Below are 70,290 nucleotides of genomic sequence, written 5' to 3'. Positions count from 1 at the left end.
TCAGTACCCCGTTCCTGCTTTTTCCCCCATACCCTTTGATTCCTTTAGCCCTAAGAGCTAAATCTAACTCTTGAAAACATCCAGTGAATTGGCCTCCACTGCCTTCTGTGGCAGAGAATTCCACAGATTCACAACTCTGGCTGAAAAAGTTTTTTCTCAAATCAGTCCTAAATGGCCTACCCTTTATTCTTAAACTGTGACCCTTGGTTCTGGACTCCCTCAACATCGGGAACATTTTTCCTGCATCTAGCCTGTCCAATCAGTTGTACAGGGCCCTAGTGAGACCGCACCTGGAGTACTGTGTGCAGTTCTGATCTCCAAATTTGAGGAAGGATATTCTTGCTATTGAGGGCCTGCAGCGTAGGTTTACTAGGTTAATTCCCGGAATGGCGGGACTGTCGTATGTTGAAAGACTGGATCGACTAGGCTTGTATACACTGGAATTTAGAAGGATGAGAGGGGATCTTATTGAAACATATAAGATTATTAAGTGGTTGGACACGTTAGAGGCAGGAAAAATGTTCCCAATGTTGTGGGAGTCCAGAACCAGGGGCCACAGTTTAAGAATAAGGGGTAGGCCATTTAGAACGGAGATGAGGAAAAACTTTTTCAGTCAGAGTTGTGAATCTGTGGAATTCTCTGCCTCAGAAGGCAGTGGAGGCCAAGTCTCCGAATGCTTTCAACAGAGAGCTAGATAGAGCTCTTAAGGATAGCGGAGTCAGGGGGTATGGGGAGAAGGCAGGAACGGGGTACTGATTGGGAATGATCAGCCATGATCACATTGAATGGTGGTGCTGGCTCAAAGGGCCGAATGGCCTCCTCCTGCAGCTATTGCCTATTGTCTAATCCTCTTAAGAATTTTATATGTGTCTTCCTTAGTGAAGGCAGAACCAAAGTACTCATTTAACTGTTCTGCCATTTCCTTGTTTCCCATTTTAAATTCACCTGTCTCTGATTGTAAGGGACCTACACTTGTCTTCAGCCCAGAGCAGTTCAGCTCTAATAAACAAAAATCCAACAAATTAAAAACCCCAATATGCATGCAAAGAAACAGAAATATTTAATGCAACTAAAGACAATCCATAGTTCATAGAATGCGTGATCTCAGAGGTTGAGAGGTGTGAACAGCAGCCATGGTTACTGAGGATAGAAGGAACTGCAGATGCTAGTTTACAAAAAACAGACAGTGCTGGAGTATCTCAATGGGTCAGGCAGCATCTGTGGTGAACATGGACAGGTGACGTTTCAGGTCAGGATCTTTCTTGAGACTGGTTACTAGTTACTGAAACTGGTTACTAGTTACTGAAAATGATCATGGTGCTGTGTGCACTGATCACTAAGTTACCTAAACATTTCCTATTTCAGGGCACCTTGGCTGGAATCCTGATTGGACTGGCTCAGCTGAACTGCTCAGAGTTGAAGCTGAGAAGGTTGTGCTACAGACACGGGTAAGAGCACAGTGGGTCTGAACATCACGTTTTAGTGCTAGTGCTGCCGTAGCTGGGGCAGGGGAGTGGGGTGAAAGGTAAGGACCAAGGCAACTGGGTGGGAGCAGAGGTGCATGAGATGGAGGGTTGCTGGTGAGAGCTCCATCCACCACTGCAGCAGAGGCAGAGCCGTGTTTCCTCAGAGTCCAGGACCTTTCTGAAGTCCTGGGGTGGCGAGCTTCGTCTCCAGATCAGATGCAGGAGAGACGGAGGGTCAAGGTGGGAGGAGTGGCCTCGGTCACGGTGCCAGTCGGTTAGTTCCGGGTAAATGTTAGTTTGCTCCAGAGATGGAGACAGTGAGATGCAGAGAGGTGGCGGAGATGGTCCAAGTAAATCTGAGGCTGGGGTGGAAGTCAGTAGCAAAGTTAATAAAATCAACGTGTTGCGTTCAGATGCAGGAGGCAGCAGCAACGCAGTGGTTGATGTTGTGGGGAAGTGGTGTCAGAGTAGGGTTGCAGGAAGGACCGCTCCATGTAGCCAACTGTGGGAGCCATTTATGTTTAGGTTAGCTACTGCTGGCATATTATATTATTTTGTTGAGATATATCTTGGCGTATTATTATGGGCTCTCGGGGGCGGTCGATAGATGTACAGGGTGGTGAATATATATGGGCATAAGGGACTGGGAGTGGGTAGACACAGGGACAGAGAGCATACAGTTCTCACCAGACCTGGACAGACCAGCGACTGGACAGACCAGGGACAGAGCAGCCGGCCATGACTTGTATGCGGAATAAGTGCAGCCTGGTATGTTCATCTCCTTGTTTGTACAACTACTTCAATAAACAACTAATTAAACTGGAAATAACGACTGGAAGATCTGTTCTGTTGGGTCTGCGTAAGATCGCTCCGACTCCCTGTGTAGTAATGGCAATTGGGAAAGAAGTCACTGGAAAAGTCGGAAAGTTGCCATTCCACCATTGCTAAGGCAGGTGTCGGACCCATGTTGGTGCTCAGGACCCCACCTCTGACTTGTAGAAAGAGAAGTTGTTCTGGGTGTGAACAGGGTCGGCCAGTTAGAGGAGCGTGCTAGTAGAGGGCGATTGATTGGATCTGTGTTCTACAGTGTTACAGAGGGCCCTAATGCCATCCTGAAGGGGAATGGAAGCACATCGAGATTCGACATCCATGCTGAAAAGAGAACGGGAAGGTCCATTCTGATTTTTAGCCAGAGTAGTTTTGATAGCTTTTCATTCTGCTCCGTCGAGTCTTTCTCATCATTGCTCAATCTCCAGAAGAAACCTCTGCGTTTCTGGCCTCTGACCACTTAGGTAGATGACCGTGAGGTAGCAAGTCCCCTTTCTGCAGTGACCTTGCTTCCTTCTGACATTACACTACACTGCTTGTTCTGCAGGCTGTTGGGAGTGGACAAGCTGGTCTCCTACGCACTTAATGAGTGGCTAACTGACATCAGAAAAAATCAGCTGCCTGGTATCCTTGGAGGCATTGGACCCATGCACTCATTGGTCCAGTTGGGTAAGTGTTCATGATGTGAAGAACGTTAACGAGTCAAAGATGCTGTAGTAACTCAGTGGGTCAGGCAGCATCTCTGGAGAACATTGCTGGAGTAACTCACTGGGTCAGGCAGCATCTCTGGAGAACATGGACACACATTGCTGGAGTAACTCAGTGGGTCAGGCAGCATCTCTGGAGAACATGGACACACATTGCTGGAGTAACTCAGCGGGTAAAGTCAAGTCAATTTTATTTGTATAGCACATTTAAACACAACCCACGTTGACCAAAGTGCTGTACATCAGTGCTGGTACTAAAAAAGAACACACAATGGCACACAAACCTATCAACACAGACATAAACAATTCACAGCGCCCCCTCAGAGGGCCTCAAACGCTACGGAATAGAAGTAGGTTTTGAGCCTGGACTTAAAGGAGTGGATGGAGGGGGCAGTTCTGATGGGGAGAGGGATGCTGTTCCACAGTCTAGGAGCTGCAACCGCAAAGGCGCGGTGACTCCTGAGCTTAAGCCTAGACCGCGGGATAGTCAGTAGCCCCAAGTCAGCCGACCTGAGGGACCTGGAGATAGAGTGGTGGGTTAGAAGATTTTCGATATGGGGGGGGGCAAGCCCGTTTAGGGCTTTGTATGTGAATAGGAGGAGCATGAAGTTGATTTTGTACTGTACTGGGAGCCAGTGGAGAGAGGCCAGAATCGGGGTGATGTGGTCTCTTTTACGGGTACCCGTCAGGAGTCTCGCCTTTATTATGTCAGAACCTTTATTCCAGGGTGTAAATGACAAAGACTAAAGGGCATAGCTTTAAGGAGAGAGGGGCAAAGTGTAAAGCAGTTTTTTTACACAGAGGCTGGTGGGTGCCAGGAACGTGCTGCCAGGCAGACGTGATAGTGTTTAAGAGACTATTATATAGGCACATGCATATGGATCAGAGGAGATGTTTAAGTTGGCATCATGTTCAGCACAGACATTGTGGGCCGAAGGGCCTGTACATGTGCTGTACTGTTCTCTGTACAAGTAATTGCTTCATGGACCATGTACTGACGGAGTCTGCTTTGTAGACGGGTGTTTGTCCCATGTCTGTGTTTAGTTCAAGGACTGAAGGACCTGGTGTGGCTGCCCATCGAACAGTATCGTAGGGACGGGCGCATTGTGAGGGGTCTCCAGCGAGGAGCTGCCTCCTTTGGCACATCCACCGCCATGGCTGCCCTTGAGCTGACAAACCGACTGGTACAAACTATACAGGTAATGTAGACTGTAGAGCCCCTTCAGCCCAACCTACCCACACCGACCGAGATGCCGCATCCTAGCTAGTCCCACCTGCCCACATTTGACCCATATCCCTCGAAACCTTTCCTACCCATGTACCTGTACAAATATCTTTCAAATCTCCTTCATCATTATCGGCGGTCAGTCGGAGCGAGCGTGACTGTCCTTGTAGGACGCCTGTGCGTGACTTTGTTTAACGTGGGGAGACTGATGCACAGACAGCCACCACACGGTCCTTGACAGATCTGGGTCAGGATCCAGTGGCATGGAGTCCAAGACGACCGGGGACCCTTTTCTGCTGCAGCCTTCATCCATCCGCCTTCCCAGCCGTTGTGACGCTCCACTAAAGTCAGCCGTCATCCTCCCTCCGCCTGTTCCACCGTTGAGGTCTTGGTTGGATTGCTCTTTGTCAGGGACCTCCCCCTCGACCTTACCGCCATGGGTGACCCTACCAGGAGCGTAGATCCAGACGGCATCGCTCTCAGGATCTCAGGACTGGAATTTAGAAGGATGAGGGGGGATCTTATTGAAACATATAAGATAATTAGGGGATTGGACACATTAGAGGCAGGAAACATGTTCCCAATGTTGGGGGAGTCCAGAACAAGGGGCCACAGTTTAAGAATAAGGGGTAGGCCATTTAGAACGGAGATGAGGAAGAACTTTTTCAGTCAGAGAGTGGTGAAGGTGTGGAATTCTCTGCCTCAGAAGGCAGTGGAGGCCAGTTCGTTGGATGCTTTCAAGAGAGAGCTGGATAGAGCTCTTAAGGATAGCGGAGTGAGGGGGTATGGGGAGAAGGCAGGAACGGGGTACTGATTGAGAGTGATCAGCCATGATCGCATTGAATGGCGGTGCTGGCTCGAAGGGCTGAATGGCCTACTCCTGCACATATTGTCTATTGACCACACAAGCTTCTCCACCACCACAAGGTGACAATCCATGGAATGTCGTATAGTACCTGCCACAACTACCTCCTCTGGCAGCTCGTTCCATAAACCCACCACCCTCTGTGTTTAAAAAAAGGAACCCTCAGGTTTCTATTAAATCTTTTGGCTCTAACCTTAAGCCAATGTCCTCTAGTTCTTGATTCCCCTCCCCTGGGAAAATGACTGTGCATCCACACTATCTGCTACCGCTATAAAATCATCCGCTCCAAGCAATATGTCCTAGCCCGAGAGAGGACTTTATCTCTCATAAATCCAGTGTGGAAACCAAGGAGGGCGTCTTCACTGTAATGACACTAACTGTGAGATGTTTGACCCCAACTTGTATTGTCTTCAGGCAGCGGCTGAGACAGCCTACGACATGGTGTCCCCAGGGAGCAACATACAGGGTTTGATGAGAACCAAGCGCATCACTCAGCATCGACTGGCTCATCAGCCCGTCGACCTACGGGAAGGTGTGGCCAAAGCGTACGACCTCGTGAAAGAGGTAAGAGCAGCGTGGGCGTGTGTGGGCACCTTCTGCCCAACAGGAGCAGGGAGAAGAAGGAATGGCAGAATGCAACGCCTCTTCGATTATGTTGCCTGCTTTTTCTGTTCTGCACTAAAATTAATGCTTTATTAATAACAGCAGTTAGCATTATTTCAGTCTTTAACACCATTTTATTTGTACCATTTCACTACAAGTATTTGCTTTAATGATTTTTACAATATTATTCCATTGCAGCTACAAAATTAATATACAAAGACATGTCAGAATCTCAGTTATAAACACTGATGAGCCAAAACATTATGCCCACCTGCCTAATATGCTGTTGGTCCTCCGTGTGCAGCCCCATACGCAGCAGGGTGCGATGCACTGTGTATTGTGACACATTCCTCCCGTGACCGCCATTAACATTTTCTGTGACTTGTGCCACAGTCGACCTTCTGTCGGTTCGGGCCAGACAGGATAGCCTTAGTTGCCCTCGCGCATCGATGAGCCTTGGGCGCCCAACACCCTGTCTGTCGCCGGTTTGTGGTTTGTCCCTCCTCGGACCACTGTCGGTCGGTACTCACCACTGCTGACCGGGAGCACCCCACAAGCCTTGCCGTTTCAGAGATGCTCTGACCCAGTCGTCTGGCCATAACAATTTGACCCTTGTCAAGGTCGCTCAGGTCTTGTCAAAGTCTACTCCTGCCCATTTCTCCTGCATCCAACACATCAACTTCAAGAACTGACTGTTCACTTGATGCCTAATATATCCCACCCCTTGACAGGTGCCATTGTAACAAGATAATCAATGTTATTCACTTCGCCTGTCAGTGGTCATCATGTTTTGGCTGATCGGTGTATATTTACAACAGACAATAAACAATAGGTGCAGGAGTAGGCCATTCGGCCCTTCGAGCCAGCGCCGCCATTCAATGTGATCATGGCTGATCATTTAAAATATTTAACGATTTATTTAAACTAACTTTTCCACTGTGTATAATCTGTGTGAGTGAAGAGATCAAGGGTAGGGTAGCCAAATTTGTTGTCTATACAAAGATGGGTCAAAATGCAAGTTGTGAGGATGGGCCAGATATCGATATAAATGTAAAAAGCAGGATCAGTGGGCAGAAATGTGACTGAGTATAACGTGGAAAAATGTGAGGATATTCACTGTGGTAGAAAAGCTAGGTTGCTACAGTGGGTAACTTTAACTTCCCCTGAGTTGACTGGGACTTAGACGGGACAGAACTTGTTCCTGGACCACAACAATGTAGAACTTTGTCAAAGGCCTTGTGAATGTCTCCTGATAGAGTCACAGAGTGATACAGTGTGGAAACAGGCCCTTCAGCCCAACTTGCCCACACCGGCCAACAATGTCCCAGCTACCCTAGTCCCACCTGCCGGCGTTTGGTCCATAACCCTTCAAACCTGTCCTATCCATGTACCTGTCCAACTGTTTCTTAAACGATGGGATAGTCCCAGCCTCAACTACCTCCTCTGGCAGCTTGTTCCATTCACCCACCACCCTTTGCGTGAAAAAGCTACCCCTCGGATTCCTATTAAATCTTTTCCCCTTCACCTTGAACCTAGGTCCTCTTGTCCACGATTCCCCTACTCTGGCCTAAAAACGCTGTGCATCTACCCGATCTATTCCCCTCATGACTTTGTACACAATTTGATCTGCACTCCTCATCCTCTTGGAATCTAAATCTTGAATGTGAGCACATTACAGCTACTATCTCACAGCAAGGATAAAGAATATACTAGGACTCAGAGGATAAAGGAGAGGTAGTAAGCAAATATGTTGCATCTGTATCAATGGCACAGTGGCCCAACGGGTGGTACTGCTGCCTCATTGTGCCAGGTTCGATACTGCCCTCGGGTGCTGTCTGTGCAGTTTGCATGCTCTCCCTGTGACCGCGTGGGTTTCCTCTGGGTGCTCCGGTTTCCTCCCACATCCCAAAGACGTGCGGGTTTGTGGATTAATTGGCCCTCTGTAAATTGTTCCTAGTGTGTAGAGAGCGGATGAGAAAGTAGGATAACATAGAACTAGTTTGAAGGGTTGATCGATGGTCAGCATGTACTCAGTGGGCCGAAGGGCCTGTTTCCATGCTGGATCCTTCATTCATTCAGTCAAAGTGTTGATGATCAGCCAATGGTTTACTGACCCCTTCCCACTCACCCATCCTTGCCCTGTGCTCCAGTTCCATGTTGTTGAACTCTGAGCTGGTTGCTGGAGTAGCAACAGACCCCTTCCCACTCACCCATCCTTGCCCTATGCTCTGGCTCCATGTTGTTGAACTCTGAGCTGGTTGCTGGAGTAGCACAGGGTGAGGCTGCGGCAAATGTTACCATCCTCCACTCTCTGGAGTTTAGAAGGATGAGGGGGGACCTCATTGAAACTTATCGAACTTACAGTGAAAGGCTTGGATAGAGTGGATGTGGAGAGGATGTTTCCACGAGTGGGAGAGTCTAGGACCAGAGGTCACAGCCTCAGAATAAAAGGACGTTCCTTTAGGAAGGAGATGAGGAGGAATTTCTTTAGTCAGAGGGTGGTGAATATGTGGAATTCATTACAACAGGAGGTTGTGGAGGCCACAAGTCAGTGGATATATTTAAGGCAGAGGTAGATAGATTCTTGATTAGTGCGGGTGCCGGAGATTATGGGGAGAAGGCAGGAGAATGGGGTTAGGAGGGAGAGATGGAGTAGGCATGATTGACTTGAGGGGCCGAGTGGCCTAACTCTGCTCCTCTGACCCATGACCTTGTGTTCTTCCCTGTGCGGGTGTGCAGGGGTTCACGGACACGGCACAGATGATTTACGAGACGGCGACGCGGGAGCACGAGCAGCGAGGGATGACGGGGGCGGTGGGGGGAGTGCTGAGGCAGATCCCCCCCTCTGTGGTGAAGCCGCTGATCGTGGCGACAGAGGCCACGTCCAACGTCCTGGGTGGGATGAGGAACCAGATCCAGCCCGACGCACGGCAGGAAGAGTCGCAGAAATGGCGGCTCAGCGACCATTAGCAGCGCCGCTCGTTCCCGAGAAAGGTCAACCAAATGGGAAAGGGAAGTGGGTGATCCTGGCGTTCCCAGCGCTGGGAAGCCGCTGGTGGCACTGCGCGTCACACTTTGCTGTTTGTATATTTTGGTTTCATTCAGATCCGTGGAAAACAAAAAAGTTTTGTCAAAAAGGGTAGTGCAGTTTGGTCGCACTTACATAACTGAACTGGTGGCTGCATAGAAGAAACTCTCTGGTTTATTTTCAAGAGGCTTGGAGAAATTATAGTTTTATTGACTGGAGTCCGTCTCCTTGCTGTCTGAGCTACTGTGTGGGTCAGGATCGTTCATGGTTTGGTGGGTGATGGATCTGCAAGGGATGCCTGGTGTTGCCTGGAAGCAATGGATCTAACCTCCTTCCCCTTGTCTTAGTCCAGATGTTCCTCATGGGCACGCTACCTTCAACAGTTCTAGCTAACGCCATTAACAACTCTCGCTACAGAACTTCCCACTTGAGGAATTCATGGCCAGGGCCTTGTCACAATCGGCGTGGATTAAACTGAAGGTGCCTCCTAAGCTCCTGGTTACAGTTACTTCTCTTGGGTCTCGCATTGAGATTGGGTTATTGGCATCGGGTATTCCAGATGTGCAGTACATTGGCAACATGGCGGGGCAGTCATGGTATCGGGGACAGGTTGCTTGAACGTAACTCCGAAGGGAAGACACAAGGAACTGTAGATGCTGGAATCCTGAGCAAAGCACAAAGTGCCGGAGGAACCCGACAGGTCAGGCAGCATCTGGGAATCTGGAATGGATAGGCGATGTTTCTGTCTGAGGTCTGGTCCCAAGCCAAAACCTTGCCTGTCCATTCCCTCTCCAGATGCTGCCTGAGCCGCTGAGTTCCTCCAGCACTTAGTGCTTTACTCAGGACTCTGAAGGGGATGATTTGATGAGCATAAAGAAACTGTAAAGCTCCAAGTGTTTATTTTCAGGGTGATAATGACGGGTCAGATGGCCGTCAGTAGCTGCTGATGCCAAAACAGTCGAGTTCTCTTTGTGAGATGCCATGTTTGTGATTCTGCTGCACTAATCCTGCAATAAGGTGTGTAACCTTTCACCGCTCCACTCTCCAACACAGCCTGCCCTTCTCCACGGATGGCAGTGATCTGGTCCTACATTTCATTCATATCTGCTCTGGTCTATCACTATCACTAAGGAATAATGCTTGGTGTTTCCAGATATTTACATGTTGTAGTCTTTCCCAAAGTCATAGGATTACACAGCACTGAAAGAGGCCCTTCAGCCCACTGCATCAATGACAGGCACCCATCTACACTAACTAATCTTACATCAACCTTATTTATTTTCCCCACATTCCCACTCAGACCAATTTACAGTGGCTCATTAACCTATCAATCTGGGCCTGTTTGGGATGTGGGAGGAAACCGGAGTACCCGGAGGAAACCCAGGCAATCACAGGGTGAACATGCAAACTCCGCGCACACAGCACCCGCAGTCATGTTTTGAAACCGTATCACTGGTGCTGTGAGGCAGCAGCTCCACCAGCTGTGCTTTGCTGTCTGGTTTAAAAACTCATTGCTCCTTTGAGAACATAAACTATAATCATCATGACAGATGCACGATCTGATACCTTCATCAGGTGATGGAAGATGAAAATAGGTGCAGGAGGAGGCCATTTGGCTCTTCGAGCCAGCACCGCCATTCATTGTGATCATGGCTGATCATGTACAATCAGTAACCCGTGCCTGCCTTCTCCCCATATCTCTTGATTCCACCAGCCCCTAGAGCTTTTAAATTCATCCAGTGAATTGGCCTCCACTGCCCTCTGTGGCAGAGAATTCCACAAATTCACAACTCTGGGTGAAAATGTTTTTTCTCACCTCAGTTTTAAATGGCCTCCCCTTTATTCTTAGACTGTGGCCCCTGGTTCTGGACTCATCCAACATTGGGAACATTTTTCCTGCATCTAGCTTGTCCAGTTCTTTTACAATTTTATACGTTATAGGGATATAATTTGGGAGAGGTGGGTATTGGGGGTTCATTTAAGGGGTCAACATCTGGTTAATTCTCTCTGTCAGTTCTGGAGATACCCAGACAGCATCTCTAGAGAGAGAAAACGAGTTGACACTTCAGGTCAATGGTCTTTTCTCTCACACCCTCCCACTAGGGCACTGGCTGGGTTATACAGTCCTGGATTATACTGTTTAGTGGGGACACAGTGTAATAGCAGCTCATGTTTGATCCCTGGTCATGTCCACAGGGTTTGCACGTTCTCCACACAGCCACATGGGTTTCTCCCAGATACTCTGGTTTCCTCCCACTTCACAGATATGCTGGTAGGTTAATTTGGCCAATGTAAATTGCTCCTAGTACAGGTGGCTGGTAGGATAATGTGAGGAGCCTCATGGAGTATTGAGAGAGAATAAATTACAACAAGATAAGTGGGGGGAGGGTGGGATTGATCCAGGAGCCGTCAGACGATGGGCCGAATGGCTCCCTATGTCCAAGGAAAATGTGAAATATCCTTCAGTTCCTTCCTGTTTCTCTCTCCTCCCATTTCCTTTCTGTTTCTCTATCTCCCTCTCTCCCTTACACTCTTGCATACCCCCTACCTCCTCTCGTATCCATGAACATGTCTTCCAGGGGTATCCTTACTGAAGGACGGTAGCCTTGTATCTGGGATCTGAGCTTTGCTAAATTGTTGGGTAGGCATGGCAGGATCAGTTCCCCTCATTTTGCAATTGCCCCCAGTCCAGGCAACACTCACTAAACCCATGAAGTGGTAACGAGACTCAGCCACACTCCCTGGATTTGGCTTTGCAAAGTTCCCCACAAAATTAATTTTGCTCAGCGTCAATCTTGTCTGCAGATCCCCAGTCGGATTGTTACAATTTTGTTGAAATATTGCCTTGTATAAACTTTTCATTTCATTTGTACAGCAGATTAAAAACCTAGATTTTTTTGTGGATTTATTTACATAGTTGTTGCTTTAAATGTACATATTTCTTAATAATATTGTTGCTGTGGGTGTATCACAGTGATGGTTGTGAATGAATGTACCATGGACAATGAACTTCAGAAAGGGAAGAAATAAATAATACACATCTTGTTGCACATTATCCTGCTTTACTGAATGAAGACTTACTTGCTGGTGGACTGGACTTACTGGTATGATACCTGCTTGTACTTAAAGCCATGGGTTTCAATAACCAGAGCTATATAGTCAGAGTCACACAGCACAGAAACAGGCCATTCAGCCCAACTTGCCGATATCAAGGAATTAAAAGTAACATGAGCACATTTGCAGATGACACAAAGCTAGGTGGCAGTGTGAACTGTAAAGAGGATGCTATGAGAATGCAGGGTGACTTGGACAGGTTAGGTGAGTGGGCAGATGCAGTATAATGTAGATAAATGTGAGGTTATCCACTTTGGTGGCAAGAACAGGAAGGCAGATTATTATCTGAATGGTGTCGGGTTAGGAAAAGGGGAAGTGCAACGAGACCTGGGTGTCTTTGTACATCAGTCACTGAAAGTAAGCATGCAGGTACAGCAGGCAGTGAAAAAAGCTAATGGCATGTTGGCCTTCATAACGAGAGAAGTTGAGTATTTGACGTGGAAGGAAACTATTTGACCTATTATCTCCAATGTTATTAGGACAGGTAAGTGGGTCGGAAAGGGTTAGAAGGATAAGGGTCAAATACAGGCAACTGGGTGTAGCTTAGATGTGCCATCCTGGTTGGCATGAGCAAGTTCGCTGAAGGACCAATTTCCGTGCTGTATGCTTCTGTGACTCTATTTCCATGCCAGTTTCTGCAAATCAATCCCGTTCCCTCTCCTGTATTTTGCAACATTCTCATCAACCTCTCCTTTGATTCTATTTTAAGTGCGTACCTACATTAAGGGGTAATTGACAGCAGACAATTAATGCAGCACATAGGGTCAAGATTATTGCATCCCTGTCCCTGAAGCTGCAAGGCTACACTGATAACATAGAAAATAGGAGTAGGCCATTCGGCCCTTCAAGCCAGCACTGCCATTCTTCCTCGACCGTAGAACCAGCCAATCCCCATCTACTAACACTCTCCTCCGCCTAGCAGAGCTGGTTCTTACCCTTAACAACTTCTCCTTTGACTCCTCCCACTTCCTCCAAACCAGAGGCGTAGCTATGGGCACTCGCATGGGCCCTAGTTACGCCTGCCTCTTTGTCGGGTCCTGTTCCGGACGTACACTGGCCCCATCCCCGAACTCTACCTCCGCTACATCGACGACTGCATTGGTGCTACCTCTTGCACTGACTTCATACACTTCACTTCCAATTTCCATCCTGCCCTTAAATATACCTGGACTATCTCCGACATCTCCCTCCCGTTTCTGGACCTCACCATCTCCATCACAGGAGACAGACTAGTGACTGACATCTACTATAAACCCATTGACTCGCACAGCTATCTGGACTACACTTCTTCCCACCCAGTCTCCTGCAAAAAGTCTATCCCCTACTCCCAATTCCTCCGTCTACGCCCGGAATGAGGTGTTTCACACTAGGGCATCAGAGATGTCCTCATTCTTCAGGAAACGGGGCTTCCCCTCTTCCATTATAGATGAGGCTCTCACTAGGGTCTCTTCTACATCCCGCAGCTCCGCTCTTGCTCCCCCTCCCCCCACTCGCAACAAGGACAGAATCCCCCTCGTTCTCACCTTCCACCCCACCAGCCAGCGGATCCAACAAATCATCCACCAACATTTCCGTCATCTACAACGGGACCCCATTACTGGCCATATCTTCCCATCCCCTCCCCTTTCTGCGTTCCGCAGAGACCGTTCCCTCCGTAACTCCCTGGTCCACTCGTCCCTTCCTACCCAAACCACCCCATCACCGGGCACTTTCCCCTGCAACCGCAGGAGATGCAACACCTGTCCCTTTACCTCCCTCCTCAACTGCATCCAAGGACCCAAACAGTCTTTCCAGGTGAGACAGAGGTTCACCTGCACCTCCTCCAACCTCATCTATTGTATCTGCTGCTCTAGATGGCAACTTCTTTACAACGGCAAAACCAAACACAGGCTCGGCGATCGTTTCGCTCAACACCTTCGCTTAGTCCACCTTAACCAACTTTGATCTCCCCCGGTGGCTGAGCACTTCAACTCCCCCTCCTTTCTGTCATGGGCCTCCTCCAGTGCCATAGTGAGGCCCACCGGAAATTGGAGGAACAGCACCTCATATTTCACTTGGACAGCTTGCAGCCCAGCAGTATGAACATTGACTTCTCCATCTTTAGATAGTTCCTCTGTCCCTCTCTTCCCCTCCCCCTTCCCAGTTCTCCCTCTAACTTCCTGTCTCCACCTATATCCTTCCTTTGTCGTCCCCCCCCCGCTCGACATCAGTCTGAAGAAGGGTCTTGGCCCGAAACGTCACCCATTCCTTCTCTCCTGAGATGCTGCCTGACCTGCTGAGTTACTCCAGCATTTTGCGAATAAATACCGCCATTCAATATGATCATGGCTGATCATCAAGAATCATTATCCCGTTCCTGCTTTATCCCCATATCCCTTGATTCTGTTAGCCCTAAGAGTTAAATCTAACTCTCTCTTGAAAACATCCAGTGAATCGGCCTCCACTGCCTTCTGTGGCAGAGAATTCCAGATTCACAACTCTTTGGCTGAACATTTTTTTCATCTCAATCCTAAATGGCCGACCCCTTATTCTTAAACTGTGGACCCTGGTTCTGGACTCCCCCAACATCAGGAACATTTTTCTTGATCTAGGCTGTCCAATCCCTTAAGAATGTTGTATGTTTCTATAAGATCCTCTCTCATCCTTCTAAATTCCAGTGAATAATTGCACACCAGTCCAGCCCACCACATTTCTCTTGCACCTTTCTGCAAGACCTGTTCTGGTTTAATCTGCACTCCCTTCCAGTTCCCAAGGAGATTCTCTGACGACCCAAACTGAGGGTGGTGGTGGTGGAGGCAGATACAATAGTGACATTTAGGAGACTTTTAGATGGGCAGAGGGATATCGATTATGTGCAGGTAGAAAAGAGATGGCGTCATGTTGGGCACAGGCATGAAGGGCCAGTTCATGTGTTGTGCTGTTGTATGTGGGAAGGAACTGCAGACGCTGGTTTACACTGAAGATAGACACAAAAAGCTGGAATAACTCAGCGGGACAGGCAGCATCTCTGGAGAGAAGGAATGGGCGACGTTTCAGGTCGAGACCCTTCAGACTGGATCCAGAGATGCTGCCTGGCCTGCTGAGTTACTTCAGCACTTTTGTGTGTTAACAAGCGCCTACAGTGAAAGAACTTGTTCTGAGACCTATCCGGGCAAATCATGAGTATATCAGGGAGTGTAAAAGAATCAGGTTGCAGCCTCACATTGCAACCTTCCCTCAGCTACAGAGGGCACAACTAGACCAGACTACAATATTCACTACAGTCTAGAGAGCACACTGTAACACTCCACTACACAATATAGCAGCACAGCTACAAAGTGCAGAGCAAAACGTGCAAGGCCAAGAGACACCAGAAACTGCAGATGCCGGAATCTTGAGCAAAACACAAAGTGCAGGAGGAACTCAGCGGGTCAGGGAGCATTTGTGGAGGGAATGGACAGATGACATTTCAGGTCGGGACCCTTCTTCTCTCTGAGGACAACTATGAGGCAAGAGGACCAACAGCATGCATTCAGAGTCTGCAGAAGGGTCTCGACCCAACACGTCACCCATTCCTTCTCTCCAGAGATGCTGCCTGTCCCGCTGAGTTACTCCAGCACTTTGTGTCTTATCTTCTGTACTGTTGTATGTTCTATGAAACATTCATTGACTGGGTTTCACCATCCACGGAGGCTGCTCGCCTGGCAGCGTCTCTGCTTAGCTTCACATTGCAGCATCTGCGGGGTTTTTTGCGTGCTTCTGATGTTGGGCCCGGCCCGTTGCCGTGGTGACGGGGAGCCTGCGGCCCGGCGCGTTGCCGTGGTGACGGGGAGCCTGCGGCCCGGCCCGTTGCCGTGGTGACGGTGCGTCCCGGCCCGTTGCCGTGGTGACCAAAGATACTAGAGGAGCAAGATGGACCACTCCGTCCAAATCGCCTGTACTGAAGTGCAGTGCGCAAAGGCCGCCATTTTAGTAGGCAAACCCCGACGTCCGCTCTGCCTCTCGCAGTGTAATCAGTGTTGTGGGGGAACAGTATGTGTGATGGCACCGTAAACATGCAGAATATATCTCATCTATCAACTCACACAATTTTGTTATTTTTCTTTTTAAATGTTTCTGCAAGTTTCTGCCTACTAAAATGGCGCCGTGACGTGTCCGGTTTTTAGGGTCGAGTGGTGTTATCTTGCTCTGCTCTATTATCTTCGGTGGTGACGGGGAGCCCGCGGCCCGGCCCGTTACCGTGGTGACGGCGCGGCCCGGCCCGGCCCGTTGGCGTGGTGACGAGGAGCCTGCGGCCGCAGCCTGGCCCATCGCGTCGCCGTGGTGACTAAGGACGCGGCCCGTTGCCGTGGTGACGGTGCGGCCCGGCCCGTTGCCGTGGTGACGGGGAGCCTGCGGCCCGGCCCGTTGGCGTGGTGACGGGGAGCCTGCGGCCGCAGCCTGGCCCATCGCGTCGCCGTGGTGACTAAGGACGCGGCCCGTTGCCGTGGTGACGGCGCGGCCCGGCCCGGCCCGTTGGCGTGGTGACGGGGAGCCTGCGGCCGCAGCCTGGCCCATCGCGTCGCCGTGGTGACTAAGGACGCGGCCCGTTGCCGTGGTGACGGTGCGGCCCGGCCCGTTGGCGTGGTGACGAGGAGCCTGCGGCCGCAGCCTGGCCCATCGCGTCGCCGTGGTGACTAAGGACGCGGCCCAGGCGCCCCGGCGATGGCGGACTCCCCCGGACATTTGGATCTGATCCGCGGCCTCCCATCATTCGCCTTCGAGACGCCTCTCGACGAAGAAGAGACAATCTTTTGCAAAAACGTCAGGGTGCGCGCGTGGGCACGGGTCATCTGCGGGTGCGCGCACGCCGCCTTCTACTGCCGCTTGCTCACGGCCGTCAGGTAACCAGTAACTAGTCAATGGTCAACCAGTAACTCATACAAATAATGAATAACACCTGTTCATCCCCCTCCACAGATGCTGCCTGAACCGCTGTGTTCCCCCAGCGCGCCGTTTCCTCAATAAAACATCATTAATCAATAAACCATCTTTAATCAATAAACCATTACTAATCAATAAACCATCATTAATCAATAAACCATCACTAATCAATAAACGATCACTAGTCAATAAACCGTCACACTTCAATAAACCATCACTAATCAATAAACGATCACTAGTCAATAAATCGTCACACTTCAATAAACTATCACCAATCAATAAACCATCACTAATCAATAAACCGTCACACTTCAATAAACCATCACTAATCAATAAGCCATCACTAATCAATAAACCATCACTAATCAATAAACCATCACTAATCAATAAACCGTCACACTTCAATGAACCATCACTAATCAATAAATGATCATTAGTCAATAAACCGTCACACTTCAACAAACCATCACTAATCAATAAACGATCACTAATCAATAAACCGTCACACTTCAATAAACCATCACTAATCAATAAACCATCATTAATCAATAAACCATCATGAATCAATAAACCATCACTAATCAATAAACCATCACTAATCAATAAACCATCACTAATCAATAAACCGTCACCAATAAACCATCACTAATCAATAAACCATCATTAATCAATAAACCGTCACTAATCAATAAACCGTCACTAATCAATAAACCATCTCACTTCAATAAACCATCATTAATGAATAAGCCATCACTAATCAATAAACCATAATTAATCAATAAACCATCCCTAGTCAATAAACCGTCACTAATCAATAAACCATCACTGATCAATAAACGAACACTAAGCAATAAACGATCACTAATCAAAAAACCATCACTAATCAACCCGAAATGTCACCCATTCCTTCTCTCCCGAGATGCTACCTGACCCACTGAGTTACTCCAGTACTCTGTGAAACGTCACCTATCCATGTTCTCCACAGATGCTGCCTGACCTGCTGAGTTACTCCAGCACTTTGTGTCAACCCTAGGTGCAACGTCCTTGGCTATGCTGCTAGCCCTGCCAAGGCAGCGTGGCGTAGATGGAGTCAATGGAAGGAGGTTTGTTTGATGGTCTGCCTGCGTCCACTACTTTCTGCAATTCATTGTAGTCTCTGATGGAGCTGTTCCCAATCCATGCTGTGAGGTATCCTAATAAAAAGCTTTCCAGCAGAAGGTTATAGTTGAAGAAGAGGTACTCCGGGTCTCAAAATGCACAAAGGTGGATAAATCCTCTGGACATGATCAAGTTCTGTTTGCCCCATTGCAGGAAAGATGTGGAGGCATTCAATTGTTTTCTCTGGAGCATTGGAGGCTGAGGGAAGACCTGATAAAACTGTAACATTTTGAGAGGCGTAGATATAGACAGGCAGAACATTTTCCCCAGGGTAGAAATGTCCAAGATATGTCCAAGAGGTTTGAGTATAGGAGTAAAGAGGTCCTTCTGCAGTTGTACAGGGCCATGGTGAGACCACATCTGGAGTATTGTGTGCAGTTTTGGTCTCCTAATTTGAGGAAGGACACCCTTGCTATTGAGGCAGTGCAGCGTAGGTTCACCAGGTTAATCCCGGGATGGTGGGACTGTCGTATGAGGAAGGATTGGAAAGACTAGGCTTGTATTCACTGGAATTTAGAAGGATGAGAGGGGATCTTATAGAAACGTATTACATTATAAAAAGACTGGACAAGCTAGATGCAGGAAAAATGTTGCCAATGTTGGGGGAGTCCAGAACCAGGGGCCATTAAGAATAAAGGGGAGGCCATTTAAAACTGGGGTGAGAAAAAACTTTTTCACCCAGAGTTATGAATTTGTGAAATTTGCTGCCACAGAAGTCAGTGGAGGCCAATTCACTGGATCAATTTAAAAGAGAGTTAGATAGAGCTCTAGGGGCTAGTGGGGAGAAGGCAGGCACGGGTTACTGATTGTGGATGATCAGCCATGATCGCAATGAATGGTGGTGCTGGCTCGAAGGGCCAAATGGCCTCCTCCTGCACCTATTTTCTATGTTTCTATAAGAGGCCATACCTTTCAGGTGTGAGGGGTAAAGTGTAAATGAGATGTGTGGGATAGGCTCATTACACAGATTGTTCGGTGCCTGGAACACGTTGTCACGGGTGGAGTTTATCGTGGTATCATGTTTGGCACAGATGGATCAATAAACCTTTGGTATTTATTCACAAAATGCTGGAGTAACTCAGCAGGTCAGGCAGCATCTCGGGAGAGAAGGAATGGGTGACATTTCAAATCGAGACCCTTCTTCAGACTGATGTCAGCGGGGCGGGACAAAGCCTTATATATTAAGGCTTATATATTAAGGTATATATTAATGCATACCTTGTATATATTAAGGTATCTATACGAATAAATACCTTCGATTTGTACCAGCATCTGCAGTTATTTTCTTACACTTAATAAACTTTTGGTTCTTACTTCTATAAACACACATTTGGTATAATTTAGAGTAGTAACAAGGAACTGCAGATATTGGTTTACACAAAGAACAAAGTGCTGGAGCAACTCAGCGGATCAGGCAACATCTTTAGACTTTAGAGATGCAGTGTGGAAACAGGCCCTTCGGCCCACCGAGTCCGCATCGACCAGCGATCACCCCCTACATTAACACTAGGGACAATTGACAATTTTCAGAAGCCAATTAACCTACAAACCTCCATATCTTCCCATCCCCTCCCCTTTCTGTGTTCCACAGAGACCGTTCACCCCGTAACTCCCTGGTCCACTCGTCCCTTCCTACCCAAACCACCCCAACCCCGGGCACTTTCCCCTGCAACCGCACGAGATGCAACACCTGTCCCTTTACCGCCCCCCTCAACTCCATCCAAAGACCCAAACAGTCTTTCCAGGTGAGACAAAGGTTCACCTGCACCTCCTCCAAACTCATCTATTGCATCCGCTGCTCTAGATGTCAACTTATTTACATCGACGAAACCAAACGCAGGCTCGGCGATCGCTTCGCTCAACACCTGCGCTCGGTGGCCTGCGGTGGCCGAGCACTTCAACTCCCCCTCCCATTCCCAGTCTGACCTTTCTGTCATGGGCCTCCTCCAGTGCCATAGTGAGGCCCACCAGAAATTGGAGGAACAGCACCTCATATTTCGCCTGGGCAGCTTGCAGCCCAGTGGTATGAACATCGACTTCTCCAACTTTAGAGAATTCCTCTGTCCCTCTCTTCCCCTCCTCCTTCCCAGATGTCCCTCTATCTTCCTGTCTCCAGAGATGCTGCCTGTGCCGCTGAGTTACTCCAGCATTTTGTGTCTGTCTATGGATTTGCTCCATTGCATTTGCCTTGCCTTCAGAGGGCAGGTTCCACGGTAGCCATTCTCCACATGGTCAGCTGCCTACAAGCGTCGTTGCTCACAGCCAGGTGGCAGTGATAGTAAATCTATGTGATTCACTGCTTCCTGTAACTAACTGTGCTGTGCCTTCTCTGCAGATGCAGGGTGCTGGACAACTCTTGCTTCCCACATTCCTGGATGGCCAAATTCAAGATACTTAGATCCAACAGTGGGTGTCTGCGCATTGGTGTTGTGGGAGACGGCCACCTTGGCAAGCAGCTGGTGCAGGTGCTGATTCAGCATGGATGGGTGGCGCCAAAGCACATCACCATCTCCAGCAGGAGACCAGACACTTTCGGTAGGCTGAGTAAGATTGTAATCGTGAGCAAAACACAACGTGCTGGAGCAACTCAGCGGGTCAGGCAGCATCTGTGGAGGGAAGATACTAAGCTCTGGAGTAACTCAGCAGATCAGGCTGCATCCTTGGAGAAAACATGGATAAATGTCGATTTGGGTCATCACCTATCCATGTTCTCCACAGATGCTGCCTGACCCGCTGAGTTACTCCAGCACTCTGTGAAACGTCACCTATCCATGTTCTCCACAGATGCTGCCTGACCCGCTGAGTTACTCCAGCACTCTGTGAAACGTCACCTATCCATGTTCTCCACAGATGCTGCCTGACCCGCTGAGTTACTCCAGCACTCTGTGAAACGTCACCTATCCATGTTCTCCACAGATGCTGCCTGACCCGCTGAGTTACTCCAGCACTCTGTGAAACGTCACCTATCCATGTTCTCCACAGATGCTGCCTGACCCGCTGAGTTACTCCAGCACTCTGTGCCTTCTTTTGTAAACCAGCATTGCTTCCTCGTCTCTAGCATTTGTGGGGTGAATGGACAGACGACGTTTCGAATGGGAATCTTTCTTTAGACTGATTATATCGGGGAAGGAAAGTTGGAAGGTCGGAGGTGTGGGTCTTTCACGATGTTAGTTGCTGTTTTGAAGCAGAGCCTCCTATAGATAGATCCCTTTGATGGTGGGAAGGCCTGTACCCGCGATGGACCAGGCAGTGTTCACAACCTCTTGAACTCCCCTTCATTCCCGGGCATTTGTGTTGCAACCAGTCAGGATGCTTTCTGCCGTACACCTTCCAGAGGCTACTTGTCAACACACTGAATCTCTTCTCAATTAACTCTGGTTGATTTCCAACAAACATCTCCAGTAAGTGTTTAAAGGGCCTACGTTCCACTTGTACAGGAGGCCTTGTCTGCATTTCCCTTGTAAATTGCTAAAAATTTGTCTCCTTTCATAAGAGAAAAATTAGGCACATAACACCTATGTCTAATCTGTTCCTTTTAAGTCAATGCATTGCATGGTGGCGCAGTGTTAGAGCTGCTGCCTCACAGCGCCAGAGACCCGGGTTCCATCCTGACGACAGGTGTTTGTCTGTATGTAGTTTGTATGTTCTCCCTGTGGCCATGTGGGTTTTGTCCGGTTGCCTCCCACACTCCAAAGACAGACAGGTTGTAGATTAAATGTGCTTGGGTAAATGAACCTGGGTTAAAAGCACTCTTCATCTGACAGTCCAAGGTGTGACTATGTTATTCTCTCTCTCTCTCTCCTCTCTCTCCTCTCTCTCTCTCTCCTCTCTCTCTCTCTCTCTCTCTCTCTCTCTCTCTCTCTCTCTCATCTCTCTCTCTCTCTCTCTCCTCTCTCTCTCTCTCTCTCTCTCTCTCTCACTCTCTCTCTCTCTCTCTCTCTCTCTCTCTCACTCCTCTCTCTCTCTCTCTCTCTCTCTCTCTCTCTCTCTCTCTCTCTCTCTCTCTCTCTCTCTCTCTCTCTCTCTCTCTCTCTCTCCTCTCTCTCTCATCTCTTCTCTCTCTCCATTCTCTCTCTCTCTCTCTCTCTCTATCTCTCTCTCTCTCTCTCTCTCTCTCTCTCTCTCTCTCTCTTTTTTTTTTTTTTTTTTTTTTTTTTTTTTTCCAGGTGATCGATCTATCAGGGACTCCAGTATACCGATGACAACCAGAAAATGGCCGATCTGTTGACGTGCTATTTCTCTGCTGTCAGCTGTCTCAACTGATGTTGCTTTCCTCCCAGATCCGGGGCCACCTCGATAAGGCCTGTGTTGTGTACAGCCTGGTCACGGCAGTCCCATCCCAGAGGTCAGTCACCAAACCCAGCTCATTCCATCCACACACCCTCCCACACCAGCTGGCAGACACACCCTGATCATTCTTCATCAACTCATCCTCATAGAAGCAGCATTAGGCCACTCGGCCCATCAAGTCTACTCCGCCATTCAATCATGGCCTTTTCCCCATTACCTTTAACACCCTTACTAATCAATCTCAGCTTTGAAAATACCCATTTGCTCGGCCGCCACAGCCTTCTATTGCAGTGAATTCCATAGATTCACCACCCTCTGACTAAAGAAGTTCCTCCTTATCTCCCCTCCCCCTTCTATCTACATTCCTCCCTCTAGCTTCACAATTAACAACTCTTCAATCATTTTGTCTCACACCTTCTGTCTTTTCATCTCTGGCCTTTATCCAGTCATCACCTCCAAGACATTGTCCTAGTCCTGCCCCTCCTCATCCAACTTTCTGTCCCTCCTGTAATCAATCAGAAGAAGGGTCCTAAGCCGAGATGTCCATTATCCATGTTCTCTAGAGATGCTGCTTGACCTGCTGAGTTACTCCAGCACTCTATGAAATGTCACTTATCCATGTTCTCCACAGATGCTGCCTGACCCGCTGAGTTACTCCAGCACTCTATGAAACGTCACTTATCCATGTTCTCCAGAGATGCTGCCTGACCCGCTGAGTTACTCCAGCACTCTGTGAAATGTCACCTATCCATGTTCTCCACAGATGCTGCCTGACCCGCTGAGTTACTCCAGCACTCTGTGAAACGTCCCCTATCCATGTTCTCCACAGATGCTGCCTGACCCGCTGAGTTACTCCAGCACTCTGTGAAACGTCACCTATCCATGTTCTCCACAGATGCTGCCTGACCCGCTGAGTTACTCCAGCACTCTGTGTCTTTCCAAGTTCCAAAGCCACACCATTGCAGTCCCTACTGTGTCCCATTGATGATCAAAGCCATGTGCACAAAGTTCTGAATAGATATATGTGTATGGCTGGAGATTCCCTACCCTGCTCGTTCAATCTCAGGTTAATCAATGGGGGAGTGTACAGGTATTTGCTTGTGTGTTAATCAATGGGGGAGTGTATTTTTTTGTGTGTTAATCAATGGGGGAGTGTGTTTGTTTGTGTGTTAATCAATGGGGGAGTGTGTTTGTTTGTGTGTTAATCAATGGGGGAGTGTGTTTGTTTGTGTGTTAATCAATGGGGGAGTGTGTTTGTTTGTGTGTTAATCAATGGGGGAGTGTGTTTGTTTGTGTGTTAATCAATGGGGGAGTGTGTTTGTTTGTGTGTTAATCAATGGGGGAGTGTATCTGTATTTGTGTTAATCAATGGGGGAGTGTATTTGCTTGTGTTGTCCCGAAAAATTGAGAATTTGGGGTGAATCACCATGGTCACAATTTCAGTTCAGCTTTTGTTGCGTGCTATCTAGCCAGCGGAAAGACAACACATGATTACAATCATGCCATTTACAGTGTATAGATACATGAGAAGGGAACAACGTTTAGTGCAAAGTATAGCCAGTAAAGTCCAATCAAAGGATTGGACCGAGGTAGGGTTGCCAACAGTCCCGTATTAGCCGGGACATCCATATTTTGTCTAAATAAGTTTGTCCTATATGGGACCACCCCTTTCCCATATTAGTAGGGTTGCCAACTTCCTCACTCCCAAATAAGGGACAAAGGGTGACATCACCTTGTCCCGCATTTGGGAGTGAGGAAGTTGGCACCCCTACTCACTGGGCCTGTACTCGCTGGAGTTTAGGAAGATGAGGGCGGACATCATCGAAACTTACCGAATAGTGAAAGGCTTGGATAGAGTGGATGTGGAGAGGATGTTTCCACCAGTGAGAGAATCTAGGACCAGAGGTCACAGCCTCAGAATTATAGGATATTCCTTTATGAGGAATTTCGTTAGTCAGAGGGTGGTGAATCTGTGGAATTCATTGCTACAGAAGGCTGCGGAGGCCAAATCAGTGGATATTTTTTAGGGTTGAGATATAGATTATTGGTTGGTAAGGATGTCAGGGGAGAAGGCAGGATAATGGGGTTGAGAGGGGAAGATAGATCAGCCATGAATGAATGGTGGATTAGATTTAGAACACGTAATAGGAGTAGAATTAGGCCATTCGGCCCATCAAGTCTATACCATTCAATCATGGCTGATCTGTCTCTCCCTCCTAACCCCATTCTCCTGCCTTCTCCCCATAACCTCTGACACCTGTACTAATCAAGAATCTATCTCTGTTTTAAAAATATCAACTGACTAGAAGTATATAAAATTATGGGAAGCATAGATAGGGTAGACACTCAGAACCTTTTACCCAGGCTGGGAATATCCAATATTAGATGGCATAGCTTTAAGGAGTAAGTTTAAAGGGGTATGGAGCAGGGTTTTTGCACAGTGCTGTGTTGGTAATTAATTGACAACGGTGAGGTACCACTTCGTGTCGGCAAAGAAGAATGAAAGAGTTTATTCACAAAGTGCTGGAGTAACTCAGCAGGTCAGGCAGCATCTCGGGAGAGAAGGAATGGGTGACGTTTCGGGTCGAGACCCTTCTTCAGACTGATGTCAGGGGGGGCGGGACAAAGAAAGTATGTAGGTGCAGACAGGAAGATAGAGGGAGATCTGGGAAGGAGGAGGGGAAGAGAGGGACAGAGGAACTATCTAAAGTTGGAGAAGTCGATGTTCAAAGAATGAAAGAGTAGTTGATGTGCATGTGTGAGAGAGAATTAGGGGTTGGCAACTATCTAACTCCCAAATATGGGACAAGGTGATATCACTGCCCTGAGCCCCACATGACCTGACCCAGCCAGCGGCCACGTGCTCCCGCTCCACCAATGGTGGCCGCCCAGGCCGGGAGGCTGGTTGCTATGCAACCTCCGTTCGGCGAACACACTCAGCCTCGCTCCCCGAGCACACTCCGTTAACCTATACTGTCCGGGCCTACAGCGGCCCCCAGGTCTACATTGTCCGGGCCTACAGCGGCCCCTGGGCCTACATTGTCTGGGCCTACAGCGGCCCTCAGGTCTACATTGTCCGGGCCTACAGCGGCTCCTGGGCCTACATTGTCCGGGCCTACAGCGGCCCCTAGGCCTACCATGTCCGGGCCTAACTGTCCGGGCCTACAGCACCCCCCCCCCCCCCCCCCCCAGGCCTAATACAAGACATGGGCGGTCCCATAGGGACAAACCAATTTAGCCCAAAATACAGATGTCCCAGCTAATTCGGGACAGTTGGCAACCCTAGAGAGAATAGAGTAAAGGGAAGGGAGGGGAATGGGGCTGACGGCATTGCAGCTGTGGCTGTCTGTATGGACTGAAGTGCCAGCCCACTCAATCCCTTCCATTAATCCTCACAACTTGTGTATATATAGACAATAGACAATAAACAATAGGTGCAGGAGGAGGCCATTCGGCCCTTTGAGCCAGCACCGCCATTCAATGTGATCATGGCTGATCATTCTCAATCAGTACCCCGTTCCTGCCTTCTCCCCATACCCCCTGACTCCGCTATCCTTAAGAGCTCTATCTAGCTCTCTCTTGAATGTATTCAGAAAATTGGCCTCCACTGCCCTCTGAGGCAGAGAATTCCACAGATTCATAACTTTCTGACTGAAAAAGTTTTTCCTCATCTCAGTTCTAAATGGCCTACACCTTATTCTTAAACTGTGGCCCCTTGTTCTGGACTCCCCCAACATTGGGAACATGTTTCCTGCATCTAACGTGTCCAATCCCTTAATAATCTTATACGTTTCGATAAGATCTCCTCTCATCCTTCTAAATTCCAGTGTATACAAGCCTAGTCGCTCCAGTCTTTCAACATATGATAGTCCCGCCATTCCGGGAATTAACCTAGTAAACCTACGTTGCACGCCCTCAATAGCAACCTCAAATGTGAGGTTATCCACTTTGGTGGCAAGAAAAGGAAGGCAGATATTTTATCTGAATGGTGTCAGGTTAGGAAAAGGAGAAGTACAACGAGACCTGGATGTCCTTGTACATCAGTCACTGACAGTTATCATGCAGGTACAGCAGGCAGTGAACAAAGCTAATGGCATGTTGGCCTTCATAACAAGAGGAGTTGAGTATAGAAGCAAAGAGGTACTTCTGCAGTTGTACAGGGCCCTAGTGAGACCGCACCTGGAGAATTGTGTGTAGTTTTGGTCTCCTAATTTGAGGAAGGATATTCCTGCTATTGAGGGAGTGCTGCGTAGGTTCACGGGGATAATTCCCGGAATGGCGGGACTGTATTAATGAAAGAGCTTGTATACACTGGAATTTAGATGTATGAGAGGGGATCTTATTGAAACATATAAAATTATTAAGGGATTGGACACGTTAGATGCAGGAAACTTGTTCCCGATGTTGGGGGAGTCCAGAATCAGGGGCCACAGTTTAAGAATTAGGGGTAGGCCATTTAGAACTGAAAAGAGAAAAAACTTTTCACCCAGAGAGTTGTGAACTTGTGGAATTCTCTGCCTCAGGAGGCAGTGGAGGCCAATTCACTGGATACATTCAAAAGAGAGTTAGATAGAGCTCTTAGCGATAGCGGAAGCAAGGGATATGGGGAGGAGGCAGGCACAGGTTTTCAAGAAAGATGTGAGAGAGAGAAAATGGAGAATTATAGACCAGTTAGCCTGACTTTGGTGGTGGGAAAGATGCTGGAGTCAATTATTAAAGAGGTAATAACGGTGCATTTGGATAGCAGTAAAAGGATAAATCCAAGTCAGCATGGATTTATGAAAGGGAAATCCTGCTTGACTAATCTTCTGGAATTTTTAAAGGATGTGACAAGTAAAATGGATGAAGGGGAGCCAGTGGATGTAGTGTATCTAGACTTTCAGAAAGCCTTTGACAAGGTCCCACACGGGAGATTGGTGACTAAAATTAGAGCACATGGTATTGGGGGTAGGGTGTTGACATGGATAGAGAATTGGTTGGCAGACAGGAAGCAAAGAGTAGGAGTAAACGGGTCCTTTTCAGAATGGCAGGCAGTGGCGAGTGGAGTGCCGCAAGGCTCGGTGTTGGGGCCGCAACTGTTTACCATATATATTAATGATTTGGAAGAGGGAATTAGAAGCAACACTAGCAAGTTTGCGGATGACACAAAGCTGGGTGGCAGTGTGAACTGCGAAGAGGATGTTAGGAGGTTGCAGGGTGACCTGGACAGGTTGAGTGTGTGGGTAAATGCGTGGCAGATGCAGTATAATATAGATAAATGTGAGGTTATCCACTTTGGCGGCAGAAACAAGGAGGCAGATTATTATCTCAATGGTGTCAGGTTATTTAAGGGGGAGGTGCAGCGAGACCTGGATGTCCTTGTACACCAGTCACTGAAAGTTGGCGTGCAGGTACAGCAGGCAGTGAAGAAAGCTAATGGCATGTTGGCCTTCATAACGAGAGGATTTGAGTATAGGAATAAAGAGGTTCTGCAGTTGCATAGGGCCCTGGTAAGACCAGATCTGGAGTATTGTGTACAGTTTTGGTCTCCTAACTTGAGGAAGGACATCCTTGTAATTGAGGCAGTGCAGCGTAGGTTCACGAGATTGATCCCTGGGATGGTGGGACTGTCATATGTGGAAAGATTGAAAAGACTAGGCTTGTATTCACTGGAGTTTAGAAGGATGAGAGGGGATCTTATAGAGACATATAAAATTATAAAAGGACTGGACAAGATAGATGCAGGAAAAATGTTCCCAATGTTGGGTGAGTCCAGAACCAGGGGCCACAGTCTTAGAATAAAAGGAAGGCCATTTAAAACTGAGGTGAGAAGGAACTTTTTCACCCAGAGAGTTGTGAATTTGTGGAATTCCCCGCCACAGAAGGCAATGGAGGCCAATTCACTGGATGAATTTAAAAGAGAGTTAGATAGAGCTCTGGGGGCTAGTGGAATCAAGGGAAATGGGGAGAAGGCAGGCACGGGGTACTGATTGTGAATGATCAGCCATGATCACATTGAATAGCGGTGCTGGCTGGAAGGGCTGAATGGCCACCTCCTGCACCCATGTTCTCTGTTTCTATGAGCACATTGAATGGTGGTGCTGGCTGGAAGGGCCAAATGGCCTCCTCCTGCACCTATTGACTGTAGGGCCTGCTGCTTCCTCTGTGGACATTGTCATTGTTCTCTGTCTTTTCTCAGACTCCAGAATGTCCTGGGGCACAGCAACATCGTGAAGCCGCAGTACAACTTCCCAAGAATCGCCTGGACTAAATTGTGGGAAAGCATTAAAAATGTTGTGGAGGGTCTGCTGTTTCAGGATGTGGTTGAACATACCTGTCCATTTAGACAGTCACGTAAGCAATCTGTAAACCTGATGGTTTTTATTCTGCTTCATTCAAGGGAAATGCACACAGTACTCCAGGTGCGGTCTCACTAGGGCCCTGTACAACTGCAGAAGGACCTCTTTGCTCCTATACTCAACTCCTCTTGTTAGGAAGGCCAACATTCCATTGGCTTTCTTCACCGCCTGCTGTACCTGCATGCTTCCTTTCACTGACTGATGCACTAGGACACCCAGATCTCGTTGTACGTCCCCTGTTCCTAACTTGACACCATTCAGATAATACTCTGCCTTCCTATTCTTACCACCAAACTGGATAACCTCATACTTATCCACATTAAACTGCATCTGCCATGCATCCGCCCACTCACACAACCTGTCCAAGTCACCCTGCAACCTCATAGCATCTTCCTCACAGTTCACACTACCACCCAGCTTTGTATCATCTGCAAATTTGCTAAAGGTACTTTTAATCCCTTCATCCAAGTCACCAATACCATGTGCTCTAATTTTGCCCACTAATCTCCTATGTGGAACCTTGTCAAAGGTTTTCTGAAAGTCAAGGTACACCACATCCACCGGCTCTCCCCTGTCAATTTTCCTAGTTACACCCTCAAAGAATTCCAGAAGATTAGTCAAGCATGATTTCCCCTTCGTAAATCCATGCTGACTCGGAACAATCCTGTTACTACTATCCAAATGCTCCGCAATTTTGTCTTTTATAATTGAGTCCAGCATCTTCCCCACCACTGATGTCAGACTAACTGGTCTATAATTTCCCGTTTTCTCTCTCCCTCCTTTCTTAAAAAGTGGGACAACATTAGCTACCCTCCAATCCACAGGAACTGATCCTGAATCTATAGAACATTGGAAAATGATCACCAATGCGTCCACAATTTCTAGCGCCACCTCTTTAAGTACTCTGGGATGCAGACCATCAGGCCCTGGGGATTTATCAGCCTTCAGTCCCATCAGTCTACCCAACACCATTTCCTGCCTAATGTGGATTTCCTTCAGTTCCTCCGTCACCCTAGGATCTCTGCCCACTAGAACATCTGGGAGATTGCTTGTGTCTTCCTCAGTGAAGACAGATCCAAAGTACCGGTTCAACTCATCTGCCATTTCCTTGTTCCCCATAATAAATTCCCCCACTTCTGTCTTCAAGGGACCCACATTTGCCTTGACTATTTTTTTCCTCTTTACATACCTAAAAAAGCTTTTACTATCCTCCTTTATATTATTGGCTAGTTAACCCTCGTACCTCATCTTTTCTCCCCGTATTGCCTTCTTAGTCATCTTCTGTTGCTCTTTAAAAGAGTCCCAATCCTCTGGCTTCCCAGTCTTCTTTGCTATGTTATACTTCTTCTCTTTTATTTTTATACTGTCCTTGACTTCCCTTGTCAGCCACGGGTGCCTCTTATTCCCCTTAGAATCTTTCCTCCTCTTTGGGATAAATTGATCCTGCAACTTCTGCATTATTCCCAGGAATACCTGCCATTGCTGTTCCACCGCTGCTCGGGCCTCCTTCCAGTCAAATCTGTCCAGCTCCTGCCTCATGCCTCTGTAATCCCCTTTGCTATACTGTAATACTGACACTTCTGATTTTCCCTTCTCCCTCTCAATTTGTAGAGTAAAACTTATCATATTGTGATCACTGCCTCCTAATGGCTCTTTTACCTCGAGTCCCCTTATCAGATCAGGTTCATTACATAACACTAAATCCAGAATTGCCTTCTCCCTGGTAGGCTCCAGTACAAGCTGTTCTAAGAATCCATCTCGGAGACACTCCACAAACTCTCTTTCCTGGGGTCCATTACCAACCTGATTTTCCCAGTGTACCTGCATGTTGAAATCTCCCATTACCACCGTAGCTTCAGAGGATGATAGACACATAATGTTAGAGTCACTCAGCGGGTCAGGGAGCATCTCTGGATAGAAGGAATGGGTGACGTTTCGGGTCGAGACCCTTCTCTGACAGTCTGAAGAAGAGTCTCGACCCAAAACGCTATCCATTCCTTCTCTCAAGAGATGCTGCCTGTCCCGCTGAATAGGCATTTTGTGTCTATCTTTGATGTAAACCAGCATCTGCAGTTCCTTCCTACAGTCTCAAAGGATGGTCAGTTGTGGAGGGACATTCATTTGAGATCCGTGAACCCAGTAGGTTCAAAGAATCTGTGATGAAAGGTCCTAGACTCATGCAGCGTGGTTACATCCATCCTTGTCCATCTATACCAGTGCCATTTACCCGTGTTTTACCCATGTCCTCTCAACCTTTCCTGTTCATAGCTATATAATAAAACTCTTGTTTGTTTGTTTGTTTGTTTGTTCCTGAACTACAGCCAAAACGGTACCTTTAGCACGACAATTTTAGGCCCACCTTACTCACCGTCGTTCCTTTGATGCTAATGGAAGAAGTTTCATTGAAATCGGTGTTATATTTTAAAAGTTATTCACATTTTAAAGTTCAAATCTATCTCCTAGGGAGGGAGGGGGGAGGAAGGAAGGAAGGGGAGGAAGGGAGGGAGGGAGGGAGGATAAGGGGGAGGAAGGGAGGGAGGATAAGGGGGTTGTGGGGGATGGAGTGGGGGGGAAGGGGGAGAGGGTAGGTGGAGGGGAGGAGGGTGGGGGGAGGGTGGGGGGAGGGAGGGGGGGGGAGGGAGGGGGGTGGGAAGGGGGGAGGGGAAGGGGGGGAGGAAGGGGGAGGAGGAGGGAGGGGAGAGGGTGGAGTGGGGGGGAGAGAGGAGTGGGGAAGTAGAGGGTGCTGCACCAATGCAGGGGTGGTTCAGGCCCAATGGGTCCACCTGGTCTTGTACCTGAACAAATGTCATATCAATGTTGGAGGCGGCATTGGCTGCCACAGCATCCATGTGTCACTCCTAAGCTGGAGTTCAGAGCCAGTCAGGCAATACCTGTACATCCTCCATATGTAACAATAAAATACCAATGGAGTCACGAGGAATTGTCGATGCTAGTTCACTAATTATTATTTCCAATCATCTGCCTATCAAACACCACGCTCCCCTTTCGCCCGCGTTCACTTACTACCTGCCAGGCTCTGTCCTGCCTCTCCTCGGCTCCCCACTGTAATCAGTCTGAAGAAGGGTCCTGGTCTGAAACATCACTTATCCATTCACCAGGTATGCTGCCTGAGTTGCTGAGTTACTCCAGCACTCTGTGTCTTCTTTTCTAAACCAGCATCTGCAGTTCCTTGTTTCTAGCTTTTGTTTTTACAAATTATCAATATTTGTTATACTTTACTATCAGCATTCCGAGGTGACTTTATTTGCTTAGCTTTTAAGTTGTTATAGCAGGAGAGGTATTTGGGTTGAGCATTAAAATTAATCCAACAGGCTGTGTTAAAGTGGATGCAGGCCAGCAACAATTAGTGCTTTTCATTGGTCTCCAGTAGGGTTGCCAACTGTCCTGTATTAGCCGGGACATCCCGTATTTTGGGCTAAATTGGTTTGTCCCGTCTGAGACCGCCCTTGTCCCGTATTAGGCCGGGGGGTTGCTGTAGGTCCGGATAGTGTAGTCCCGGATGCTGTAGGCCCTGACGCTGTAGGTCCGGACAGTGTAGGTCTGGACAGTGTAGGTCCGGACAGTGGAAGCCAGTGTAGGCCCGGACAGTGTAGGCCTAGACATTGTAGGCCCGGACAGTGTAGGCCCGGACAGTGTAAGCCCGGACAGTGTAGGCCCTGACAGTGTAGGTCCGGACAGTGTAGGTCTGGACAGTGTAGGTCCGGACAATGTAAGCCAGTGTAGGCCCGGACAGTGTAGGCCCGGACAGTGTAAGCCCGGACAGTGTAGGCCCTGACAGTGTAGGCCCGGACAGTGTAGGCCCGGACAGTGTAGGCCCGGACAGTGTAAGCCCGGACAGTGTAGGCCCGGACAGTGTAGGCCTTGAGGCCCAGGCGGCCGCCATTGGTGGAGCGGGAGCACGTGGCCGCTGGCTGGGTGAGGTCACGTGGGGCGTGGGGCGGTGACGTCACCCTTTCCCTTATTTGGGAGTGAGAAAGTTGGCAACCCTACACTCCAGCGATCCCATCTGCGTGATCAGCATAGTGCTTGACTACAAGGATTTCAATGTAAAACCATTTGAAATCCACAGTGTATAGATACATGATGAGGGAATAATGTTTAGTGCAAGGTAAAAGTCATAAGTGATAGGAACAGAATTAGGCCATTCGGCCCATCAAGTCCACTCCGCCATTCAATCATGGCTGATCTATCTCTCCCTCCTAACCCCATTCTCCTGCCTTCTCCCCATAACCCCTGACACCCGCACTAATCAAGAATCTATCTCTGCCTTAAAAATATCCACTGACTTGGCCTCCACAACCTCCTGTGGCAAAGAATTCCACAGATTCACCACCCTCTGACTAAAGAAATTCCCCCTCATCTCCTTTAAAGGAATGTCCTTTAATTCTGAGGCTTTTACCTCTAGTCCTAGACTCTCCCACTAGTGGAAACACTCTGTCCAACCCTTTTATTATTCGATACGTTTCAATGAGGTCCCCCCTCATTCTTCTAAACTCCAGCAAGTACAGGCCCAGTGCCATCAAACGCTGATCAAAGCCAATGTAAAGCCAGTAAAGTCTGATCAAAGATAGCCCAAGATAGATAGTAGTGCAGGTGTGTACGAAAGAACTGCCTATGCTGGTTTAAATTGAAGGTAGACACTAAATGCCGGAGTCACTCACCGGGTCAGGCAGCATCTGCTGAGAGAAGGAAAGGGTGACGTTTCAGGTCGAGACCCTTCTTCAGATTTCACTTGCACGTCCTCCAACCTCATCTACTGTATCCGCTGTTCCAGATGTCGACTTCTCCACATCGGTGAGAATGTGGAGGCTCGGCGATCGTTTCGCTCAACACCTCCGCTCAGTCCGCCTTAACCTACCTGATCTCCCGGTGGCTCAGCACTTCAACTCCCCCTCCCATTCCCAATCTGACCTTTCTCTCCTGGGCCTCCTTCATTGTCAGAGTGAGGCCCAGCGCAAATTGGAGGAACAGCACCTCATATTTCGCTTGGGTAGTTTACACCCCAGACTGAAGAAGGGTCTCGACCCGAATCGTCACCCATTCCTTCTCTCCTGAGATGCTGCCTGACCTGCTGAGTTACTCCAGCATTTTGTGTATATATATATATGTATCTATGTTCCCGAAATACAGCCAAAACGGTACACAGTAGAGCAACAATTTAGGCCCACCTGACTCACCATTGGCCTGTGGTGTGCAGCAATAAGTTTCATTCGAATTATTGTTATATTTTAAAAGTTATTCACTTTATAAACTTTATACTGTGAATGGGCCTGGCAGCCGCTATCGCCTGTGCGATTGGGGCCCGTTGATCTAATACTTACGTGTTCATCTTGCGTCACAACGGTAAGATGGTCGCCGGATCTGCGTGTGTGCAGTTGTGGGAGGGTTGGCGGGGAAGCCCGGCGCCCGTCCCGGTGTGCCCCGCGCCTGACCTTCCTCCCGTGGTGCAGCGCGGTGGCAGAGAGAAGGCCAAACAAGATGGCCGCCGGCAGGTCGCACATGTGGTAGCGCCTTGCGGCCGCTCTCTTGATGTAGGCCGCCGGGGTCCTGTGGGGTCCAAACCTCTCCTGTGGGCCCAGCAACCCGGGGCGGGGTGAGTGGCTCCCTCTCTCCTTTCCTCTCCCCCCTCGCTCGCCCGGCCCTGGGGGAGACTCCCCGGCCAGCAAAGAGTCCACGGGTCGTCAGTTGGGGGAGGGTTGCTGGGCCCACAGGAGAGGTTTGGACCCCACAGGACCACGGTTTGTCTCGTGACAATTAAACACTCTCTCTTTCTCTCTTGTAGATCAGAATTGTGTGAAGCCAAAGTGGTTTGAGGAGGTTCTGTATTCTGTCCTGAACATGTGCCACTTTCTGAGAGTGCCCCACAGGAGCACATTAGAGATTATCAATAGTCTGATGTTTGATGCCACACACGGACTGGAAGCTTTTGACTATCCAGATATGTTTGTGTGCGAAAGCTTTGTGAATGAATCGTGGGCAAATTCACTGTCTCCTAGAAGGTATGCTGTATATACCATACTGGTAGAACTGTCTCCTAGAAGGTATACTGTATATACCATACTGGTAGAACTGTCTCCTAGAAGGTATACTGTATATACCATACTGGTAGAACTTTATTTACCCCAAGAGAGAAATTAATTTGCCAACAGTCATAAAAAACACGAAATACATGAAACATGAAATTAAAGTGATGAGTGGAAAGGCTTTGAGGAGGTGGGGAGGAGGGGGGGGTTGGGGGGGGGGGGGGGGGGTAGGTCAGCCTCAGTCTACCCCACAACAGAAGGGGGAGGAGTTGTACAGTTTGATAGACACAGGGAGGAAGGATCTCCTGTGGCGTTTTGTGCTGCATCTTGATGGATAAATGGACAGATGTGTGATGACAATCTATCTATACAGGTGCTCCCCGTCTTACGATGCTTCCACTTACCATATTTTGACTTTGGCAGTGATCCGCAACGAGCCGCCACTCGCGTCCAGCCACGCGATCACGTGTATTCAATGCATATCGATATTTTCGGTTTGTGATGGGTTTCTCGGAACGTAACCCCATCGTAGGTAGAGGAACACCTGTATAGGTGACCTTATAGAGGTGTATAAAATCATGAGAGGAATAAATCAGGTAGATGCACAGAGTCTCTTGCCTTGAGTAGGGGAATCGAGGACCAGAGGACACGGGTTCAAGGTGAAAGGGGAAAAGATTTAATAGGAATCTTGAGGGGTAACTTTTTCACACAGAGGGTGGTTGGTGTATGGAATAAGGAGGTAATTAAAGCAACATTAAAGAAACAGTTCGATAGGTGCATGGATAGTGTTGCGGATTTATCCCCTGCTTGAGGAAAATAAGACTCGGACACGGAGGAGCCTCTCTTCACCAGTCTTTATTAGCGTGGTATCACGGGGAACTCAGCTCTCTAAAGCCAGATAGCTACAGCTCCGACGTAGCACAGAATCTAAGGCTCCTTATACGGGTAGTTCACCATAATTCATCCGGTACAATCTAATACGATAACAAGGTACACAATGTGTCAGTGAGCAAATTCCTGAAGTAAACTTAAACACAGGATACGGTTATATCTGGGACTAGATAAGAACAACACTCACTTCTTCTTCACACAAACATTGGACCATTTGTTAAGCAATTAAGCAAGACGGTCAGATTGGGAGTGGGAGGTCACCGGGAGATCAGGTAGGTTAAGACGGACTGAGCGGAGGTGTTCAGTGAAATATGAGGTACTGTTCCTCCAATTTGAGTTGGGAAGGCAGGAAGATGGGTTTGGGAGGGGAAAAATATATCAGCCATGATTGAATGTCAGAGCAGACTCAATGTTCCGAATGGCACAGTTCTGCTCCTACTGTATGTCTTAATGAACTTTGGAAATAGTGCCCCAATTCACAACCATTGATCTGCATTAAAAAAGCACAGTGGCAGCATAGTGATACAGCTGCTGCATCATGGCACCAGAGACCCAGGTTCCATCCTGACCTCAAGTGCTGTCTTTGTAGAGTTTGCATGTTATCCCTAGTTTTTATTGTCACGTGTACCGAGGTACAGTAAAAGCTTTGTTTTGCATGCTATTCAATCAGATAATACCATAGATAAAATACAATCAAGTCAAACTCGTACAATAGGTAGAGCAAAGGGGGAGATACAGAGTGCAGAATATAGTTCTCAGCATTGTAGCGCATCAGTTCCACAAAGTCCAGTGTCCGCAATAGGGTAGAGGTGAATCGGACAGTACCCCAGCTTATGGAAGGGCCGTTCAGAAGCCTTCTTCTTGCGTTTGAGGCAGCAGATGTTATGTGACGGCCTCCAGGCGCTGTAGCCAGTGCAATGTGCTGTTGTCGAGGGCCGTGAGGTCTACCCCTCCACCAGGGGGACGGAGGACAGTGCAGTTGAACATGCCGTGCTGCGCTGTTTGCTGGTCTGCTCCACACACGCAGGCTGCTGATGGACGCAACCCCCAACGATGCATGTTGGCGTTGAACCGGCCGACCCCCGTGTGGAGCCGGTTCAGGGCGACCCACTCTTTGCGGGGCATGTTCAGAAGGGCAGCACGGTGGCGCAGCGGTAGAGTTGCTGCCTTACAGCGAATGCAGCGCCGGAGACTCAGGTTCGATCCTGACTAGGGGTGCTGTCTGTACGGAGTTTGTACGTTCTCCCCGTGACCTGTGTGGGTTTTCTCCTAGATCTTCGGTTTCCTCCCACATTTCAAAGACGTACAGGTTTGTAGGTTAATTGACTGGGTAAATGTAAAAATTGTCCCTAGGGTGTGTAGGATAGTGTTAATGTGCGGGGATCGCTGGGCGGCACGGACCCAGTGGGCCGAAGGGCCTGTTTCCGCGCTGTATCTCTAAATCTAAATCTAAATCTAAAAAGCCTGATAACAGAGGGGAAGAAGCTGTTCCCGAGTCTGGTGGTGCGCACTTTCCAGCTTCTGCACCTTCTGGGAGTGGGGAGGAGGAGGAGGAGGAGGAGGAATCTCTGGGGGTGGGACATGTCTTTGATTATGTTGACTGCGTGGGTTTCTTCTGGGCGCTCTGGTTTCCTCCTACAGCCCAAAGTCGTGCAGGTTTGCAGAAAAAACGGCCTCTGTAAATCTCCCCCTAGTGTGCAGGGAGCGGATTGGAAAGTAGAACATAGAACTAGTGTGAACGGGTCGGCATGGACTCGGTGGACAATATCTCTGAATTAAAACTAAAAGCAGTGGCACGAGGACAAGTAGTTCATTGCCTGTTGGTATTTGCAATGATTTATGAAGTGTGTGATCATCCACTTGCAGCCCTTTCCCTTGGATCGAGTTGTCGACCGTGAGTCTGAAGGACACACCCCTCACAAGGTTCTTCGCCCTGCACCCAATGCTGCGGCCTCATCTCAGCTTCGTGTACCGCATGATCATGTTAAGGTCACAAAAGTCACTTGACGATGGAGAATGCTGCCGAGACTGACCACTCCCAGCAAGAGGCAAGGCAGGTGCACTGGCAGCATGGTGCTATTGTGGCCGCATACTGACCACATCAAAACGGTACCTGTACAACTAGAAAGATATTACACAACTGGTAAAAGTACTAAAAGGTCATTTTATGCTTCTGTGCCATTTGTGTTTATTCTTCGGTATTCTTGAATTGGTCCCTTGTATACACTGGAAGCTAGAAGGATGAGAGGGGATCTTACTGAAACATAGAAGATTATTAAGGGATTGGACAAGCTGGAGGGGAGAAACATGTTCCCGATGTTGGGGGAGGGGGCACAGAACCGGGGGCACACTTTAAGAATAAGGGATGGACCATTTAGAACGGAGATGAGAGAGAACTTTTTCAGTCAGAGAGTTGTGAATCTGTGGAATTCTCTGTCTCAGAAGGCAGTGGCGGCCAATTCTCTGGATGCTTTTAAGAGAGAGCTAGATAGAGCTCTTAAAGATAGCACCGATTGTTTATTGTTTATTCTGCCCAGCTTCTCCTTGTAACAAAACACATATTGCTGACCAGGAAGCACAAATACTAGAGGGCGTAGCTTTAAGGTGAGAAGGGCAGACACACGTTTCCAGGGGTGATGGAGGAGGCAGATACAATAGTAGTGTTTAAGAGGCTTTTAGACAGGCACATGGATATGGAGGGAATGGATCACCTGCAGGCAGATGACATTAGTTTCACTTGGCATCATATTCGGCACAGATATTGTGGGCCGAAGGGCCTGTTCCTATGCTGTATTCTATGTTCTACCACTTCATGGAATGGGACAACTTCTTGGGTAAAGAAGTATGAAGCACAAAGTGCTGGAGGAACTCAGTGGGTCAGGTAGCATCTGTGGAAGGAGTGGACAGGTGAGGTTTTGGGCTCGGGCCCCTCTCCAGATGGAAACGTCATCTGTCCATTCTCTCCACAGATGCTGCCTGACCCACTGCTGCTCTTTCATCCTGGAAGATGGAGTTTGTCAATTGTTCATTCCTTTGCTCAGAACTAGATCGATCTGCCTGAACCTCAACCCATTATTACCCAGCTTTTTGCTCTTGTACCAGGTTTTAAATTAAAAACATTCCAGATTCCTACTCCCCCACCAGCTCTCCATTCTGTAACTCTTAATAACCTCACCTGAAACAAATCAGGATAAGTCACAGATATATTCATCAAAAAGTATTTTATTTGGAATCATTTTTGACAGTGCAATTGATAGGATCACATTGTTAAATTTGTCTAAATCAGCCTTGATTCTCCAGTGATTTAGCCTTGATTCTCCTAGATGCTGAATGACCTGCTGAAGTGTTTTGCAAGATCAGTGTTGGCTGAAAGTCACCAGGATATGTAAGCATGACAGTGCCCGGGTTTAGCGAGATGCACCACTTGTGTTGGGGTACATTTCCATCATGTAGAAACACGGAACTGCAGATTCTGGTTTACAAAGAAAGACACAAAGTGCTGGAGTAACTGAGTAGTTCCGGAGGTATCTCTGGAGAAGTATCAGTACACACGTTGTACTGCCCCTCCTCTCTTCCAGCTTTCTTCCCCTGCTCACAATCAGACTGAAGTAGGGTCCCCACCTCAAACGTCACCTATCCATGTTCTTCAGAGATTATTCCTGACCCACCGAGTTAGAGAGTGATACAGTGTGGAAACAGGCCCTTCGGCCCAACTCGCCCACACCGGCCAACAATGTCCCAGCTACCCTAGTCCCACTTGTCTGCGCTTGGTCCATATCCCTCCAAACCTGTCCTGTCCATGTACCTGTCCAACTGTTTCTTAAACGATGGGATAGTCCCAGCCTCAACTACCTCCTCTGGCAGCTTGTTCCATACACCCACCACCCTTTGTGTGAAAAAGTTACCCCTCGGATTCGAATTAAATCTTTTCCCCTTCGCTTTGAACCTATGTCCTCTGGTCCTCGATTCCCCTACTCAGGGCAAGAGACACTGTGCATCTACTCGATCTATTCCTCTCATGATTTTGTACACCTCTATAAGATCTTCCCTCATCCTCCTGCGCTCCATGGAATAGAGACCCAGCCTACTCAACCTCTCCCTATATATAGCTCACACCCTCTATTCCTGGCAACATCCTCGTAAATCTTTTCTGAACCCTTTCAAGCTTGACATTATCTTTCCTATAACATGGTGCCCAGAACTGAACACAATATTGTAAACTCCAGCACTGTTCTAAACAACTGCAATGGCTCCCTTTACAGAAGGCTTTGGACATTGAAGAGAGAGGAAATTCTCCTCTGCAATCCCACCCAACAGGTTACCTGACTGTTCAAACCTGCTGCTTCTCATTCCTTTCCCCAGACCCGGGTGCCTGGAGAATTGCTCCCGTGGTCCCAGGAATAAGGACTGTTCTTGAGGAATGCCTCACTGAGAGAGAGAGAGAGAGAGAGAGAGGGAGGGAAGGTGGAGGAGAAGGAGGAGGGGGCAGAAAGAGATAGAGAGGATGGACGAAAGAGTGAGGGGAGAGAGAAAGAGAGGGGGGAGAGAGAGGGGGAAGAAAGGAAGGGGGGAAGAGGGAGAGAGAAAGAGAGGGGGAGGGGACAGAGAAAGAAAGATAGAGAGACCATTCCATCAGACATCCATAAACATCTGGCAGACCCATTGTTTCTGCCTCATTCTGTCCCACTGAATTAATTTCCACCTATCTCGACTCCATCCTATGCCCCCCCGGTTTAATCCCTCCCAACATACTGCATGTCTGGGTCACCTCACATGCCCTTCAACTGTTCAATGACCTCTGTTTTCTAGGCCCCCAATCCCTCATCTTTCCAAGAAATCCCATCAGCATAACAATTCTATTGCTGCTAATTGACTGAGCTGGACTGGAGTATATCAGATGTTATATCTGGAGTATGTCAGATTGACCCCCACGGTGGCGCAGCGGTAGAGTTGCTGCCTTACAGCGAATGCAGCGCCGGAGACCCGGGTTCCATCCCGACTACGGGCGCCGTCTGTACGGAGTTTGTACGTTCTCCCCGTGACCTGCGTGGGTTTTCTCCGAGATCTTCGGTTTCCTCCCACCCTCCATAGGCGTACCGGTTTGTAGGTTAATTGGCTTGATAAATGTAAAAAATTGTCCCTAGTGGGTGTAGGATAGTGTTAATGTGTTGGGATCGCTGGGCGGCGCCGACCCGGTGGGCCGAAAGGACCTGTTTCCGCGCTGTATCTCTAACTTATGAAAACATTTTTCTCATTAACCTGGAGGGGATTTCAGCATACTAACTTGGATTGTTTTTGTTGGAGTATTGGAGATGAAGGGAGACCTGATACGCTTATAAAATGATGGGAGGCATCGACAGGATAGACAGTCAGAACCTAATTCCCCAGGGTGGAAATGTCAGACTAGTGGGCATAGCTTTAAGGTTTTAGTTTAGTTTAGTTTAGAGATACAGTGTGAAACAGGTCCTTCGGCCCACCGGGTCCGCGCCGACCAGCGATCCCCGCACACTAACACAATCCTACACCCACTAGGGACAATTTTTACATTTACCAAACCAATCAACCTACAAACCTGCACGTTTTTGGAGTGTGGGAGTACACCGAAGATCTCAGAGAAAACCCACGCAGGTCACGGGGAGAACGTACAAACTCCGTACAGACGGCGCCCGTAGTGGGGATGGAACCCGGGTCTCCGGCGCTGCATTCGCTGTAAGGCAGCAACTCTACTTTAGGTTATTATTGTCATGTGTACCGAGGTGCAGTGAAATGTTTGAAAAGGAGCTGGGTGGCTCTGGGCTATTGGAGCTAGAGAGGGATATGAGTGTGCATAGGGGGGGATGGGGGGCACAGCAAAGAGAGTGGATAATGGAGGGGGGTATCACTTAAAATTGGAGAATTCAACGTTCATACCGCCCTGTTGTGAGGTACCCAAGCAGAATGTGAGGTGCTGTTTCTCCAGTTTGCTTGTGGCCTCACTCTGGCAAGGAGGAGGCCCAAGACAGAAAGGTCAGTGTGGGAATGGGAAGGCGAGTTAAAATGGTTCGCAACTGAGAGATGCAGTGGGCCGAGGCACACCAAGGGCAAGGGTTTGGTGGAAAGGTTGGATAATATGAAATCAGCATTTGGCACGGTTCCCTTGCTGGATATTTATAGATATGTGCAACTAATGACAAACTTGGTGATGCTGCTTTGAACAGAAACGTGGACAGATGCACAATATTACACGTCAGAGCCAGCACTTCTCCCAGGGTGTGGGACTGTATCTGGTCCCCAGCAGCTGGTCAGATACTTCTCTGTGGGGCTGCAGGGGCGATGCCAGCATCCAGATCTTTCATGAATTCCTCCAGGGCCAGAGCGTCGGCTTTGGGGCCCGTCGGGGCCTTGCGTTCGAGGAACAGGCCCATGGGGTCCCTGCGGCGGTAGGAAATGCTGCGCGCCGAGTGGGGGTCTTTGATGTCCAGCAGCTTCTGAATCTCTTGTGAAATGGCCTGCAACAACAGCTGGCATTTACTGTATGTACACCCCAACTGTGGCAAATACACAAACGGTCTGATTGGAAGTTACAGCGTGAGATCAGGCAGGACACTGGGCACTACGTGAAGCCTCACTGCCCATAGTGTAGACCTGGTCCGTCCCACCAGGGTCAACACCAGCTTCACCTTTATCATTGTCACGTGTACTGAGGTACAGTGAAAAGCTTTGTTCTGCATGCTATCTAATCAGATCAGATAACAAGGATGAGAGGGGATCTTATCGAAACATAAGATTATTAAGGGGTTGGACACATTAGAGGCAGGAAACATGTTCTCAATGTTGGGGCAGTCCAGAACCAGGGGCCACAGTTTAAGAATAAGGGGTAGGGCATTTAGAACGGAGATGAGGAAAAACTTTTTCAGTCAGAGAGTTGTGAATCTGTGGAATTCTCTGCCTCAGGAGGCAGTGGAGGCCAAGTCTCTGAATGCATTCAAGAGAGAGCTAGATAGAGCTCTTAAAGATAGCGGAGTTAGGGGGTATGGGGAGAAGGCAGGAACGGGGTATTGATTGAGAATGATCAGCCATTATCACATTGAATGGCGGTGCTGGCTCGAAGGGCCGAATGGCCTACTCCTGCACCTATTGTCTATTGTCTAACACCATACATAAAAGGACTGGATAAGCTAGATGCCAGGAAAAATGTTCCCAATGTTGGGGCAGTCCAGAACCAGGACTTTATTCACAGTCTAAGAATAAAGGGGGGGGCATTTAAAATTGGGAAAAAAAATGTCACCCATAGTTGTGAATTTGTGGAATTCTCTGCCAATTCACTGGATGAATTTAAAAGAGAGTTAGATAGAGCTCCAAGGGCTAGCAGAATCAAGGCATATGGGGAGAAGGCAGGCACGGGTTACTGATTGTGGATGATCAGCCATGATCACAATGAATGGTGGTGCTGGCTCGAAGTTCTCAGCATTGTAGCGCACTAGTTCCAGAGACACAGTCCACTGTCCACAATGGGGTAGAGGTGAATCGGACAGTAGCCTGGCGTATGGAAGGACCGTTTGATAGGAAAGCCTGGTACCAAAGGGGAAGATTCTATCTCCACTACCTACATACTCTCATTTGCCTGCAACAGGACTCTATCCTTCTCTGATTTTAATTGAATTGAATACATTTTATTAGTAGGTATGTACACATACAAGGAATTTGCCTTTGTGCTTTGCTCGCAAGTAACAACACGAACATACAGTGAACAATTAAGAATAAAACATTATAATTTACACATGTGAAGAATGAAATAATATACCAGAGCAAAAGGAAGCGGCAGACTTTTGGTTGTTGAGTAGAGCTACTACTCGTGGAACAAAACTGTTTTTATGTCTGGCTGTGGCTGCTTTGACAGTCCGGAGTTGCCTTCCAGAGGGAAGTGCTTCAAAGAGTTTGTGGCCAGGTTGAGAGGGGTCAGAGATGATCTTGCCCGCTCGCTTCCTGGCCCTTGCAGTGTGCAGTTCGTCAATGGGGGGAAGGTTGCAGCCAACAACCTTCTCAGCTGTGCGAACGATCCGTTGCAGCCTCCGGATGTGGTGCTTGGTGGCTGAGCCAAACCAGACCATGATGGAGAAGGTGAGGACAGACTTTGTAAAAGTGGACCATCATTGCCTGTGGCAGATTGTGTTTGATTATTTAGTTTGGAGGTACAGCATGGAAACAGGCCCTTCGGCCCTCCCAGTCCATGCTGACCATCAATCATCAATTCACACTTGGTCTCTGTTATTCCACTGTTCCATCCACTTCCTCCACACGAGGGGCAAATTACAGAGACCAATTAAGCTACAATTCTTTGGGATGTGGGGGAAACCCAAGCACCCGTACGATCACAGTGAGAATGTGCAAACTCCACACAGAACCAAGATCAGGATGGAACCCGGGTCTCCGACACTGTGAGGCTGCAGCTCTACCCACTGTGCTGGAACACTGTTGGGAAGGAATTAATCACTGAAATGATCCATTTTCCAATGTTCTATAGATTCAGGATCAGTTCCTGTGGATTGGAGGGTAGCTAATGTTATTCCACTTTTTAAGAAAGGAGGGAGAGAGAAAACGGGAAATTATAGACCAGTTAGTCTTACATCAGTGGTGGGGAAGATGCTGGAGTCAATTATAAAAGACGAAATTGCAGAGCATTTGGATAGTAGTAACAGGATCGTTCCGAGTCAGCATGGATTTACGAAGGGGAAATCGTGCTTGACTAATCTTCTGGAATTTTTTGAGGATGTAACTAGGAAAATGGACAGGGGAGAGCCAGTGGATGTAGTGTACCTTGACTTTCAGAAAGCCTTCGACAAGGTCCCACATAGGAGATTAGTGGGCAAAATTAGAGCACATGGTATTGGGGGTAGGGTACTGACATGGATAGAAAATTGGTTGGCAGACAGAAAGCAAAGAGTGGGGATAAATGGGTCCCTTTCAGAATGGCAGGTAGTGACTAGTGGGATACCGCAAGGCTCGGTGCTGGGACCGCAGCTATTTACAATATACATTAATGACTTGGATGAAGGGATTAAAAGTAACATTAGCAAATTTGCAGATGACACAAAGCTGGGTGGCAGTGTGAACTGTGAGGAAGATGCTATGAGGTTGCAGGGTGACTTGGACAGGTTGTGTGAGTGGGCGGATGCATGGCAGATGCAGTTTAATGTGGATAAGTGTGAGGTTATCCACTTTGGTGGTACGAATAGGAAGGCAGATTATTATCTGAATGGTGTCAAGTTAGGAAAAGGGGACGTACAACGAGATCTGGGTGTCCTAGTGCATCAGTCACTGAAAGGAAGCATGCAGGTCCAGCAGGCAGTGAGGAAAGCCAATGGAATGTTGGCTTTCATAACAAGAGGAGTTGAGTAAAGGAGCAAAGAGGTCCTTCTACAGTTGTACAGGGCCCAAGTGAGACCGCACCTGGAGTACTGTGTGCAGTTTTGGTCCCCAAATTTAAGGAAGGATATTCTTGCTATTGAGGGCGTGCAGCGTAGGTTTACTAGGTTAATTCCCGGAATGGCAGGGCTGTCGTATGTTGAAAGACTGGAGCGACTAGGCTTGTATACACTGGAATTTAGAAGGATGAGAGGGGATCTTATCGAAACATATAAGATTGTTAAGGGGTTGGACACGTTAGAGGCAGGAAAAATGTTCCCAATGTTGGGGGAGTCCAGAACCAGGGGCCACAGTTTAAGAATAAGGGGTAGGCCATTTAGAACGGAGATGAGGAAAAACTTTTTCAGTCAGAGAGATGTAAATCTGTGGAATTCTCTGCCTCAGAAGGCAGTGGAGGCCAATTCTCTGAATGCTTTCAAGAGAGAGCTAGATAGAGCTCTCAAGGATAGCGGAGTCAGGGGGTATGGGGGGAAGGCAGGAACGGGGTACTGATTGAGAATGATCAGCCATGTTCACATTGAATGGTGGTGCTGGCTCGAAGGGCGGAATACCTATTCCTGCACCTATTGTCTATTGTGAAAGTGTACAAGATTTTGGGGTAATTGCACCAGGAGTACCTTGTGTAAATTTCATCTTAATTAAGTAAGGATGTGAAACATGGAACTATAGAATGTCCTTGCCAAACAAGATGCCAAGATAAACTAAACATCTGTCCGCACTTCATCCACATCCTTCTGTTTAATAACAAGGTGGCAAAACGTAGATTTATCAGATTGAATCCAATGACACAACGAGTTAGAGAAACTCATGGTCAGGCAGCATCTGTGGAGGGTTTAGGTACAGGTAGAGAAGCCAGGTGCACCGGGGTACCATGCCTGTCTCTGCCAGTTGGGATTTCATTGCTGTAAACTAAACAAGGGGCGACATTAAAATGGTTTCGTAACAAAACAGTCTTTAACGAAGTCCACTCACTGACCTTCATGTGCTCAAAGTCTGTGATCCCTATTCTGGGCAGAGTGGAGCCGTTGACGAAAATTAGTTTCCTGCCTGTGATTCCGTTTGAAAGGAAACAATCCTGTGGGGTGGAAGGACAGGAGAACGTTACACAAGTGCTGATGTGGGAGGGGAAAGGGGGTAAGGCTGGGAAGGTGGAGACATTGGCAGCTATGCCATGGAAATCTATTTTGGATGAATGCCGAGACAGACCTTTCTGTCTCCCAAGCAGGGAGCTGCGACACCGTCCCGTCCCAATTACACGTCGCAACTTTCAGCGCAATGGAGCTTTCAACAGAGAGTTTGTTTGCACAGGCGCTGCCCGACCTGCTGAGATTTACCAGACTATATTGCATTAGTGAATGCACAGCCCAGTAAAGATTTATCTGAGTGTATATCTGAAACAGGGCACATCTACATGTTTGTGTATTTGCCTCGATGCAAAGATGGTCCAAATGCGCGCCTTCCACCGGGCCAATGCGCTCGGGTTGCGCGTGTCCGCGGCTGCATTGACCCGATTGCGCGTGTCCGCGGCTGCCTTAACCCGGCGGCACGTGTCCGCGGGTGCATTGGCCCGGTTGCGCGTGTCCGCGGGTGCATTGGCCCGGTTGCGCGTGTCCGCGGGTGCATTGGCCCTGTTGCGCGTGTCCGCGGGTGCATTGGCCCGGCGGCGCGTGTCCGCGGGTGCATTGGCCCGGTTGCGCGTGTCCGCGGGTGCATTGGCCCGGTTGCGCGTGTCCGCGGGTGCATTGGCCCGGTTGCGCGTGTCCGCAGGTGCCCACCTGGTACTGCGGGAAGCCCAGCTTCGCGATCCACTTGGCCACGAAGCGCTCGTCCCAGTTCTGGCTGATGGGCACCTGGAGCGGGTGGCAGCCGCAGCGGCATTCCCCGCCGCACGGGTACTCGTACCCCGGCATCCCGGCTCCCTAGCAACCGTAACCAGGAAGTGCCCGCCGCTGCCCTAGCAACCAGGAAGTGCCCGCCGCCGCCGCCTAGCAACCGTAACCAGGAAGTGCCCGCCGCCCTAGCAACCGTAACCAGGAAATGCCCGCCGTCGCCCAAGCAACCGTAACCAGGAAATGCCTGCCGCCCTAGCAACCGTAACCAGGAAATGCTCGCCGCCGCCGCCGCCACCGCCGCCCTAGCAACCGTAACCAGGTAAATGCCCGCCGCCTGAGTCTTGCGTCGCCGCGGTAACGGTTGCCAGGTAACCGTCACATCAGGTCACAGCTGCAATGACAATAGCCCATCAGTTGCACACGTGAATGGCAATTTTCATTATTAACCTCTACTTTCTTTTGTTTTGCGTTGTTTTCGTGTAATTTCGCACTTCGGCACCTTGACGTTTATTGTTCGGGAGTTTCCGCCAATCGTCGTGTCGACGCCTCGGCTCCGAACAGTCCCGGACCGCCGAATCGGTTGTTTCCGGAAAGACCCGGGCCCCGACTACTTCCGGAAGGCTCGTCGCTCGGCTGTTTCCGGCCGTCGCTCGGCTGTTTCCGGCCGGCGCTCGGCTGTTTCCGGAGGGCGGGCCGCGCCGCGCTCGGCGCTGTCAGGGCCCGGCCATGACGATGGCGAGCGGCCGGGATGCCGAGAGGCAGCGCTCCGTCCCCGGGGAGCGGCGGGGCGGAGGAGGCGGTGGTGGAGCGCAGCGTCAACCAGATCCACAGTCACATCCACAGTCACAGCCCCAGGCGAGGAGCCCGTCCGGAGACATCGGTATGAAGATGGGGATGAGCCTGGGCCTGCCCGCGGCCGACAAGCAACAACAACAACAGCAGCAGCAGCAGCAAGGTGAGCTGGCCGGGACCGGCGCCCAATAACCCCCCTCCACCCCTCCAGCCGATACCCGGGGCGGCGCCCGATACTGGGCCCCCATCCACCCCCTCCCCCGGCCGGTTCCCGGTTCCCGGTGCCCGATACAGAGAAACATGGACCACAGGTGCAGGAGGAGGCCACTCAGCCCCTGCAGCCACCGCCATCACTGCTGATCATCCACCATCACTACCCCGTGCCTGCCTGCCTGCCTGCTCCCCGCAGCCCTTGTCAGCCCGAAGACCCACATCCAATTCTCTCTCTTGAAAACATCCAGTGCATTGTCCTCCACTGCCTTCTGTCCCCGGGACCGGTCTCTCTCCCCCCCCCCCCCCCCCCCCCATACCGGGACCGGGCTCTCTCCTCCCTCATACCGGGACCGGGCTCTCTCCTCCCCCCCCCCCCCCATACCGGGACCGGGCTCTCTCCCCCCCCCCCCCCCCCCCATACTGGGACCGGGCTCTCTCCTCCCCCCCCCCCCCCCCATACCGGGACCGGGCTCTCTCCTCCCTCATACCGGGACCGGGCTCTCTCCTCCCCCCCCCCCCATACCCGGTGCCCGGTCTCTCTCCCCCCCCCCCCCGTACCGGGACCGGTCTCTCTCTCCCCCCCCCCCCCCATACCCGGTGCCCGGGCTCTCTCCTCCCCCATACCCGGTGCCTGGGACCGGGCTGTCCCGCTCACACCGCCGCAGCAGATAAACAAACGCACCATCACCCCTGCCTGTGCAGTGATTTACAGCGGCCATTGCCTTCTTGTTTATGATATATTATTTATCCGTGTCCTGGCTGATGAAACTGCTGCAGGGAAGGGTTCCAATGTTCCGCTGTCAGTACATCTATGATCAGTAAACACCCAGTAACGCTGGAGAAACAAGACAGACAGACAGACAGTGAGTGGGTGGTGCAGCCAATGCGGGCGTTGCTGCCCGCTCTCCATTGCCCAACCCTTCCGATGGAGGAGTAGAGGGAGAGAGGTGAAGAAGTATTGGAGGTGAGATAGAGCAAAAGTAGATGGAATAAATCTCTGCATAAAACATTACTTTTAAGTCTTTAGTGCAAGACACTTAGACAAACAAACCAAGGTAGTAGTGCAGGAGGTGTCTGTTGTTGGATAGTAGTCTGAAGAAGGGTCTCGACCCGAAACATCACCCATTCCTTCTCTCCAGAGATGCTGCCTGTCCCGCTGAGTTACTCCAGCATTTTGTGTCTACTGTTGTTAGATAAGGACAGTACAAGAACATGATGGTTGTGGGAAAGTAGCTGTTCCTGAACCTGGTGGTGTGGGACTTCTATACCGCCTGCCTGAGGGCAGCAGTGAGAAGAGGGCATGGCCCCGATGGTGGGGAACCTTAATGATAGATGCCGCCTTCCTGAGGCAGTGCCTCGGGTAGTGCAAGCTGGAGCTGTGGTGGAGGGTCTGGGAGGTGCCATTGCTGTGGCCGCTGTCAGTAACTGCAGGGTGTGTGTTGATGGTGTGGTTAAAGTGCCAGTGATGGATGGGGTATCGGGCAAGGATGAGACAGTAGCCCAGCTGACAGGAGAGAGGCCTTTTAATGTTGTTGAAACTACTCTGATGGAAGGGGGAGATGAGGGGTGGACTGCACACAGTGGCATCCGTATACTGTGAACTTTTTATTTATTCGTGTCATCATACAGCTGTTTGCCAATAGCGAGCAAATTTTAGTGCCATGTCGTTGGCCTCTGCAAGATCCTTTACAGTGCATGTGTCGTGCAGCACGTCACAGCTCAGGAGATGTTCCATAGTCTGGAGTCTGCACTCACAGTCTGCCACATCTTCAGTATATCCCCACTTCAGCACGTTCAGTAGCAGGAGCGTTCCCATCGCGGTCCCTGTACGATTCTACAAGTATCTGCGAATCCTGCTACCGCACCACGCACTGTATCCATCAGCGCCAACTGTGAACTAAAATGGGTGGTATCATAGACAGTGAAAAGGACCATCAAAATTTACAGCATGGTCTTGATCGGCTGAGAAATGACAGATGGAGCTTAATGCAGATAAGCAAGGTCAAAACAGGGTAGGACCTTCAAGTGAAGGGCAGGACCCTGGGGAGTGCAGGTTCATGGTTGCTTGAAAATTTAGAAGGATGAGAGGAGATCTTATCGAAACGTATAAGATTATTAAGGGGTTGGACACGTTAGAGGCAGGAAACATGTTCCCAATGTTGGGGGAGTCCAGAACAAGGGGCCACAGTTTAAGAATAAGGGGTAGGCCATTTAGAACAGAGATGAGGAAAAACTTTTTCAGTCAGAGAGTTGTGAATCTGGAATTCTTTGCCTCAGAAAGCAGTGGAGGCCAATTCTCTGAATGCATTCAAGAGAGGGCTAGGTAGAGCTCTTAAGGATAGCGGAGTCAGGGGGTATGGGGAGAAGGCAGGAACGGGGTACTGATTGAGAATGATCAGCCATGATCACATTGAATGGCGGTGCTGGCTCGAAGGGCCGAATGGCCTCCTCCTGCACCTATTGTCTATTGTCTATTGAAAATGGCGTCGCAGGTAGATGGGGTGGTAAAGAAGGCTTTGTTGACATCAGTCACAGCATTGAGTGTGGAAGTTCGAATATTATGTCACAGTTGTACAAGACATTGGTGGGGCTGCATTTGGAGTTTTGTGTTCAGTTTTGGTCCCCCTGCTTTAGGAAGGGTTCCGTTAAGCTGAAAAGAGTGCAGAGAAGATTTATGAGAATGTTGCCCGGACTTGAGGGGCTGAGCTACAGGGAGACTTTGGGCAAATTAGAACTTTATTCCTTGGAATACAAGAGGCTGAGGTGTGATCTTAGAGGAGGAAATCGATAGGGTAAATGGTGAGAGGGGAAAGATTTAATAGGAAGCTGAGGGGCAACCTTTTCACGCAGAGGGTGGTGGGTGAATGGAATGAGTTTCCAGAGGAGGTAGTTGAGGCAGGTGCGATAACAACATTTGAAAGACACTCGGACAGGTACAGGAATGGGAAAGGTTTAGAGGGATATGGGCCAAACGCTGGAAAATGGGACTGGCTCAGATGGGGTATCTTGGTCGGCATGGAGAGTGGGGCCGAAGGGCCTGTTTCTGTTCTGTGTGACTATCTAAAATTGTACTCGTAGCGAGTGGAAGAACTTGAAAATTGTTTTTACAGTTTCAGTTTTAAAATTTCAAAGAACGATGTGGGTGACTTGAGATTCTGCAGCATGGTTTCCCAGCTGACTTGCTTTTTATCTGTTTGTGTTTGATCATGAAGGGAGTTGGCTCAAATGCACAAGAACATGGAATAAAAATGTCGTTGGGCCATGTCATAAACCATCATTGTTTGCAGTTCATAAATACAATGTCACACTCTTTACAAATGGGTTCAGCTCATTTATCACATCCATGGTTTAAACAGGTTTTAACCATTCAGCTGTCACAATAACTAGTATAAGAAAATAACTGCAGATACTGGTACAAATCGATTTATTCACAAAATGCTGGAGTAACTCAGCGGGTCAGGCAGCATCTCGGGAGAGAAGGAATGGGTGACGTTTCGGGTCGAGACCCTTCTTCAGTCTGAATTGCACCCAATACCACAACAAGGGTCGTCTCATTTAGGCACTCTGGAATTTGGGGGGTTCAAGAACAGGTCGAAGTTCAGGGGAAGCTTTAACACCCGTAGAAATATATCAGTCCTTATCCCACAGCTTTTGTCTCTCCATTTCTGTTCTTTGTCCAATCATGTGCCTATCAAAACCCCCTTCGCCTGTAACCACCTATCACTCACCAGGCTTTTGTCCTGCCCTTCTCTCTTCCAGCTTTCTCTCTCCCTCCCACCCCTGCCCCATCAGTCTGAAGATGGGACCCGACCCAAAACTCCACCCTTCCATTTCGCCACAGATGCTGCCTGACCCGCCAAGTTACTCCAGCACTTTGTGTCTTTTTATCGTAAACCAGCACCTGCAGCTCCTTAGTTTAGCTTAGAGATACAATGTGGAAACAAGTCCTTTGGCCCACCAAGGTGGGAGGAAACTGGGTATCCCTGACAAAACCCACGCGGTCACAGGTAGAACGTACAAACTCTGTACAGACAGCACCAGTCAGTATTGAACCCGGGTCTCTGGTGCTGCTAGGCAGCAACTCTGCCGTGGCGCCACTGCAGCCCTAATTACACAGATCGTTTTTCATCCGTGTCCATGCTATTTAACGAGCTTTGAAGCAGCATGTGGCGGTGATCACTGAGTTTGGGCAGTGTGCTCAGGGTGAATGTGCATCTGTTTACATGCCGGCTCCAATAATAAGCCATCATCATCATCGGTGGTCACTGGAAGCGAGTGTGACTGTCCTCTCCATAGGGTCGGACGCCTGTGCGTGACTTTGTTTAACGTGGGGAGACTGGTGCACAGACAGCCACCACACGGTCCTTGACAGATCTGGGTCAGGATCCAGTGGCGTGGAGTCCAAGACGACCGGGGACCCTTTTCTGCTGCAGCCTTCATCCATCCGCCTTCCCAGCCGTTGTGACGCTCCACTAAAGTCAGCCGTCATCCTCCGCCTGTTCTACCGTTGAGGTCTTGGTTGGATTGCTCTTTGTCAGGGACCTCCCCCTCGACCTTACCGCCATGGGTGACCCTACCAGGAGCGTAGCTCCAGACGGCATCGCTCTCAGGATCTCAGGACCACACGAGCTTCTCCACCACGACACGGTGACAATCCACGGGGAAGGGCCAGGTGCCAGGCAAGTAACGGAAGCCACACGATGTGTGATCTAGAATGGTACAAGTGTGGGCGGCTTTGCCAGAGAGGCGAGGATGGTCAGGCAAGACGGTTTCATTGTCGTATGTACTGACAGCGCAACAGTGAAGCTCTTACTGCAGCAGCACTGCAGGATTATCCACACAGTGTTCATAGATAACATAAGAGAAAGGATTGTCGAGGTTTCAGGTTGAAACACTTAGTGTGGATAAAGAGGGTTGAATGAGGGACCGCTCCCCTGTCCATCTACCACCGCCTGGCCCCTCCCTCATCCCATCCCCACCCCACCCCTCTACAGCAACTATCTCCCCCCACAGCCCTGAAGAAGAGCCCCCGACCTAAAACAGGCACAGACAGTCTCGCCACAGATGCTGCTCAACCCGCTGAGTTCCTCCAGCATTGTTTGCTGCCCCAGTTTCTAACATTGGCGCAGCGGTAGAGTTGCTGCCTTGCAGCACCAGAGACCCGGGTTCGATCCCGACTACGATGCTGCCTGTACGGAGATTGTACGTTCTCCCTGCGACCGTGTGGGTTTCCTCGGGTGTGTAGGATAGAACTAGTGTGTGGGTGATGGCTGGTTGTGGCAGACCTCTTGGGCCGAATGGTCTGTTTCCACGCTCTATCACTAAACTAATCAGCTGTCTCTTGTGCCTCCATTAGAGCAAAGCATTTGGTTTAATGATCCTGATCTGAGTGGTGCCTCGTGCAATGACTGATCTGTTATCTGGAAAGGGATTTTATTGCACTTGTATCTTGTAATTGTGATGGGAAATTCTAATTACAGCAATCAAAATAATTAACCTGCTCCCAGCTTTCTCTTTGTGCTCCCATCCATGCCTTGGGAGTTTGCCAGCCGCAAATAACAACTTGTTTTTATAGAAGAGCTTTTAAGGTAGTAAAATGTCCCAAGGCACCTCTCAGGCCCAGCTCTCCAATTAAAGTCAGCTCCCACTCACACTGAGTCGTTCGGATGTTGGGGTCCAGACAGTGGCTGATGGTTGGCAAATGTAATGGTTAAACTGGGCATATCGAGAGTCAAGAATGTTTACTTGTCATGTTTACAGACAACGGAGCAATGATATTCTGACCGGCAGCAGCAACAGGTGAGTTTAGTTTGGAGACATGGCATGGAAGCAGAACCTTCACCTCACCAAGTCCACTCCGACCATCGATCACACTTACTCTGTGTTTTCCCACTTTCCCATCCACTCCCTGCACACTGGGGGTAATTTACACAGGGGCAATGAATCTGCACAATCATAGAAACATAGAAAATAGGTGCAGGAGGAGGCTATTTGGCCCTTCAAGCCAGCACCGCCATTCATTGTGATCATGGCTGATCATCCACAATCAGTAACCCATGCCTGCCTTCTCCCCATATCCCTTGATTCCACTAGCCCCTAGAGCTCTATCTAACTCTCTTTTAAATTCATCCAGTGAATTGGCCTCCACTACCTTCTGTGGCAGCGAATTCCACACATTCACAACTCTTTGGGTGAACAAGTTTCTTCTCACCTCAGTTTTAAATGGCCTCCCCTTTATTCTTGGATTGTGTCCCTTGAGTTCTGGACTCATAAGTAAGTCCAGAATACACCGCTGGGGAAGGGGAAGGTAGACCTCACTGAGACCTGGTGTGGGGAAGGTAGACCTCACTGAGACCTGGTGTGGGGAAGGTAGACCTCACTGAGACCTGGTGTGGGGAAGGTAGACCTCACTGAGACCTGGTGTGGGGAAGGTAGACCTCACTGAGACCTGGTGTGGGGAAGGTACCTCACTGAGACCTGGTGTGAGGAAGGTAGACCTCACCGAGACCTGGTGTGGGGAAGGTACCTCACCGAGACCTGGTGTGGGGAAGGTACCTCACTGAGACCTGGTGTGGGGAAGGTAGACCTCACTGAGACCTGGTGTGGGGAAGGTAGACCTCACCGAGGCAGTACCCGTGTGGCCACGTTTCTACCCCCATCTCTTCAAGTCTCAGTTCTCAAAGATATTGAGTCTGACCTTGGCTTTAAAGGCCAGTTGTCCTGGTGACAGTACTGGGTCGGAGTGCTCAGCATTGTAGTGCATCAATTCCAGAGACAAAGTCCAATGTCCACAATGGGGTAGAGGTGAATCAGTCAGTACAACAAGGTTGTAGATGTAGTTTATGTAAGGACCGTTCAGAAGCCTGATAACAGAGGGGAAGAAGCTGTTCCTGAGTCTGGTGGTGCGCGCTTTCAAGCTTCTGCACCTTCTGCTGACGGGAGTGGGGAGAGGGAGGAATGACCGGGGCGGGATCAGTCTTTGATTGTGTTGGCAGCTTTCCCGAGGCAGCGTGAAGTAAAGATGGAGTCGATGGTGGGGAGGGTGGTGTGTGTGAGATGGACTGGGCTACATCCACAACCTTGTCATTCTAGTGCGGTCTTATTCGTTAATCTCTGAATCCAGCTACCTGAAGAAACGTCTCGACCCGAAACGTCACCTGTTCCTTTTCTCCAGAGATGCTGCCTGACCCGCTGAGTTACTCCAGCACTCTGTGAAACGTCACCTATCCATGTTCTCCACAGATGCTGCCTGACCCGCTGAGTTACTCCAGCACTCTGTGAAACGTCACCTATCCATGTTCTCCACAGATGCTGCCTGACCCGCTGAGTTACTCCAGCACTCTGTGAAACGTCACCTATCCATGTTCTCCACAGATGTTGCCTGACCCGCTGAGTTACTCCAGCACTCTGTGAAACGTCACCTATCCATGTTCTCCACAGATGTTGCCTGACCCGCTGAGTTACTCCAGCACTTTGTGTCTACCTTCAATTTTCCCACCAGATCTCTCTCGCACTTTGTGCTTTCCCTGCCTGTTGAACCTGTGTTTTCCTCGTGTTCCTGAGCAGAGAGTGTGGCGTTGATGAAATGGTGGGCCTGGGTTCTACATGGAGCTGCTGAGTGCCTGAGCTTACGTTTGGACGATAACTGGTGATTTGTTTTGACTACAGAATCGGAGTCGGACTCGAATGTCGGTGTGAGCTCGCAGATGTCCCGCCTGCAGGTGTCGGACGGCCATGATGACAAGAGCCAGAGAGAAGCAGGAAGCAGGTAACCGCACGGCCTGGGGTTCTGGTGTGGGTGGGTAGGGGCTGACTCTCACAGAGGCCATTCGGCCCAACCATTCCATGCAGGTGCTCCATACACACTCCTCCCTCCCTCTTACCCTTCAGCATAACCTCCCCCCTCCCTGTAGTAATAGCAAACTGCAAATGCTGGTTCACAAAACAAAACAACTGACAATTAGCATCTCACAAAACCACACAAAGTGCTGGAGTAACTCAGCGGGTCAGGCAGCATCTCTGGAGAACATGGATAGGTGACATTTCGGGTCAGGTCTGAAGAAGGGTATCGACCTGAAATATCACCTATCCATGTTCTCCACAGATGCTGCCTGACCCGCTGAGTTACTCCAGCACTGTGTCGTTTTTTAAAACATCTTTCTCCCTGGTCTGTTTAGCCACTTTGCACAACAGGGAGTCGGGGCCGGGGGGGTGGATGGGTAATACTTGACCCTGCATTAAGTGCCTTGGTTAGAAGGGGGGTTTGACCTTGTTGGGTAGCGGGTCAGGCAACATCTGTGGAGAACATGGATAGGTGACGTTTCACAGAGTGCTGGAGTAACTCAGCGGTCAGGCAGCATCTGTGGGGAACATGGATAGGTGACGTTTCACAGAGTGCTGGAGTAACTCAGCGGGTCAGGCAGCATCTGTGGGGAACATGGATAGGTGACGTTTCACAGAGTGCTGGAGTAACTCAGTGGGTCAGGCAGCATCTGTGGAGAACATGGATAGGTGACGTATTGGGTGGGGGCCTTACTTCAGAGACTGTTTCTCTGCTGAGTGGCTGCCTCTACACCGGGTGCTCGGTGGGACTGAGATTCTCCCCACCTTGTCGACGTACCTCGGGGGACCCATTAGCCTTAATGACATCTGCACTTTCACCGCACCCCATGTTAGTGGTGGTGGGCCCAGGGATGTGGGGCTGGTGTCAGGCGTGAGGTGGAAGGTGATGGGATGGAGGTGGTGTGCTGGCTGCTGGCCTCGTGGGAGTGAGTGAGCAGGAGTTTAGTTTCTCACCAGAAGAGGCCCAGCTGTGAGTGAGGGCCGCTGGTGCCAGGGGTTAATCACCAGTGAGCAGAAGCAGGCCTGTGGCAGCAGCTGTGTTGTTATTCAGCTCACTGCTTGGAGTTTGTGGAACTGAGTGGCTGCTGGGTTGTAATGTGCCGTTTACTCTAATTACGGCAATGTTCCATGAAGGATCATGAGCCTGGGGACGGGGCTGCAGCAGGGAGATGGAGACTATCATTGCCAGCGTGAAGCAACTCCCAGCAGCCCACGGCACTCCTGTGCCACAAAATATGTTTATCCCCAAAACTAGGTCGTTTTGACTCTCTGTTCTGTTGTTAGGCTGAATCCACAAGGCACTGTGATGGAGTACCCACATACAGTGGAAAAAAAACTTTGTTTTGCATCTTATCCACAGATATCAAACTGTAGAGACACAAGGAACAGCAGATGCGGTTTACAAAAAGTATCCAAAGTGCTGGAGTAACTCAGCGGGTCAGCCCAGCATTTTTCAGTCAGAGAGTTGTGATCTGTGGAATTCTCTGCCTCAGAAGGCAGTGGAGGCCAATTCTCTGAATGCATTCAAGAGAGAGCTAGATAGAGCTCTTAAGGATAGCGAAGTCAGGGGGTATGGGGAGGAAGGTAGGAACGGGGTACTGATTGAGAATGATCAGCCATGATCACATTGAATGGCGGTGCTGGCTCGAAGGGTCGAATGGCCTCCTCCTGCACCTATTGTCTATCTGTGGAGAACATGGATAGGTGACGTCTCAGGTGGGATTCTTCTTCAGACATTGTATTAAGGTGGAGAAGGTGGAAAGGAGAGGTGGGAGTGGGACAAAGTCTAGAAAGTGATAGGTAGACACAATCTGAGGAGGAATCCCAACCCAAAACATCACCTATCCATGTTTCCCCACAAATGCAGCCTGACCCGCTGAGTTACTCCAGCACTCTGTGAAACGTCACCTATCCATGTTCTCCACAGATGCTGCCTGACCCGCTGAGTTACTCCAGCACTCTGTGAAACGTCACCTATCCATGTTCTCCAGTGGGTCAGGCAGCATCTGTGGAGGGAATGGACAGGTGATGATTCGGGTCGGGACCCTTCTTCAGACTGGAGAGATTTCCCTGCAGGGATGCTGGCTGCCTGCTGGGTTTGTCCAGCACTGTGTTTGTGATGCTGTGTGTGTGATGCATGGCTCTGCTCCCTGCCCTGGCGGTGCTGATTCTGGGGACCATTGGCCTGGAGGGGGGGGGGGGGGGGGGGGGGGGGGGTGGGGGGGGGGAGGGGGGAGCTGGACAGATTGCAGCCAGACCAGGAAGCAGCTGTTGCAAGTGCGTTTATTTTTGACTGAGGATATATTTTTTTCTCGAGAGACCACAGAGTGCAAAACCGGAGACGGCGGAAGCAGGAGACAGTGGCGGGGAAGGTTTGGAGAATCGCCTGGAGCAGCCGGTGGCTCAGGAGGATGGGCAGCATCCCCAGGTGGGGCACTGATTGCACGCAGTCCGTCTCTACGGCCCCTCACTCCCAACACCGTTCATCCCTCCGTACATACGGTCTGTGGCCACGTGACCTTGCCGCGCTCTCTCTCCTCAGGCACATGCTCAATACAGCACATGTCCATGCTGAACATGATGCTAAATCATCTCCTTTACCCGCATATCCATATCCCTCCATTCCCTGCATATCCTTGCTATTGAGGCAGTGCAGCGTGGCTTCACCAGGTTAATCCCCGTGATGGCGGGACTGTCATATGAGGAAAGATTGGAAAGACTGGGCTTGTATTCACTGGAGTTTAGAAGGATGAGAGGGGATCTTGTAGAGACATATAACATTATAAAAGGACTGGACAAGCTAGATGCAGGAAAAATGTTCCCAATGTTGGGGGAGTCCAGAACCAGGGGTCACACAGTCTAAGAATAAAGGGGAGGCCATTTAAAACTGAGGTGAGAAGAAACTTTTTCACCCAGAGAGTTGTGAATTTGTGGTATTCTCTGCCATTGTATGAATTTAAAAAAGAGTTAGACAGAACTCTGGGGGCTAGTGGAATTAAGGGATATGGGGAGAAGGCAGGCACGGGTTACTGTGGATGATCAGCCATGATCACAATGAATGGCGGTGCTGGCTCAAAGGGTCAAATGGTCTCCTCCTGCACCTATTTTCTATGTTTCTATATCCCTCCAATCCCTGCATATCCATGTGCCTCTCCAAAAGCCTATTAAACACCATTGCCGTTACTGCCTCCACCACCCCTGACAGTGCGTTCCAGGAACCCACCACTGAGTTTTAAAAAAACTTGCTCCATACATCTACTTTAAACTTTGCCCCTCTCACCTTAAAACTATGCCCTCTAGTATTGGACATTTCCAACCTTGCGGAGAAGTTCTGACAGTCTACCTTATCTACACCTCTCATTTTATATAATTCTGTCGGGTCTCCCCTCAACCTCTGGCTTTCCAGATCTGTCCAAGTTCTTCCTGTAGCGAACAGCATCTAATCCAGGCATCATTCTGGGTATAACTCTTCTGCACCCTCTCCAAAGCCTCCACACCCTTCCTGGAATAGTGTGACCAGAAGTGGACACTAGTGCAAATGTGGACCAACCAAAGTCCGATAAAGCTGCAGCACGGTCAAAGAAACACTCCTACTTTCCAACTCCACCTGTCTTGCCTCATGACTGATAACTTTCCTCCAAGCTTGGCAATTACCTTTTCATTAGCACAGCCTGGCCTGGACTGGCCTGAATTTCAACATTTTTGACATCCCTTTGTTTGTGATCACACCCTAATGTGCCTCTTTTCAGAGTTTTTGTTCTTTCTCTTCCCTGTCGCTCTCTCTCCTGTTTCTCCTATCTCTGTTTCTATCTCTCGTATCCCTAAACCAAAGATCTTGGAGAAAACCCATGAGGTCACGGGGAGAACGTACAAACTCCGTACAGTCAGCAAGCTCTGGAAGGCCAGGAACTCAACCACTGTGTCACTGTGTCGCTCCTCAGGGACGTTCCTTTAGGAAGGAGATGAAGAGGAATTTCTTTAGTCAGAGCGTAGTGAAGTCATTGCCACAGAAGCCTGTGGAGGCAAAATCAGAGGATATTTCTCAGGCAGAGATAGATTTCTTGATTAGTACGGGTGTCAGAGTTTATGGGAGAAGGCAGGAGAATGGGGTTAGGAGGGAGAGATGGATCAGCCATGATTGAATGGTGGAGTAGACTTGATGGGCCGAATGGCCTAATTCTGCTTCTATCACTTATGACCTCTGTAACCCCCGCCCTCCCTGTAACCCCCGCCCTCTGTAACCCCCGCCCTCTGTAACATGTGCCCTCTCTCTAATGTGCGCCCTCTGTAACCCCCGCCCTCTGTAACCCCCGCCCTCCCTGTAACTCCCCCCGCCCTCTGTAACCCCAGCCCTCTGTAACCCCCGCCCTCTGTAAACCCCCCCTCCCTGTAACCCCCCCCCCCGCCCTCTGTAACATGTGCCCTCTCTCTAATGTGCGCCCTCTGTGCCCCCAGCCTGCGGCAGATGGCACGGTGGGCGAGGTGCCAGCGACAGCACTTGCCGCGTACCGAGTGCGGAAGGTCAGCAGCGACTCTGTGATCATTCAGTCCGACCACAGTGGCCCCGAGAAGCTGCCGCCTGACCCCCTGGAGGGCCCTGGTCGAGGTGGGTGCACTTACATGAACCATCATCACAGCAGCACGTCCTCGTCTCAAAGGTAGACGCAAAAAGCTGCAGTAACTCAGCGGGTCAGGCAGCATCTCTGGGCAGCACACCCGCCCCCTCCCCTGACATCAGTCTGAAGAAGGGTCCTGACCCAAAACCTCACCCATTCCTTCTCTCCTGAGATGCTGCCTGACCTGCTGACTTACTCCAGCGTTGTGTGTCTACCATCGATTTGAACCAGCATCTGTGGTTGTTTTCCTACACGTCCTCATCTCAGTGTAGTTTTAGAGATACAGCACGGAAACAGGCCCTTCAGCCCATCGAGTGCGTGCTTTCATACTTTGTATTTTCTGTCAGACAGAAACGTGGAGAAGAGGGAATGGAACTGAAATCATTGGACAGGGAATAGCAGAGGGACTCCATGTCTGTGCTGAACATGATGCCCAGACCATCTCTTCCCTGCCTGCACATAATCATAGTGACTGACTGCAGTCTGAGTGGTCTATCATTATGTCGTGGTTAATTAGGAGAGGTTCATTATTTATTTGATCATGAGAGGAATAGATCGGGTAGATGCACAGAGTCTCTTGCCCAGAGTAGGGGAATCGAGGACCAGAGGACACAGGTTCAAGGTGAAGGGGAAAAGATTTCATAGGAATCCGAGGGGTAACCATTTCACACAGAGGGTGGTGGGTGAATGGAACAAGCTTCCAGAGGAGGTAGTTGAGGCTGGGACTATCCCATCGTTTAAGAAACAGTCGGACATGTACATGGATAGGACAGGTTTGGAGGGTTATGGACCAAGTGCAGGCAAGTGGGACTAGTGTAGCTGGGACATGTTGGCCGGTGTGGGCGAGTTGGGCTGAAGGGCCTGTTTCCACACTGTATCACTCTGTGACTCTATGACTCTAAGTGTAGATGGAGTCAATGGTGGGGAGTGTGGTCTATGTGACGGACTGGGCTACATGCACAACTCTCTGCAATATCTTGCGGCCTTAGGCTGCGCTGTTCCCAAGCCAAGCTGTGATGCAGGCTGACCGTGAGCTTTCCGCGGACAGTGTGCTTCGGTGCATTGGGATGTTTGGACATTGCACAAAGACAAACTCCCAGTACACGTCCACCACCGATTTTCCTGCCCGCTTGGTTCCAGAGCCTGTCTGGAGTATCCGTTTTGCCAGACCAACAGAGGTCAGGGCCTTGGGGAGCCGGGCTGCCGGGCTGCAAAGGTGGCCCCGGAAACCGGCTATGGGAACGGATCTGCCGGCTCCAGTCGGGCCGAGGTTACACAGCCCCGGCAGCAGGGGGCTAATTCCACCCACCGATCGGCACAGATGTCCCGACGAGGTGGAGATCGGCCACCTCACACGGCCTAGGCGCAACATTTACGGGGTGGGGGGGGTGGATTTTGTCCAGATTAAAGAAGGGGGCCAGACCATCAGCAAAGGAATGTGTGGAAAGTGGGATGCTCTGATCAGCGTGACGACAAGAGCTGATGGCAGGCACGTTCACATTAGCCTGAAGGGCAAAATGGAGAAAGTCTGAAGAAGGGTCTCAGCCCGAAACCTCAACTATCCATGTTCTCCAGGGATGCTGCCTGACCCGCTGAGTTACTCCAGCATGTTGTGTCTGTCTTTGGGAGTAAGGAAGCCTGGATTGAGGCTAGGGTCAGGAGGAAGGAGGAGGTTTGGTACAGGGCTAGGCAGCTGGGGGCAGTATCATCCCTGGGGCAGTTTTGGGAGTTGGGGGGCATACATAGGAGGGCAATAAGAGGGCAGGAGATAGATGTGGCTGCCGTAACCTCCACCGCTCTGTGCCACAGTTGTGCCCGTCATCGATGCTGCCGCCACCTGGATATCCACGGAGCTGACGGAGTTCAAGGAGAAGGTGCGGCGGGAGAAGGCGGGCGTGATGACAGTGCGGCGTGGCAACGTAGTGACCGTACGGGTGCCCACCCACCCCCAGGGCACCTGCATCACCTGGGACTTTGCCACCGACACCTACGACATTGGCTTTGGCGTGTACTTCGAGTGGGCGCCGGTGACGGACACGGAGATCACGGTGTTGGTCAGCGAGTCCAGCGAGGATGAGGAGGATGAAGACGCGGAAGGTAACGCTGCCCCTCGTGCCAGCGGTGAAGCCAGGCCCAGTGGAACCGCTCGCCAAACACTAACTCCCCCTCCCATTCCCACACTGACCTTCCTGTCCTGGGCCTCCTCCACTGTCACAGTGAGGCCAAACACAGATTGGAGGAGCAGCACCTCATATTTTGCTTGGGCAGCTTACATCCCAGCGGTATGAACATTGATTACTCTAACTTCAAGTAATCCTTGTTTACCCTCTCTCTCCATCCCCTCCCCATCGTAGTCAGTGTACTAGTTTCAATGTTGTCCTGATCAGTTCATTGTCTGTAACTCGTTTTCACCTAGTCCACAGCTAACAATGGTCTGTTTCCTTGACCATCATTACTTTTTATTAATATCTTTCATTCATTTCATATCGATCTACATCACCATCTATATCTTTTGTTTCCATTTCCCCTGACTCTCAGTCTGAAGGGGGGTCTCAACCTGAAACATCACATATTCCTTTTCTCCAGAGATGCTGTCTGACCTGCTGAGTTACTCCAGCTTTTTGTGTCCATCTCCAGTGAACCCTTGCCTGGGAACCTGCCACAGAGTCACACAGCACCAAAACAGGCCCAAAGATAGACACAAATTGCTGGAGTAACTCAATGGGACAGGCAGCATCTTACACTGAAGAAGGGTCTCAGCCTGAAACGTCACCCACTCCAGTGATGCTGCCTGTCCCGCTGAGTTACTCCAGCTTTTTGTGTCTATCTTTGGTGTAAACCAGCATCTGCAGTTCCTTCCTTTATCCCAACTCGTCCATGCTGATCAACATGACCATCTACACTAATCCCATGCCCCCATTTTTAATTTCATTTTTTTAGTTTATTAATGTCACCTTTACGTTAAAGTGAAAAGCATTTGGCCCATATCTCTCTAAACCTTTCCGATTCATGTATCTGACATATTTCACTTGGGCAGCTTACACCCCAGCGGTATGAACATTGATTTTTCTAACTTCAAGTGTTTTTAAAGTGTTATAGTACCTGCCTAGACTGCCTCCTCTGGCAGCTTGTTCCATGCACCCACCATCCTCTGTACAAAGGTTGCCCTTCAGGTTCCTATTAAATCTTTCCCCTTTCTTGCTTTTGAGGACGTGCAGCGTAGGTTCACGAGGTTAATTCCCGGAATTGGGGGACTGTCATATGTTGAAAGACTGGAGCGACTAGGTTTGTATACACTAGAATTTAGAAGGATGAGAGGGGATCTTATCGAAACGTATAAGATTATTAAGGGGTCGGACACGTTAGAGGCAGGAAACATGTTCCCAATGTTGGGGGACTCCAGAACAAGGGGCCACAGTTTAAGAATAAGGGGTAGGCCATTTAGAACTGAGATGAGGAAAAACTTTTTCAGTCAGAGAGTTGTGAATCTGTGGAATTCTCTGCCTCAGAAGGCAGTGGGGGCCAATTCTCTGAATGCATTCAAGAGAGAGCTAGAGAGAGCTCTTAAGGATAGCAGAGTCAGGGGGTATGGGGAGAAGGCAGGAATGAGGTACTGATTGAAAATGATCAGCCATGATCACATTGAATGGCAGTGCTGGCTCAAAGGGCCAAATGGCCTCCTCTTGCACCTATTATACCTATGTCCTCTTGTTGTTGATTCCCCAACCCTGGGTAACAGACTCTGTGCATTCACCCTATCTATTCCCTCATGATTTTGCTGCTAAAACAGAGTGGTGCTCCCTCAGGACTGCAAGCTAGAAACATAGAATCCTAGAACATTGGTGCAGGAGGAGGCCACTCGGCCCTTCGAGCCAGCACCACCATTCAATGTGATCATGGCTGATCATTCACAATCAGTACCGCGTTCCTGCCTTCTCCCCATATCCCCTTGATTCCGGCACTTCAATGGACATCTTCAACACAACGGCTAATCGAAGTTAATAACCAGGCCATTTGGCCCATTGTGTCAGTGCCAGTTACTGAAGAGCTTGCCCACTCAGATGTAGAGGCTCCTTGTTCAGTGTCCAGCTTAGGTTGATCATTGTCACGTGTACCGAGGTACAGTGAAGAGCTTTGCTTTGCATTCTATCCAATCAGACCAGATAATACCCTACAATCAATACAATCAAGCCAAACTCAAGTACAATAGGTAGAGCAAAGGGGAAGATACAGAGTGCAGGATATAGTTCTCAGCATTGTAGTGCATCAGTTCCACAGACAAAGTCCAATGTCTGCAATGGGGTCGAGGTGAATCGGACAGTACCCTAGCTTATGGAAGGGCCGTTCAGAAACCTGATAACAGAGGGGAAGAAACTGTTTAGTTTGGTTTATTATTGTCAGTGTAGCATGGTACAGTGGAAAGCTTTTTGTTGTGTGTTATCTAATCAGCCAGAAAGATTATACATGATCACAACTGAGCTGTCCACAGAGTCTGGCTACTGGATAAAGGGTAGAGCATAGTTCGAGTAAGAAGGGCTGCTGTTGGGGTAGAGGTTTAAAAGAGTGGAGCGATTGTAATGAGTGAGTGCAGATCTGCTTCTCGGAGCAGCGTGCAGAGAGGCACCTGGCCTGGGCATCATCTCCAGAGTGTGGTGGTGTGTACTTTTATGCTTCTGCCGGGGGCAGTGGGGAGAAGGTGGGGTGTCCGGAGTGGGACAAGTCTTTGACTCTGCAGGCGGGAGTTCTCCAGCCGCTGCTAGTGACTTTACCTGGTGCTTGAGCGAGTGGCATCAGCTGGTAACCTGGCGGTAGACCAGCTAAGAATAGCTCATCCCCTGTGTAGCTGCCTGTGTATTCACCCATGCTAAATCATCTCCCTCCTGCCCCTCTCCCCCCCCCCCCCCCCCCCCCCCCCCCCCGGCCTGCTATTAATATCCTCTGTCATTGCTTCTCAGCTCCCCCTGTCCACGGGGACATTGAGAGGGGAACGAAAGACTTCAGCCGCTCCGACCTGGAAGAAATCCTGCCCGTCTACAGAAAGGACTGTCACATGGAGGTGCAATCCGGCAGCCACAAGTATCCGGGACAAGGGATCTACCTCCTCAAGTTCGACAACTCCTACTCCATCTGGCGGCACAAAACCTTGTACTACCAGGTCAACTACAGCTCCTGAAGAGCAAGGACTCCTCCCTCCCTCCCTCCCTCTCTCCCTCCCTCCCTCCCTCCCTCCCTCCCTCCAGGGATGTCCTCGCTCGCTGGCTCGCAGTTTGCTGCTTGTTTGCTCCCTGTGACGATTGTTTTTCTTTGTCAGACTGACTCAAGCAACTGTGCTGAGCCCAGGAAGCTGTGCACTCACCGACCAGCACCCACTCACCTCCCACATATGTCTGGTTTGATTTTGTGTTTCCTGTGTTCTCACCATGCTGAGCGTTGTGCTCCCGGAAGCACTGACGTTCCATATATATAATATATACATACTGAAGCTTTACATTGTGTTTTCTGCCACTTTATATCTGAAGCACCCAAACTGGTGTAATACATACATGATTCCAGCTTGCTGTCGGGGTGGGTTCCAGTTGCATTCCGAGTGTTTCCAAGTCCCCTGTTGCCCATCCTTCTCCTCCCGGGAATGCCAGCGGTGGGGAGATTTTCTTTTAATTATAAAAAATTGCATCAGATTCTGAGCACGGGAGCCTTGGAAAATAAATCTTAATTTGGGAGGGAAAGGGAACGAACGCCATCTGCATCCTTCAAAAGACTCCGTATATTTTGTATTTCTATGTATTGTCTGTAAAAAGATAAATAAAGATGAATTCTAATCTTGAAAGATGTGTTTTGGAAAGGGCCAAGTGTGCATATACTGATTGTCCAGTGGGAACAAATGTAGAAAATAAGGAAAAAAGTGCTGGAGGAACTCAGCATCTATAGAGGGAAATGGGCAGAAAATGTTTTGGTTCCTGACCCTTCTTCAGACTGATGTGCCTGTCCATTCCCTCTACAGATGCTGCCTGACCTGCTGAGTTCCTCCAGAACTTTGCTTCCTGAGTCTGGATGCAGATATAATCAGGTCAGATACAAATTGAACCTGAAGAAGTGTCCCAACCAGAAACATCATCCGTCTGTTTCCCTCTGCAGATGTTGGCCGGGTTGCTGAGTGCCTCCAACAGTTTGTTGCTTTGACTCTATTGGAACTGTTCCCCACAGCTGGGAAGTGAGAGTACTAACACTCAGAGGAGGGGAGGTGTGATCATTTCCCGAGTACTGGCAAGAGTGGGGTCCTTTCTTATTCAGAGAGGAGTTCCACAGTGTGCTGGAAGGTGCGTTGTGCCCTGTGCAGTTGTTTGCTGAGTTGCAGTGGGCTGGTCAAACCCTACTTTTGGCTGGGGTTTGGATGTGATGGAGGTTCTCCCTCCATGGCCTGTCTGTGGACTTGGCCAAAGAGTGACTATACACTGGCAGACCGTCGGCCAGCCCACAGAAAGGAAGAATATTCTCACCCACCACGTTTGATAGAATCACACAGTGCAGGCTGAATCTGATGCCTATTCTCATAAATTAATTTTGCCTGCATTAAGCCTATTTCCCTCAACTCCTTGCCTGTCCAAATGTCTTTTAAGCATTGCAATAGAATCTGTCTCCATGACTTCTCCTGGGAGCTTGTTCCAAATATACACCACCCTCTTGGTGTAAAAAAACATTCCCCTCAGAGCATATTTACGTAATACGAGAGTGTGTTTATGATTAAAAAAATAAAACCTTGCAGTATGTGTCCTCGGGGCATGGCCAACATTTATGGCCTGTTTCTTAGTGTCATAAGGAATAGGAGCAGAATTAGGCCATTCGGCCCATCAAGTCGACGCCATTCAATCATGGCAGATCTATCTCTCCCTCCTAACCCCATTCTCCTGCCTTCTCCCCATAACCCACTGACACCCGCACTGATCAAGAATCTATCTATCTCTGCTTTGAAAATATCCATTGACTTGGCCTCCACAGCCTTCTGTTGTCTTTGCATGAACAGTGAACTCTGAGCCACGTCTCTATTAACATATTTACTCTGCATTTGTGTATGACACTATCTTATCCATTCTGTCCACAATGGCAGTGACGGTGGCCAATCACAATAAGAGACAGTCATCCTTTAACATACAATCTCCAACATTCTCCTATAATCTACAGTTACAGTAATTGCGCTGATCGCAGCTGAACATCTCCAGCCATTATTGGGACAGGGTGTACAATCCTGCTGCTCATTTGCACCTAACTTACCATTGATGGTGTAAATGATTAACCAGGCTGTTCCAAGGAGAGATGGAGCCACAGTCCCTCAAGCACACTTTGGGAAAATTCAATTGAACTATTATTGAGAGCAAAGTATGAGGACTGGACTGGTTTAATCAAATGTAGGTAGACAGGGTAATAACATTAATTGGAAAGAAAATTTCAAACACGAATAAAGGCATAGACTATTTTTTAAATGGGGAAAGAATCCAGAAATCAGAGGCGCAAAGGGACTTGGGAGCTGGTGCAGAATTCCCAAAATGTTAATTTGCAAGTCGAATCATTAGCGAGGAAAGCAAATGCAATGCTAGCATTTATTTCAAGAGGGCTAGAGTATAAAAATGGATGTAATGCTGAGGCTCTCTAAGGAGCATTTAGAGTATTGTGAGCAATTTTGGGCACCATATCTGCGGATGGATGTGCTGGCTCTGGAGAGGGTCCAGAGGAGGTTTACAAGAATGATCCCAGGAATGAGTGGGTTTGTCGGCACTGGGCCTGTACTCGCTGGAGTTTAGAAGAATGAAGGGGGGACCTGATTGAAACGTATAGAATAGTGAAAGGCCTGGATAGAGTGGACGTGGGAAGTGTTTAGGAAAGAACTGCAGATGCTGGTTTAAATCTAAGGTAGACACAAAATGCTGGAGTAACTCAGTGGGACAGGCAGCATCTCTGGAGAGAAGGAATGGGTGACGTTTCAGGTCGAGACTCAGTCAGTCTGAAGAAGGGTCTCGACCAGAAACGTCACCCATTCCTTCCCTCCAGAGATGCTGCCTGACCCGCTGAGTTACTCCAGCATTTTGTGTCTACCTTGGATGTGGAGAGGATGTTTTCACTAGTGGGAGAGCCTCGGAATAGAAGTCATAGCCTCAGAATTAAAGGACGTTCCATTAGGAAGGAGATGAGGAGAAATGTCTTTAGTCAGAGGGTGGTGAATCTGTGAAATTCTCTGCCACAGAAGGCAGTGGAGGCCAAAGATACTAGAGGAGCAAGATAGACCACTTGACCCTAAAAACCGTAGTACGTCATGGCACCATTTTAGTAGGCAGAAACTTGCAGAAACATTTAAAACGAAAAATAACAAAAATCTGTGAATTGATAGATGAGATATATTCTGCATTTTTATGGTATCACACATACTGTTCTCCCAAAACACTGATTACACTGCGAGAGGCATAGCGAATGGTGGGTTTTGCTGACTGAAATGGCAGACGTTCCGCTCCTTTGCGTACTACACCAGTATAGGCGATTTAGATGGAGTGGTTCATCTTGCTCCTCTAGTATCTTTGGTGGACCCAGAGAGTCGTGAATCTGTGGAATTCTCTGCCACAGAAGGCAGTGGAGGCCAATTCATTGGATGTTTTCAAGAGAGAGTTAGATTTAGCTCTTAGGGGTGAAGGAATCAAGGGATATGGGGAGAAAGCAGGAACGGGGTACTGATTTGAGAAAATCAGCAATGATTGAATGGTGGAGCAGATGTGATGGGCCGAATGGCCTAGTACCTCACATGGTCCACCAACACCGCTGGGCTAGTCAAAAAAGCACAGCAATGGCTGTTTTTCCTGAGAACACTAAAAGAGGTCCAAAATATTCCAAATGGAATTTAAACGGAGGTGTCTGCCACAACAGCTACTGATGACCTTCTACCGCTACACCACAGAGAGCATACTGACATTCGGCATCTATGTGTGGTATCTCAGCTGCACGGCAGCGGACAGGAAAGCTCTTCAGCGGGTCGTCTGCAGAGCGCAGAGGATCATTGGGACACAGCTGCCAGCCCTGGAGGACATCTACAACGCACGCTGCCTCAGGAAAGGCACCAGCATCTACAAAGACTCCACACACCCAAGCCACCGTCTGTTTGAACTACTTCCATCTGGCAGACGTTACAAGGCCTTCTACGCCCGTACCTCCAGACGAAGAAACATCTTTATCCCTTGAGCTATAGCTGCTCTGAATCGGTCCTGCTGAGAGCCCGCCAGGATCTGTCTCTGCCCCCAGGGTCATCTGGCACAACTGACCCGTGCATGAAACTTATTTTTGCACATTATCTTGTTTCCCCTTTTTTCTCTCCCCCTTTTTTCTTCCCCCCCCTTTTACTGTTTTCGTTTTCGCCGTGATTTATTTATATATTTTATAGCATCGATAAGTGACATTCTCAATCTCTTTGTACTTGTACAATGACAATAAAAGGTATTGTATTGCATGGTATTGTATTCTGCTCCTATCACCTGTGACACAGAGCCTTCGTGGGTCCACCTGGTCTGTGGGCGGGGGCTTTATGGTGACGAGCGGGGTCGGGGTCTGGAAGAAGGGGCGGGGTCTGGGGAGGGGCGGTGCTTGGTAGTGACGAGGGGGCGGGGTCTGGAGAGAAGGGGCAGGGTCTGGGGAGGGGCGGTGCTTGGTGGTGACGCACAGAGGTGGGGTCTGGGAGAGGTGGGCGGGTCGGAAGGGGAGGGGCGGTGCTTGGTGGTGACGCGAGGGGTTTGGGGAGGGGCGGTGCTTGGTAGTGACGCGCGGGGGCGTGGTATGAGAGAAGGGGCGGGAACGATAAAAGAGGGGCGGAGCTTGGCGGTGACGAGTGGAGGCGGGGTCTGGGAGAGGGGCGGGGCGGGGCGGGGCGGACATGGTGGTGACGCCTAGGGCGGAGTCAGTGAGCGCGGGAGTTTGTCCGTGGGCACGCGGGCGGCGGTTGGTCGCGCGGATGGAGCTGTTCGCGCTGCGCTCCCTGACGGAGGCGCCTCGACGCCTCATGGGGTACAGCCCCCCCCTCATCACTGCCCCCCCCTCATCACTGCCCCCCCCGTCACTGCCCCCCCTTCACTCTCACTCCCCGTCCGCGCCTCACCCCCC

General features: G+C 49.4%; 4 protein-coding genes across 8 annotated transcripts in view; 3 read left to right on the top strand and 1 right to left on the bottom strand.

Moving 5' to 3' along the window:
• The window catches only part of atg2b (autophagy related 2B), a 103,771-nt gene extending 92,004 nt beyond the window's left edge, over positions 1-11,767 (top strand). For all 3 annotated transcript variants that reach the window (XM_078406992.1, XM_078406991.1, XM_078406990.1), the window contains exons 38-42: positions 1,366-1,448; positions 2,842-2,963; positions 4,046-4,200; positions 5,506-5,655; positions 8,434-11,767. In XM_078406992.1, coding sequence (XP_078263118.1) covers positions 1,366-1,448; positions 2,842-2,963; positions 4,046-4,200; positions 5,506-5,655; positions 8,434-8,664 — 741 coding nt within the window. In that variant the 3' untranslated portion in view covers positions 8,665-11,767. The remainder of the gene's footprint in view (positions 1-1,365; positions 1,449-2,841; positions 2,964-4,045; positions 4,201-5,505; positions 5,656-8,433) is intronic.
• Positions 11,768-16,314: 4,547 nt separating this feature from the next.
• noxred1 (NADP-dependent oxidoreductase domain containing 1) lies at positions 16,315-37,616 on the top strand. Its single transcript, XM_078406989.1, is given in 7 exon segments — positions 16,315-16,698; positions 20,232-20,448; positions 22,079-22,112; positions 22,115-22,241; positions 28,365-28,519; positions 34,328-34,544; positions 37,326-37,616. Coding segments are annotated over 7 exon segments (1,095 nt in total). The 5' UTR covers positions 16,315-16,519; the 3' UTR covers positions 37,492-37,616.
• LOC144597510 (sterile alpha motif domain-containing protein 15-like) lies at positions 35,415-46,843 on the bottom strand. Of its 2 annotated transcripts, none has more exons than XM_078406988.1 (3): positions 46,640-46,843; positions 45,841-45,939; positions 35,415-37,580 (listed from the first exon to the last, which is right to left on the bottom strand). In XM_078406988.1, the coding sequence occupies exons 1-3, from the start codon at positions 46,772-46,774 to the stop codon at positions 37,536-37,538; spliced, it is 279 nt and encodes a 92-aa protein (XP_078263114.1). In that variant the 5' UTR covers positions 46,775-46,843; the 3' UTR covers positions 35,415-37,535. The 2 variants fall into 2 exon arrangements, with proteins under 2 accessions (XP_078263114.1, XP_078263113.1); XM_078406987.1 differs by lacking the exon at positions 35,415-37,580 and adding an exon at positions 41,197-41,947 and having other exon boundaries at positions 46,640-46,803.
• A 528-nt stretch (positions 46,844-47,371) lies between these two features.
• Positions 47,372-66,336, top strand: tmed8 (transmembrane p24 trafficking protein 8). 2 transcript variants are annotated; one of them, XM_078406986.1, is made up of 6 exons: positions 47,372-47,646; positions 55,368-55,469; positions 57,863-57,971; positions 59,999-60,149; positions 61,969-62,256; positions 65,115-66,336. In XM_078406986.1, the coding sequence occupies exons 1-6, from the start codon at positions 47,423-47,425 to the stop codon at positions 65,330-65,332; spliced, it is 1,092 nt and encodes a 363-aa protein (XP_078263112.1). In that variant the 5' UTR covers positions 47,372-47,422; the 3' UTR covers positions 65,333-66,336. The 2 variants fall into 2 exon arrangements, with proteins under 2 accessions (XP_078263112.1, XP_078263110.1); XM_078406984.1 differs by having other exon boundaries at positions 47,372-47,651; positions 55,370-55,469; positions 65,115-66,335.
• The last annotated feature ends 3,954 nt before the right edge of the window (positions 66,337-70,290 follow it).

Source organism: Rhinoraja longicauda, chromosome 10 (genome assembly GCF_053455715.1).
Source record: "Rhinoraja longicauda isolate Sanriku21f chromosome 10, sRhiLon1.1, whole genome shotgun sequence".
Lineage (NCBI taxonomy): Eukaryota > Metazoa > Chordata > Chondrichthyes > Rajiformes > Arhynchobatidae > Rhinoraja > Rhinoraja longicauda.
Note: the sequence above shows the minus strand (reverse complement) of the source record. Positions and strands in the feature narration are given on the sequence as shown.

What these genes read in the sequence shown, in the direction of transcription:
- LOC144597510 (XM_078406987.1), bottom strand. Translation starts at nt 46,774, where the DNA reads ATGCCGGGGTACGAGTACCCGTGCGGCGGGGAATGCCGCTGCGGCTGC. An exon ending in TGGGCTTCCCGCAGTACCAG is followed by an intron (nt 45,940 to 46,639) that starts GTGGGCACCTGC and finishes TCCACCCCACAG; the next exon opens with GATTGTTTCCTTTCAAACGG. An exon ending in CAGACTTTGAGCACATGAAG is followed by an intron (nt 41,948 to 45,840) that starts GTCAGTGAGTGG and finishes CTGTTGTTGCAG; the next exon opens with GCCATTTCACAAGAGATTCA.
- tmed8 (XM_078406984.1), top strand. Translation starts at nt 47,423, where the DNA reads ATGACGATGGCGAGCGGCCGGGATGCCGAGAGGCAGCGCTCCGTCCCC. An exon ending in CAGAGAGAAGCAGGAAGCAG is followed by an intron (nt 55,470 to 57,862) that starts GTAACCGCACGG and finishes TTTTCTCGAGAG; the next exon opens with ACCACAGAGTGCAAAACCGG. An exon ending in GGAGGATGAAGACGCGGAAG is followed by an intron (nt 62,257 to 65,114) that starts GTAACGCTGCCC and finishes ATTGCTTCTCAG; the next exon opens with CTCCCCCTGTCCACGGGGAC.